Source organism: Coregonus lavaretus, assembly GCF_964263955.1.
Source record: "Coregonus lavaretus genome assembly, chromosome: 15".
Classification (NCBI taxonomy): domain Eukaryota; kingdom Metazoa; phylum Chordata; class Actinopteri; order Salmoniformes; family Salmonidae; genus Coregonus; species Coregonus lavaretus.
Genome location: NC_140002.1, coordinates 13154120 through 13226208, shown reverse-complemented (window position 1 = coordinate 13226208; position 72089 = coordinate 13154120). Strand labels below are relative to the sequence as shown.

Genomic DNA, 72089 nt, shown 5'->3' with positions numbered 1-72089 from the left:
CCAACCTCATAGTGTGGAAATATATATAAAACACAGGAAAATCACGTTTTTGACTGCACTGGTCATTTAAAATGTTTTGCAACTGAAAACGGAAATGAGTGTTTCTTATTGGACAAGTTCAGGTAGTCCCTTCCTGTTTCAGCCTGTTTGCTTACGTTTCATGCCTAGTGAATATTACCCTGGTTTTGTAGAGCATTAGCAAGGCAGTTTAAAAACAGGGTGAGCTGCTTGAGCATTTCATTTCGACAGTGACAATTTTGTATTTGTATTTATTATGGATCCCCATATGTGGTAGCAGAGTAGTGGCCTGAGGGCACACACTTAATGTGTTGTGAAATCTGTAGTGAAATATTTTTTAATGTTGTAAATTGTATATAACTGCCTTAATTTTGCTGGACCCCAGGAAGAGTAGCTGCTGCCACATTACGTGTGTGCCCTCAGGCCACTACTCTACTACCACATATCTACAACACAAAATCAATGTGTACGTGTATGTATAGTTCTCCTGATTGTCATGTGTGTGATGGAGTGCAGTAGCGGGATTATGCAAATGACGCTGTGAGCGGAGAAGCTGGCGGTTTCCCCTCGCAGTTCGACTTCAAAGCGAGAGCAGGACTGGAGAGATGGAATTAGTGCTCTGCCTAATCCCAATGGAAGAGGGAGGGGAAGCTTCACTTTATTAATGCACTAGCATGCTTAGAGGGGAGGGGGAGGTGTGGGGGGGTAGATGGAGGGCAGGGAGGGAGAGAGATGGAAGGAGAGAGGGCAGGGGAAAGATAGAGATGGAGGGAGGGAGAGAGACAAAGAGAGAGGGGGCTGGGGAGAGGGAAGAGAGATGGCAAAGGAGGGAGAGAGATGGACGCCAGGGGAGAGAGAGAGATGGAGGCCAGGGGAGAGAGGGAGATGGAGGGCAAGGGAGAGAGAGGAGGGGGAGATTTGCAGGGAGAGAGAGGAGGGAGAGATGGAGGGAGAGGGAAAGAGACCATAAAGAGAGAGAAGGGAGAGAGAGGGGGATGAGAGAGAGGGAAGAGAGAGTATGTAGAGAGAGAGAGAGGGAGTGGAACAAAGAGAATTGTTGTGCTAACCTGAACACTCCTGTGATTTCCTTGTTCCTCTACACGGCTTCTTTCCTGCAGAAACACCTCATTGCTAATACTATTAGTCATAGAGGAGAACAAAAGGATCAAATTACAAGAGGGAAAGAGAAGGGAAAGAGAAAGAAAGAAAGAAAGAAAGAAAGAAAGAAAGAAAGAAAGAAAGAAAGAAAGAAAGAAAGAAAGAAAGAAAGAAAGAAAGAAAGAAAGAAAGAAAGAAAGAAAGAAAGAAAGAAAGAAAGAAAGAAAGAAAGAAAGAAAGAGAACAGTGTGAAGGACATCAATAAGGATACTTTAGATAGATAGACTCTAAGCTACAGTACAGTGTGTACGCAGCCTGTGATAACCAGCAGTCTAGCTCAAAGTCTTAGGAAAACACAGCAATGACCTCTATCAATTGCGTCAGCCATATTATCCCATAGAATATGCTGAAATAGACCTGATGTCAAAGCACCAACCATCAAGGCCCTCGATCTCATTAATTCGAGAAAGAATATCATAGTGAAGGCTGCTTGGGAGGGGATCAATCCTATAAAAAGAAATAGCTATCATAATTTTTTTCGGGCAGCAGATTTCGTTTTGAAAGAAAGTGTGCAAGAGAGAGGGAGAGAGAACGAGAGAGAAAGAAAGAAAGATCAGGCCCCATTCACACCTGAGTCAATACTCATCCCGTCTTGTCTTATCTCCGAGTCAAAGTTTTCTCACTGATGTCAACGGCTTGTCTCATACTTGTCTCATGCAGGTTGCCAGATATTCAAATGTATCTCATGCTAGTCTCATGCAGGTTGCCAGATTATCAAATTTGCATCATGCTCGTCTCATGCAGGTTGCCAGATAATAAATGATCATTCTGCCTGGCCTCCTCTGGCTGTCTGGCTGCCTGTCTGCCTGCTCTGCGGTGCTACATGTACTATATGCATTATAGTAATTGGTTCTCATAGCGTTGGTTGTGTGTGTGTGTGTGTGTGTGTGTGTGTGTGTGTGTGTGTGTGTGTGTGTGTGTGTGTGTGTGTGTGTGTCTATATGGATAGGTTCACCCTATCCATTGATTTGATGGAGCAGTGATCAAAGTGTGGGTGCAGTGATCAAAGTGTGGGTACACTGTGCAGTACAATACGTGTGTCACGTGCTGAGGTGTGCATGTGTGTGTGTGTTTACTAGTCTACTCTTTTACACCTAGCAAGTGTGTACAGAGGCGTCATGCTGCTAATCATTTCGTGGGGGGGTCTACTCTGTATTCATTTTAGTGCAACAGTAAGTATCCTACAAGCTATCATTGGTTAAAACTGGCTAATCTTCTGGCTAACTTTCCCAGGTTTTCCAGAAATCCCGGGTCCCAGAATCAGGAGGGAATAAGCAGGAAATCCAGAATCCTCCAACAAGAAATTGTGCAACCCTATTCCTATATATTCTATCTGTACATGTGTCTGTATGTGTGTATGAATGTGAGAGACAGCTAAGCCAAATCATTGGGACCGACTGCAGTTCTGCATGCTCGACAGCAGAGCCAAGCGCAGAGCCAAGCGTAGAGCGGAGCGCCGAATGAATGCAAAGGTTAATGAGATGATGAATGATGGGAGCGTGAGCAGGGTACTCAGGGAGAGAGGACAGCCCTGTGTGTGATCATTTGATTTGTGTAAAATACACCTTGATTACCAGCGGAGACCGGCCGCGCCTAAGTGGCGCGCCATTAACCTCCCCCTGTTGATTAATGGTCTCCGCTGTGACTGATAGTATGGTGCGAGCCAAAATAGAGGGGGGGGGGGGGGGGGGGGGTTGGAGGAAAGAGAGATAATGAGGGGGAGGGGAAGAGAAGAAGAAATTGAGAGTGAGAGAGACTAGGGTTGCAGTGAATAAAAACAGAATCACATGGGAGGGGTGAGAGAGAGCGAGAGAGAGAAATGCGGGGAGAGAGAGAGAGAGAGGGGTCGCAGCGACTGAAAACAAGAGTCGCTTGTTACCGTTTTCAGAAAACTACTGTCACGATCGTTATGGGAAGAAGCGGACCAAGGCGCAGCGTGAGAAGCGTACATCTTTATTACTTGTACACACAACGAACCAAAACAATAAACGATACGTGAAGTCCTAGGTTAAATACACAAACCTTCCGGAACAAGATCCCACAAAACAAAAGTGCCAACAGGCTGCCTAAGTATGGTTCCCAATCAGAGACAACAAGCAACAGCTGCCTCTGATTGGGAACCACCCTGGCCAACATAGAAATACGTGAACTAGAACACCCGTAGACAACTAAACATAACAAGTCCACACCCTGGCTCAACATTTAAGAGTCCCCAGAGCCAGGGCGTGACAACTACTTGATTCATGTTTGATCATTTATATAATTAATAGATTAAATCGCACCTATGAAAGGATACCATGGTGATAGGATGTCTTGATTAATTTCTAGCGTTTAATCGAGCAAAGGGAATGACTAAAAGTCTCTTTTGAATGTCAGCTTAAAGGATGTTTCTATTCAGTTTCTGTGACATTGAGTTTTCACTGAGTCATAATCATAAGCTTTGTATCAAAGACGATGAGACAAATAGCGACAAAATGGATGTTGCAAATCATCATTGTTTACCTAAAAGGAATAACCGCTGATTCATCCACTTTGGATTCATGAGCAGGAAATTTATTCAATCCACTACTGTGCAGTGATCTGAATCTTTGATTGTGTGTGTATAGTTTGAGAATGCCATATATAGAGATATATAATATATTTGTCTCTTTCCATAATGCTTTGGTAACAGCGTAGGGTGAAATTGCCCCTAGACGCTGATCTTGGGTCAGTTTTGCATTTCCCCCACTAATGATTAAGGTTAGGAATTGGGGAGGGGAAGCTGATCCTTGATCTGTATCATGGGGAAATGTCACCTTGGTGCTTTGATAATGCTTTGCAGGGGCGCAATTTTCACTGGGGACGGGGGGGACATGACCCCCCCATCATTCTGAAATCGCATTTTTGTCCCCCCCCCCAGTTTTATCATCCCAGTTTTATCATTGCAATGTGATACAAAATGCGGCACCAGTGTGCTTTAGCACCATGCGGACGCCTCAGAGCAGTCCGGTAGTCTGTGTTCTGGTTTCAGCCGGCTGGATTTAGGACCGCAAGGACACCACAGAGCAGAGCGGAGCGGACAGGCTGTGTGAAGGCAAAGCTTCTGAAAGGCTGCCATATAGGACCAGCATGGAAGAGATTAACAGAGGTTTAAAAGCAAGCAGAACAGAAACTGGCTACTCTTTAGTTGACTGATCTAGCTGGCAAGGTAACTGCTGTTTGACAGAAAAAACAAGTATTTATTCCCAGTGCTGAGCTAGTAGTGTAACTGACATGTTACATTAGCTAATGTTTCATCCCCTCTCGACTGAAGTGGTACATCATCAAATTGACTTCTGTTGTAATGGGACAAAACAAAGGCTACAAAACATTTCCATACACACCACAGCAAGTTCAGCTCTAGCTAGCATCTAGCTACAGTGAGGGAAAAAATAATTCTATTTTTTTTAATGTATGGGCTTGGTTACGTCAGTCAGAGTAGTTTCTGTTTTCTTCCTACAAATGTGTCTCTATCTTTTAAACGGTTTACGCTACAAAATATTATGACCATCACCGAAAGATAAGACTACCAGGAACACATATGTGTCTGTTTCCCTCTACAATGCCCACAAGCTTAATTAGAAAAGAGTGGACTAGACCAGGCACTATTTCAGACTGGTGGGGGGGGGAATAACATCAACTGTAACCACATTTGCATCCACAGATTTTATGCATCAACTGTAACCACATTTGCATCCACAGATTTTATGCAAGTAAAGTCGTACCGTATAAAAAAATAATCACAACAGCTGTGATGAAACAGGAAGTTTTGGGACACTTTTATGAATGGCGACAGATAATTTGTTTGTTCGACATGGTGGGATCTTTTTGTGTCTGTAAAATGTATTAATGGAGAAATGGCGGTGGAAACTCCTTTATGCACAAATATTGATTTAAAACCATCATATCAAAGTAAACTTGGAGTCACACAGTGATATGTTGTGTGGTCCACCCACTATGACTCGGGAAACCATGCAGTTTATTAGGCTAGGGATTAAATAAATTATGACGAACTTCACAGGATGGTGAAAGTGCACGGTGATCTTGATGCTCCTTTCCAATAAAAATTGAGGGCTTATTCTGGTAACATGATAATCAATGCTTGACTGCCTTTAGACAGATTAAAATATTCTCGCTCTTATCTATAATAATCTCATCATGTAGACTAGCCTATCCGCACTGTATCTGCGAGCGGCTAAAATGCGAAGACCAGAGTATGCACATTTGCCATTTAATGCAAAAGTGACAAACTATCGGTAGAGTTGGAAAATGCGATGGAAACACATTGAACTCGATTTTTATTCGGTACATTAAAACTCAAGCGAACAAGTAAATGTTGTATGCACTATGTCATCACTCACTGATTTTTGTCTGCAACAAGTCCGTTTGGTGGAAACACACCACTGGTGGGAAAATCTGCATATTTTCTTTATGCAGATTCTAGAATATTCACATGAAAATCTGTCTCCAAATGGATGGAAACCTATGTAATGACGATGTTCTTTTCTACACAGAAGATCATACAAAATTATTGCCTGATGATTTTCTGAACTTCCCAATACCTTTCTGATGCATTTCAGTCACTTCAAACCATAATTCCTTCAGATTGAAATAATGTCAAAAGTGCTGTCAGACTTATTTGTAATACACTGTCATACTCCCAATTTAAAAAAGTAAACGTTGGCCGTTGATTAAATAGCTTTTTTTACATGGTGAGGTCACGAAAAAAGTATAATATCAAAATGGGGTCACGGGCCAAAACAGTTTGTGAACCGCTCGTGTAGCCTGATCTCTTAATGTGTGTGTAGCTCAATCACTTAACATTGTGTGTGTGTGTGTGTGTGTGTGTGTGTGTGTGTGTGTGTGTGTGTGTGTGTGTGTGTGTCCTAAGGGATGGATAGAAAATGCCACTCAATCAATAGCCTACGGTACAATATTCTTGGCCCATTCATATGTTAAGACTTTCCAATATACAGTATATTCAATATCTCAACACACCCCACTGCAGATGTATATGTTGCGGCAGTCAGTCACAGAAGCGTAACAGAGAGTGAATGTTGCTGCCCGCTGGCGCCACCACATGGCCACTTGCTGCACCTACAGTAATGTCAGATTGCATCACACGCAGAGATCAGGGTTGTGTTCATTAGGCACCAAATGGAAGAAAGGTGACTGAAACACTGCTAACCCTAATCTTAAATTGAGTCCAAAAAGCACATTTTTGTTTAAATGAATTTTTACCATAGCCAATTTTGACTGCAGCTGGCCCATCTAGCGGAAAACGCTCAGTTCTGCTTCCAGGGGAAGACTCGTGACAATAAACATCAACCTGCCCATTGCGAAAAGCTACATTGCATTCGGAAAGTATTCAGACCCTTGACTTTTGTTACGTTACAGCCTTATTCTAAAATTGATTAAATAGTCCCCCCCCTTATCAATCTACACACAATACCGCATAATGACAAAGCAAAAACAGGTTTAAACGAAATATAACATTTACTCTGTACTTTGTTGAAGCACCTTTGGCAGCGATTATAGCCTAAAGTCTTATTGGGTATGACCCTACAAGCTTGGCACACCTGTATTTAGGGAGTTCCTCCCATTCTTCTCTGCAGATCCTCTCAAGCTCTGTCAGGTTGGGTGGGGAGCGTCGCTGCACATCTACAGTACCAGTCAAAAGTTTGAACACACCTACTCATTCAAAGGTTTTTCTTTATTTTTTACTATTTTCTACATTGTATAATAATAGTGAAGATATCAAACCTATGAAATAACACATATGGAATCATGTAGTAACCAAATAAGTGTTAAACAAATCAAAATATATTTTATATTTGAGATTGTTCAAATAGCCACCCTTTGCCTTGATGACAGCTTTGCACACTCTTGGCATTCTCTCAACCAGCTTCATGAGGTAGTCACCTGGAATGCATTTCAATTAACAGGTGTGCCTTGTTAAAAGTTAATTTTTGGAATTTATTTCCTTCTTAATGTGTTGGGCCAATCAGTTGGGTTGTGACAAGGTAGGGGTGGTATACACTCTGCGGTCCAACTCATCCCAAACCATCTCAATTGGGTTGAGGTCGGGTGAATGTGGAGGCCAGGTCATCTGATGCAGCACTCCATCACTCTCCTTCTTGGTCAAATAGCCCTTACACAGCCTGGAGGTGTGTTGGGTCATTGTCCTGTTGAAAAACAAATGATAGTCCCACTAAGCACAAACCAGATGGGATGGCATATCGATGCAGAATGCTGTCGTAGCCATCCTGGTTAAATGTGCCTTGAATTCTAAATAAATCACTGACAGTGTCACCAGTAAAGCACCATCACACCTCCTCCATGCTTCACGGTGGGAACCACACATGCAGAGATCATCCATTCACCTACTCTGCATCTCACAAAGACATGGCGGTTTGAACCAAAAATCTCAAATTTTGACTCATCAGACCAAAGGACAGATTTCCACCGGTCTAACGTCCATTGCTCGTGTTTCTTGGCCCAAGCAAGTCTCTTCTTATTATTGGTGTCCTTTAGCAGTGGTTTCTTTGCAGCAATTCGACCACGAAGGCCTGATTCACGCAGTCTCCTCTGAACAGTTGATGTTGAGATGTGTCTGTTACTTGAACTCTGTGAAGCATTTATTTGGCCTGCAATTTCTGAGGCTGGTAACTCTAATGAACTTATCCTCTGCAGCAGAGGTAACTCTGGGTCTTCCATTCCTGTGGCGGTCCTCATGAGAGCCAGTTTCATCTTAGTGCTTGATGGTTTTTGTGACTGCACTTTAAGAAACTTTCAAAGTTCTTGAAATGTTCCGTATTGACTGACCTTCATGTCTTAAAGGAATGATGGACTGTAATTTATCTTTGCTTATTTGAGCTGTTCTTGCCATAATATGGACTTGGTCTTTTACCAAATAGGGCTATCTTCTGTATACCACCCCTACCTTGTCACAACTCAACTGATTGGCTCAAACGCATTAAGACGGAAAGAAATTCAAAAAATTAACTTTTAACAAGGCACACCTGTTAATTGAAATGCATTCCAGATGACTACCTCATGAAGCTGGTTGAGAGAATGCCAAGTGTGCAAAGATGACATCAAGGCAAAGGGTGGCTACTTTGAAGAGTCTCAAATATAAAATATATTTTGATTTGTTTAACACTTTTTTGGTTACTACATGCTTCCATATGTGATATTTCATAGTTTTCATATGTCTTCACTGTTATTCTACAATGTAGAAAATAGTAAAAATAAAGAAAAACCCTGGAATGAGTAGGTGTACAAACCTTTGACTGGTATTGTATTTTCAGGTCTCTCCAGAGATGTTAGATCGGGCTCTGGCTCTACCATAAAGGCCTTATTGGTGGAGTGCTGCAGAGATTGTCATCTCCCGTCTGGACTACTGCAACTCGCTGTTGGCTGGGCTCCCTGCCTGTGCCATTAAACCCCTACAACTCATCCAGAATGCCGCAGCCCGTCTGGTGTTCAACCTTCCCAAGTTCTCTCACGTCACCCCCCTCCTCCGCACACTCCACTGGCTTCCAATTGAAGCTCGCATCCGCTACAAGACCATGGTGCTTGCCTTTGGAGCAGTGAGGGGAACGGCACCCCTGTACCTTCAGGCTCTGATCAGTCCCTACACCCAAACGAGGACATTGCGTTCATCCACCTCTGGCCTGCTGGCTCCCCTTCCTCTGCGGAAGCACAGCTCCCCCTCAGCCCAGTCAAAACTGTTCGCTGCTCTGGCACCCCAATGGTGGAACAAGCTCCCTCACGACGCCAGGACAGCGGAGTCACTCACCACCTTCCGGAGACATTTGAAACCCCACCTCTTTAAGGAATACCTGGGATAGGCTAAAGTATTCCTTCTAACCCCCCCCCCCCCCCCCCAAATTGTAAAGTGGTTATCCCACTGGCTATAGGGTGAACGCACCAATTTGTGAGTCGCTCTGGCTAAGAGCGTCTGCTAAATGACGTTAATGTGCCCTTGAGCAAGGCACTTAACCCTAATTGCTCCTGTAAGTCGCTCTGGTTAAGAGCGTCTGCTAAATGACTAAAATGTAAAAATGTAAATGTAAATGGTTGTCCTTCTGGAAGGTTCTTCCATCTCCACAGAGGAACTCTAGAGCTCTGTCAGAGTGACCATCAGGTTCTTGGTCACCTCCTTGACCTAGGCACTTCTCCCCCGATTGCTCAGTTTGGCCGGGCGGCCAGCTCTAGGAAAAGTCTTGGTGGTTCCAAACTTCTTCCATTTAAGAATGGAGGCGGCCACTATGTTCTTAGGGACTTTCAATGCTTTTTGGTACCCTTCCCCAGATCTGTGCCTCGACACAATCCTGTCTAGGAGCTCTATGGACAATTCCTGCGACCTCATGGTTTGGTTTTTGCTCTGACATTTCTAAAAACCTAGTTTTTTCGCTTTGTTATTATGGGGTATTGTGTGTAAATTGATGAGGGAAAAAATTACTTTAATCCATTTTAGAATAAGGCTGTAATGTAACAAAATGTGGAAAAAGTCAAGGGGTCTAAATACTTTCCGAATGCACTGCTAATTTGGTTTTCTGTTGCATGTCCTAAGGCAGTGGTTTTAAACCTGTGGTCCAAATTTATTGTAAATGAAATACAGAAATATCTAATTGACATAAGTATTCACACCCCTGAGTCTATACTTTGTAGAAGCACCTTTGGCAGCAATTACAGCTATGAGTCTTTCTGGTTAAGTCTCTAAGAGCTTTCCACACCTGGATTGAGCAACATTCGCCCATTATTATTATTTTTTAATTCTTCAGGCTCTGTCAAGTTGGTTGTTGATCATTTGCTTGACAACCATTTTCAAGTCTTGCCATGGATTTTCAAAACAATTTAAGTCAAAACTGTCACTAAGCCACTCAGGTACATTCAGTGTCGTCTTGGTAAGCAAATCCAGTGTATATTTGGCCTTGTGTTTTAGGTAATTGTCCTGCTGAAAGGTGAATTTGTCTCACAGTGTAGGTTGGAAAGCAAACTGAAGCAAGTTTTCCTCTAGGATTTTGCCTGTGCTTAGCTCTATTCCATTCATTTTTATCCTAAATAACTCACTAGTCCTTGCCGATGACAAGCATACCCATAACATGATGCAGCCACCACAATGCTTGAAAATATGAAGAGTGGTACTCAGTGATGTGTTGTATTTGCCCTAAACATAACGCTGTATCAGGACAAAAAGTTAATTTTTTTGTCAAATTTTTTTGCATTATTACTTTAGTGCCTTATTGCAAACAGGATGCAGGTTGAATATTTTTATTCTGTGCAGGATTCCTTCTTTTTACTCTGTAATTTATGTTAATATTGTGGAGTAACTACAATGTTGTTGATCCATCCTCAGTTATCTCCTATCACAGCCATTAAACTCTGTTTTAAAATCACCATTGGCCTCATGGTGAAATCCCTGAGCGGTTTCCATCCTCTCCAGCAACTGAGTTAGGAAGGGCGCCTGTATCTTTGTAGTGACTGGGTGTATTGATACACCATCCAAAGTCTAATTAATAACTGCACCATGCTCAAAGGGATATTCAGCTTCTGCTTTTTTCCCCAGCTATCTACCAATAGGTGCCCTTCTTTGCGAGCCATTGGAAAACCTCCCTAGACTTTTTGGTTGAATCTGTGCTTGAAATTCAATGCTCGACTGAGGGACCTTACAGATAACAAACGGGTTGAATACTTATTGACTCAAGACATTTCAGCTTTTCATTTTTAATTAATTCCACTTTGACATTATCGGGTATTGTGTTTAGATCAGTGACACAATCTCAATTTAATCCATTTTAAATAAAGGCTGTAACACAACAAAATGTGGGAAAAGTAAAGGGGTGTGAATAGTTTCTGAAAGCACTGTCTACACAGAGTGTAAAAACATTTTTTTCTTCCCAAAATAATAACAGTTGGCAGTATTAATGGTATAATAAGCCATTTTACATTACTTATGACAATGCTAATTGTTTATAATAATAATAATAATAATAATAATAATAATAATAATAATAATAATAATAATAATAATAATAATAATAATATATTACATTTGTAAAAGTCTCCAGAGTGGCGCAGTGGTCTAAGGCACTGCATCGCAGTGCTAGCTGTGCCACTAGAGATCCTGGTTCGAATCTAGGCTCTGCTGTAGCTGGCCGCAACCGGGAGACCAATGGGGCGGCGCACAATTGGCCCAGGGTAGGGGAGGGAATGGCCGGCAGGGAGGTAGCTCAGTTGGTAGAGCATGGCGTTTGCAACGCCAGGGTTGTGGGTTCGATTCCCATGGGGTATGAAAATAAAAAAGAATAATGTATGCACTAACTGTAAGTCGCTCTGGATAAGAGCGTCTGCTAAATGACGTAAATGTAATAACATTTACAAAAAAATGGACCGGTCAAATATTTTATGTAAAAACATTCAGCGACTTTGGGAATGGTGGTCCTCAAGAGCTTTTGACAGTGATTTGGTGGTCCCTGGAACTGAAAAGTTTGGGAACCGCTGTCCTAAGGAACACAACCCAGGTTTACTGCAGCTGTCAGAATGGGATACTGTGGGAACTGTATTCTATCATTCCTTCCTTGCTCGTCCATCATGGGTTGATGATGACCATGACATGCTTCATTGGGATGAGTCTGAGGTACGGTGAGTGCGCAGATGGCTGAAGAGGCCAATCTGAGCCCGGAACACTCTGTCACACTGGACATGATATGTTGCTAGCAGCCGGATGGGGGACATCGTCTCTTGATACGGGTCTTGCTTTTGTCTCTTCACCATGGCATTTTCGGACCTGATGGTTTCAGAGGTGGTAGTGCCATCCCAGATGAGATTACGCCAGGTGTGACTATCCTGAGCAATGCATGACTTTTGATGTATGTTAAAAAAGTATGGCGCTACTATAAGACTACTGTATAATAGCCTATTCTATAACACTTTATTATATAATAGCCTATTCTATAAGACTATTGTACACACTATAACAGATCAGATGAGAATTGAGATTGCATCCATTTGTCGCAATGCTATTACCGCTGTTCAGTCTTGTGTTAACTTTGAGAGATAGAGAGAACAAGAATGAGAGAGCGCGAGAGCGAGAGAACGTAAATGTGAGAGAGGAGAAAGAAACAGGAGGGAGAGAATGAGAGAGGGAGAGAAATAAGCTGGCATTGAATCCTCTCATTCATGACTGACAATGAGAGACAAATTCCAGTTGGTTTATCACCCCTTAATAACTGTTAACTACCTGTAATGCCACTAAGAAGTACTAACAAGATGGAGGGCATGAAAACCATTTTTCTTCTGTGAATGAGTGAACTTACTCTCACAGAAGGCTGACTGTCATCATCTGATCATACACACATACATTCACATGAATACAAACTCCAAATGGCATCGTATTCCCTAGTGCACTACCTTTGATCAGGGTCCATAGGGCCCTGGTAAGAAGTAGTTACTATGTAGGGAATAGGGTGTCATTTGGGATGCATACTAAAAGTCACACAAACTAAAAGTCACACAAACAGCCAGTCAATGTGGGAGCCTGGTTACGATCAATAGTCAATTATAGCAGGAGACTGTGCCTTGCATGATTCCTGAGTTCTCTCTACTACATTTGCCAGTGGAATTTGAACGCTGTGTTTACATGGAAAACTCTGAGCTAATAGTACTTCAGTAACAAACGTAAGGCTTTTCTTTTACTGAGTTACAGTTCATATAAGGAAATCAGTCAATTGAAATTAATTCATTAGGCCCTAATCAATGGATTTCACATGACTGGGCAGGGGCGTAGCCATGGGTGGGCCTGGGAGGACATAGGCCCACCCACTTGTGATTGGCTGGGCCTGGCTCCCAATTAGTTTTTCTCCACAAAAAGGCTTTATTACAGACAGAAATACTCCTCAGTTTCATCAGCTGTCCGGGTATCTGGTCTCAGACGATCCTGCAGGTGAAAAAGCCGGATGTGAAGGTCCTGGGCTGGCGTGGTTACACGTGGTCTGCGGTTGTGAGGCCGGTTGGACGTACTGCCAAATTCTCTAAAACGACGTTGGAGGCGGCTTAAGGTAGAGAAATTAATATTCAATTATCTGGCAACAGCTCTGCTGGACATTCCTGCAGTCAGTATCCCTCAAAACTTGAGACATCTGTGGCATTGTATTGTGTGACAAAACGGCACATTTTAGAGTGGCCTTTTATTGCCCTTTTATTGACCCCAGCACAAGGTGCACCTGTGGAATGATCATGCTGTTTAATCAGCTTCTTGATATGAAACACCTGTCAGGTGGATGGATTATCTTTGCAAAGGAGAAATGCTCACCAACATGGATGTAAACAAATTTGTGCACAACATTTGAGAGAAATAAGCTTTTTGTGCATATGGAACATTTCTGGGATCTTTTATTTCAGCTCATGAAACATGGGACCAACACTTTAAATGTTGCTTTTATAATTTTGTACAGTATAAATTGAGAAGATATCATTATGTTGTGTTTTGGTGATTAAACCAAGGTACTCATATTTCACAGTAAACATATTTTGAATCAATGGTTGTGTAGAGAAAGATGTCTACAAACAAAATCAATGCACAATGAAAGGTTTTGAACGCAAGACTGGCTGTGTTACAAGTGTTACCAGTTGGAGTTTTGTACTAAAGAGTAAAAAAAGAATCACCAGATACTTGTGAAAATAGCACCAAAGCAATAAAAAAAAGATACGTTAAAAGGTTTAGTATAATTTCAGCCAGTAGTTTTGATAGTTGCGTTAACGAGCCTTCCTCCTGATTCAGCTCATACCAAGGCTCGAACGTAGTACCTCTGGCATCTTCCCCAGTCATGCCACAGAAAACTAGTTATTCAGCAGTGCAAGTGAAGAGACACTTCAAGCGGAGTGAGTTTCACAGAACCCCATCTGCTACAGTGGCACAACATTTATCATAATGGTAAGAATTATTTAAAGTCATTAAGCTGCTGTTACGTGAATTATTTAACAAACTATTTCAGTGTCTCTGTGCGTCTGCCAAAAGGTTGTAAGTCTTTTGGGATTTAAGTAACGGCCAGAGTCCCGGTCTGCATAGTCAGAGATATTTATTCATTGAGAATTCTGCCATCACAATTTCAGAGTCCATCTTTTATACTCATACGTCATACAAAGAAATCCCTCCCCTCTGTAGGCGGGCTGTAGTTTTCCACTCTAAAACTGCTCTACTGACCATCAGTTCACACACACACACACATGCATACACACATACATACACACACACACACACACACATCCTACTCCCTGCATTACTCAGTTATTGCCGTTCTCACAATATTCTGCACCATGTTTTCATAACAGTTTCTCCCCTCCCTAAATTGGGAGGCCTCTTTATCTTAGTTTCTCAGTTGTCTTTGTTGTCTGGCCTAACTCTTACTCACATTGCTAAATAGTGGCTCAATGCCATAGCCTTTACTGGTCCTACACTCACACATTTCTAACACATTATACACCGTTTCAGGGTGTAATAATTAGTCATTAATAATTAATCTATCAATTCCACCCTTTGACTAAATATTACACACATACAAAATATATGTTGTTATAGAAATGAATCACACTCATTGAAGTATATAAGTTGGTTTGCATATAAAAACATTACAGGTTCATCAGGGTTACCCCATGATTAAAAGCGTAACGTTACTTTTTAGCAATGGTAATTAGTACATCATACTTAAAACGAGACTTTAATACACAAAAGATCATTACAATAACTTTTAAACTAGAGATTTATAGTTCTAGGAAAACATCCAGTCTCAAACTATCTGGATCGTCGTCGTCCTCCACCAAGCCTGGTAGGTCATATCCTTCATTCCTTAGGTCGGAGTCCGGGATTGGGCCGCATCTCACCATCTGTTGGGAAACCGCCTCCTCCATCGCCTTGCTCACCAACCCTCGGACACAGGGAATAAGACAACATCCACAAAGAACAAGTATACCCATATAAGCTATAACTGCACCCAGAATAGTTACAACAATAGTTTTCCATTTACCAAATATGTTATCAAACCAACCGTTTAGGGAGCTATCAATACCAGAGTTCTCAGCCAGTTCGTTCGCCAGCATGGTGAGTCCCTGAAGCGCTTTGGTCACGGACCCGTCCGGTGCTGTATTGTTGGGGATGAAAGTACAGCACATAGATCCAAACAGAACACAAACTCCGCCCCGCTCAGCCAAAAGCATATCTAAAGCTATTCTATTCTGCCATGCCATTAAGCTAGTTGCCACTCAGCCAATCCCTTTATTGCATCACGAGTGTGGTTTATAAATCTTTGCTGGTTATAGTAAATATAATTTATCCAATCTACGTTTTTATTAATTGTTGACCACCAGAAAAGACTTGATTCAAACCCAGCTGCGATCTGATTCCTAGCTTTGAATTCTTCTGGAACCCCTCGAGGTACTCCTATCCCATCAATATATATCCTTTCATCAAAGGATCCCAGGAGGAGGTCCCGCTTTCTACGTGACAACTCACCAGTCTCTGACACGTTTGATTGTTTGCGTATGTAGGTGAGTTCACAATCTGTTATCACCACACAACCACCAGATGTCAGCACAGGCCTGGTTTTGGTTCCTAAAATCATCTGGCTGCAACAAAGAGAGATTAGTCATGGTCTCTTTAGTTGTGACATTCTCTGTGTGGGAGCAGGAGCTAAGATGCCCTACCCTGTATCCTTTCTTACTAGTCCTAGAAAAACAATAATAAGAATCCCCTGAGACTTCAAACGGAGGCCACCTAGGTCGGGGTGACTTTGTTATCGGGGGATACAGATAGTGCAAGTTACTACAAGACTCCTTCACCACATTCCCAGGTGGCTTGAACAATTTAATAATGGAGGATAAACCTGACGGAGAGTTAAAGCCTGTCAAGGGGAACGAAGTAGTTGTTAACCTTGGTTTGGCTGTCCCACAGGCATAACAGTCCTCTTTAGACATAGTTATTGCCGTATACTGAATCCATTCCAACCACAGGTTAGAATCTCTATACCCCATCTCCACCTGTACAACTTCCTTCAGGTCTATAGTTTGCACTATCTTCACCACAGCCCCGGTCTCACTACCTCCCTCAGAGAGGTTTACTCTATAGGGTGTCCCAGTTGAAGAGGATATCTCACTTGTCAGGTCTGTAACCAGTTTTAGCATAATTCAGACTTTCAGACAGTACCTACCCTTATATGGGTCGCACTGCCATTTCTGATAATTCCCTACTTTCACAATACTCCACCTGTCCTTAAACTGTGTATGGAGATTGACATATCCCCCCTGCTCGGTATGAGCAACTACATAGTCCCAGGATGTACATGGTGACATACATACAGTGGGGAAAAAAAGTATTTAGTCAGCCACCAATTGTGCAAGTTCTCCCACTTAAAAAGATGAGGCCTGTAATTTTCATCATAGGTACACGTCAACTATGACAGACAAATTGAGAAAAAAAAATCCAGAAAATCACATTGTAGGATTTTTAATGAATTTATTTGCAAATTATGGTGGAAAATAAGTATTTGGTCACCTACAAACAAGCAAGATTTCTGGCTCTCACAGACCTGTAACTTCTTCTTTAAGAGGCTCCTCTGTCCTCCACTCGTTACCTGTATTAATGGCACCTGTTTGAACTTGTTATCAGTATAAAAGACAACTGTCCACAACCTCAAACAGTCACACTCCAAACTCCACTATGGCCAAGACCAAAGAGCTGTCAAAGGACACCAGAAACAAAATTGTAGACCTGCACCAGGCTGGGAAGACTGAATCTGCAATAGGTAAGCAGCTTGGTTTGAAGAAATCAACTGTGGGAGCAATTATTAGGAAATGGAAGACATACAAGACCACTGATAATCTCCCTCGATCTGGGGCTCCACGCAAGATCTCACCCCGTGGGGTCAAAATGATCACAAGAACGGTGAGCAAAAATCCCAGAACCACACGGGGGGACCTAGTGAATGACCTGCAGAGAGCTGGGACCAAAGTAACAAAGCCTACCATCAGTAACACACTACGCCGCCAGGGACTCAAATCCTGCAGTGCCAGACGTGTCCCCCTGCTTAAGCCAGTACATGTCCAGGCCCGTCTGAAGTTTGCTAGAGTGCATTTGGATGATCCAGAAGAGGATTGGGAGAATGTCAGATGAAACCAAAATATAACTTTTTGGTAAAAACTCAACTCGTCCTGTTTGGAGGACAAAGAATGCTGAGTTGCATCCAAAGAACACCATACCTACTGTGAAGCATGGGGGTGGAAACATCATGCTTTGGGGCTGTTTTTCTGCAAAGGGACCAGGACGACTGATCCGTGTAAAGGAAAGAATGAATGGGGCCATGCATCGTGAGATTTTGAGTGAAAACCTCCTTCCATCAGCAAGGGCATTGAAGATGAAACGTGGCTGGGTCTTTCAGCATGACAATGATCCCAAACACACCGCCCGGGCAACGAAGGAGTGGCTTCGTAAGAATCAATTCAAGGTCCTGGAGTGGCCTAGCCAGTCTCCAGATCTCAACCACATAGAAATTCTTTGGAGGGAGTTGAAAGTTTGTGTTGCCCAGCGACAGCCCCAAAACATCACTGCTCTAGAGGAGATCTGCATGGAGGAATGGGCCAAAATACCAGCAACAGTGTGTGAAAACCTTGTGAAGACTTACAGAAAACGTTTGACCTGTGTCATTGCCAACAAAGGGTATATAACAAAGTATTGAGAAACTTTTGTTATTGACCAAATACTTATTTTCCACCATAATTTGCAAATAAATTCATTAAAAATCCTACAATGTGATTTTCTGGATTTTCTTTTCTCATTTTGTCTTTCATAGTTGACGTGTACCTATGATGAAAATTACAGGCCTCTCTCATCTTTTTAAGTGGGAGAACTTGCACAATTGGTGGCTGACTAAATACTTTTTTTCCCCACTGTATATATCTCCCATCCTTTACGATACTACCAGCCAGTAGTCCCCAACTCCCCAACTGGTCCGCAAAGACCTCAAAAGGTGATGTCCTTCCCTACAGTCCCTAGTACTTCCCCTTTCCCTAGCTGTCTCCTATGCCTTCGTAGACTGTGCTCAGGTATTATTTTATCAACTTGTGTTAGGTTAACAACTACTTCTGGCGGATCAGGAGGGTTTGAGTGTGTTAGGAATATGGCCCCCACAATCAGACAGCTACCTACCGTCAGGCGACCTGTGAATCCCCACCCTCGCCCTGAGAACATGTCAGACGCCAGAGGCCAACCCATTGCTTTACCTTCTATCGAACTCACACAGGGATGATCAGACAGGGTAAGGGAATCTTCGTTAAGGAGCCAACCCCCGAGCCCTAGTGGTGATCGGTTCTTTCTCCTAACTCTGTGTTTGTTCGTCAGGTGTAGCTGGGTTTACCTTTTTGCAGTGTGTGACATGCACCCAGGTGGATCTTTCTGCGATTCTTACAGCGAAGGCCGTCACCAACAGGACCTGATATAGACCTTCCCAACGGGGCTGCTTCCAGTTTTTCTTCTTTAAGGATTGGATCCACACCCAGTCACCTGGTTGGATGGAGTGGGTTACCTTCTCCTTTAGTTCACCTGTGGGGTACAAAACCTCTGACATACAGGTGTGGTTAATAAACTACCTTCTCACGTGTTCTGCTAGGGTGCTCTCTAGTTCCATGTCTGCCTGTCTGGTCCTGCCAACTGTGGCATTCTGTAAGGTCTTCCAAACACTTTCTCAAAGGGGGATAACCCATCTTTATTACATTTACATCATTTAGCTGACGCTCTTATCCAGAGCGACCTACAGTTAGTGCATACATTATTATTTTCATACTGGCCCCCCGTGGGAAACGAACCCACAACCCTGGCGTTGCAAACGCCATGCTCTATCAAATGAGCTACCTCCCTGCCTGCCATTCCCTCCCCTACCCTGGACGACGCTGGGCCAATTGTGCGCCGCCCCATTGGTCTCCCGGTTGCGGTCGGCTACAGCAGAGCCTGGATTCGAACCAGGATCTCTAGTGGCACAGCTAGCACTGCGATGCAGTGCCTTAGACCACTGCGCCACATCTGGGGTTACTCTAAATTTCTTTCCTTCACTCCGTGATAACTCTATAAAATCAATTTCCAATTGCTGGAAAGGGTACTTAGCCGGAGGATACTCACCCTGAGGTGCCCTTTGTCTGCCCTGGTGAATATTTTGAGCACAGATAACACATCTTGAACAAAAGTTTATTTTTATTTTTTAAATAATTAGTAATCCCATATGCAACAAAGTGTTGTCTTATCTGCTCTACCATCCATCCCTCCTTTTGACACATGTCTCTGCCCATGTGTCAATATTACCACCTACCTAAACAATCACTTAGGTAATATTGGTAATTTATCATCCATTGCCATCCCTTATTTATTTATTTATTTTTAGACTCTCCCTTGCTTCTTTATTGCTCCTATCTTCCTGATCTCATTACTAAATAAATGATCTAGGTAACAGCTGTTTCGCATTAGATTGTGCCTTCCTCTGATTACTGCAGCTCATTGCATTAATTTAGTTTCAAATACCAACTTGTTGTTTATTAAAGCATACTAAAAATGAAATTTAAATGACAACATTTGATAATACCTCAACTTACTTCTATCCCGTAAAAGTAATCCAAGATTAGTACAATTGACTAGCAACAGGTATCCCTCATTCAGGGAAAGCTCTCTCTCTCTTCTGTTATTTTATGGTTCAAATCATATATATTATTACCAAATTATAATCTTCTTCACACTTTTCACAGTATTATAAATTACCCTCAACTTGGTAAAATAAACTATCTTAAAGTCCTCCTCTCATGCCTTTAGAATTTACCAGTGTGGATGATTAATTAACACCAGAAAGTTAAAACAGAGTTCAGAGGCAATTGAAATTATTCAACGAACTGTTCCATCCCATAGTATACCAAACATTACCATTATTCTAAATATTTCATAAATGTTACATATCCCAAGTGTTCATTAAGTCCTCATGAAATTAATTCTCATAAGAAATCATATATACCCCAAACTCAGCCAAAACCGAAAAACTCCATAAAATTCACTGTGCGTGCTCCTCAAAGACCTACAGTGGGGGAAAAAAGTATTTAGTCAGCCACCAATTGTGCAAGTTCTCCCACTTAAAAAGATGAGATAGGCCTGTAATTTTCATCATAGGTACACGTCAACTATGACAGACAAATTGAGAGAAAAAAAATCCAGAAAATCACATTGTAGGATTTTTAATGAATTTATTTGCAAATTATGGTGGAAAATAAGTATTTGGTCACCTACAAACAAGCAAGATTTCTGGCTCTCACAGACCTGTAACTTCTTTAAGAGGCTCCTCTGTCCTCCACTCGTTACCTGTATTAATGGCACCGGTTTGAACTTGTTATCAGTATAAAAGACACCTGTCCACAACCTCAAACAGTCACACTCCTAACTCCACTATGGCCAAGACCAAAGAGCTGTCAAAGGACACCAGAAACAAAATTGTAGACCTGCACCAGGCTGGGTAGACTGAATCTGCAATAGGTAAGCAGCTTGGTTTGAAGAAATCAACTGTGGGAGCAATTATTAGGAATTGGAAGACATACAAGACCACTGATAATCTCCCTAGATCTGGGGCTCCACGCAAGATCTCACCCCGTGGGGTCAAAATGATCACAAGAACGGTGAGCAAAAATCCCAGAACCACACGGGGGGACCTAGTGAATGACCTGCAGAGAGCTGGGACCAAAGTAACAAAGACTACCATCAGTAACACACTACGCCGCCAGGGACTCAAATCCTGCAGTGCCAGACGTGTCCCCCTGCTTAAGTCAGTACATGTCCAGGCCTGTCTAAAGTTTGCTAGAGTGCATTTGGATGATCCAGAAGAGGATTGGGAGAATGTCATATGGTCAGATGAAACCAAAATATAACTTTTTGGTAAAAACTCAACTCGTCGTGTTTGGAGTACAAAGAATGCTGAGTTGCATCCAAAGAACACCATACCTACTGCGAAGCATGGGGGTGGAAACATCATGCTTTGGGGCTGTTTTTCTGCAAAGGGACCAGGACGACTGATCCGTGTAAAGGAAAGAATGAATGGGGCCATGTATCGTGAGATTTTGAGTGAAAACCTCCTTCCATCAGCAAGGGCATTGAAGATGAAACGTGGCTGGGTCTTTCAGCATGACAATGATCCCAAACACACCGCCCGGGCAACGAAGGAGTGGCTTCGTAAGAATCATTTCAAGGTCCTGGAGTGGCCTAGCCAGTCTCCAGATCTCAACCCCATAGAAAATCTTTGGAGGGAGTTGAAAGTCCGTGTTGCCCAGCGACAGCCCCAAAACATCACTGCTCTTGAGGAGATCTGCATGGAGGAATGGGCCAAAATACCAGCAACAGTGTGTGAAAACCTTGAAGACTTACAAAAAACGTTTGACCTGTGTCATTGCCAACAAAGGGTATATAACAAAGTATTGAGAAACTTTTGTTATTGACCAAATACTTATTTTCCACCATAATTTGCAAATAAATTCATAAAAAATCCTATAATGTGATTTTCTGGATATTTTTTTCTCAATTTGTCTGTCATAGTTGACGTGTACCTATGATGAAAATTACAGGCCTCTCTCATCTTTTTAAGTGGGAGAACTTGCACAATTGGTGGCTGACAAAAACCTTTTATAAACATCATACTAGGTGTGTTGTTTTTTATTTGAAAACCCCAATTAAAAAACAACAACCAAACAGCCAGGTCATGAGGACTCCTGATTTCTCTCTTCCCCTTCTGCCTACAGTTTCTTAACTGGTGCCCTTTCCTTGCAGAGTAACTACACGGTTCCTCACATTCTCTAGGAAAATGTCCCGTTTTGTCACAATTGTAACACTTCCACTCACTCCTGTCTCCACTATTACCATTTCCTTCTTGTCTGTCTTTGCTACCGTAACCTCTCTTCTCTCCTAGGTATTGACTAATAGTCTCACTGTCTCTAATTCAACACAAAACCCCATCATCAAATGTACTCCCAGCAGAACTGAAAAAAACAAAACAGACTGATTTCCAGGACACTGCACCTTTGTTTCTGGCCTCACTATCTCCCCGAGAATTGGCCCTCCTTCAAGGTCCCTCCCAATCTGCTCTTGGTAAACTGCAAACCTTTTATTGCTTCTGGTTTCATAGGGTATTGCTTCTGATATGGCCTATGATTAGATTTGGGTATCACCTGTACTGGAATTACCCCTTTTATTAATCCTACGTCTGCTGGACCCCGGGACCACAAATGCTCTGGAACTTCTTTTAAGTCTGACTCCTGTTGTTCTGTCAACAGGTATTCCTCTCCTCAGCATCTGCTATTCTCATCTAAATGTACTATCTGTGGATGGGCTGTGTTGATCGCCACTCACAATATTGACCCAATCAGTGATCCTCTTACCCTTGGATACCCACTGGCCCATGTCTTTCCAGTCCTCTGCTGGCTCCTTTGCTAGGGACACATGTGGGCTCCATCTTTCCCTGAACTTTGGGGCCCTAGTTCCACCTCCACTGCTACGTGGGTGTTGTCATAGTGAAACCATTTCAAGGCTATAGTCCTTTCTGTGGTTTTAAATAATGCTTCCTCATAGATTGCATCTGGACCTGGGTGTTTGTTATACCAGAGAGTACAGTGTAGGTCATCGGGGGACATTTTAGTGGGGCCTGGTACTACATCATCAGCAAGTTCCATCAAGGTTCGGGGAATATCAGTTATTCCCCCCCTTAACAAATCTTGCCTATACCTATAACATGGCTCCCCTTCCCCACAGACCACCATATTGTCTCTGACTATGTGTACTTTCATTCCCCTCTCAGTGGAAATGACGGCCACATTCAATTTAGTCATTACATCACGTCCTAGTAAATTTACCGGACACAGCTTAGATATCAGGATGGGTATGGTTGCCTCTCCTCCTGATTGGTCATGTTTTAGGGTTATTGGGGCTGATAACCTTTCAATAAATTGATGACCAGAGGCAGATCGCACTATGATTTTCTCCCCATCAATCCTGACTCCATCTGGCTTGTCTGTTGCACAGATTGCTGTCCTGCAGGCTCCCGTGTCACAAAGGAATTTTATTTTCTTACCCATTACTGTCAATGTCAAATAAGGTTTCTGTTCTTGTTGAAGTGCTAAGTCAATAGTAGCCAATTCAAACACCTCACAATTTGGATCAAACGGTTCCTTAGTCTTCCCCTCACTAGAGTCTACTATTTCTCCCTCAAGGACTAGTCACGCCTTATCTTCCTCTTCCTCACGCTCAAAGCTGGGGGATGGACTTCTCTCTCTCTCTTCTATCTTTTCTCTCCCAGGTTTCCCTTCTTGCCCTCTCCTTTATGTTTGCAGCGGGAAAAGTTATGGCCTATCTTGCCACAGTATTTACACGGGGCCTCACATTCTTTGGCGAAGTGCCCTCCCTTGTTACAGTTAAAGCCCCTATTCTCCCCCCATGGCCTTCACTCTTTCCTGCCTTATCTCCTCTCTCTCCTAAGTTTCTAGTTCTACCCGCCATCTCTCCTAGAGTGGCAATTAGTTACTCTGCATCTTCCTCTTCTTTCTTGGCTCTGTCCTGTCTGTTATTCTGCTCATGATGGATTGCATGTCTCTCTGAGGCTATTACACAATTCAGTTATTTTCCCAACATACTCTCCGTGATCGGCCCATGGCAAAAGTGTCCTCTGGGCATCCCCTGAAACCCACTGCCCTCTAACGGCAGCCCAAACCTTACTATTCCTGTTTTGGGGTGGGTCATTCCTTCTACCGCTCTGGCCACGTCCTCTGTGTTCATGGCCTGTCTGCTAAATGGCATATTTTTATTATTACTGTATACATCTAAGGTTGCTGGGGCCCCTTTCATTCCCCGCCAATAGATTAGGTAAGGCTATCAGTGGGTAATGGCCCCCTCCTACTCTCTCTCTCTCTCTTTCTCTCACTGCTTCTTTCTCCTTTACACACCTTATGTATCTGTTTAAGCATGGATTCGAGTTTATCTGCGTCTAGACGTCCCTCAAAACCATACCTCTCCCTCCACCTGGTTACATAATGGAGATTTCTTCTATCCCTGGATTCCATTTTAATTACATCAAGTATTTCTCGTCCCCAGTATATTCTGGGACCTCTTGTGAGGATTTGCCCCCCATGGTTGGTACTGTTAAAAATCCCTTAGCCACCTCTTCTATATAACAAGTCAATTTAACAAGTAATTCAAAACAGCTTCACACAACAACACCTTGAATCACCCCTTCCTGTATATGTAATCTTGACTAGTCCCCCAGAATTATCTCATACTTTACAGAGGGATTTATCCCCACAATGTAATCTTGATAATTCCTGACAGTCTCATACAACAGGAATGGGTTCTCCCTCCTCTATACAACCACCTGGAATTATTCATAGATGTGACTTTTGAGCAAACATTAGGTCTCACACATATACAACCTTACATGATTATTGGTTAACACCATCGGTAACCCTGAGTTTATAAGGCTCCAGAACGGATATACAGTTGTTTGTGACTTTTGACTTTACTAATAATCTATTTCTCACACATGCTATTTTAATTCCTTCTGGTGTACTTTTTGTATTTGTTTAACCCAGATTATTTGTTGACTGTTCTATAATCTCTTACAGGTTACATCCCATAGGTGTACTTTTAATAGTTCCTTCTATTTCAACACCGGGTAGTTTCTTTTGGTAATGGCCTATTACCGTGAATCGTTACGGACCCACCAACAGGTTGACTAGTCCCCCAGAATTATCTCCTACTCTACGGAGGAATCTATCCCCACAATGTAATCTTGATAATTCCTGACAGTCCCCTACATTTCACTTAAAATGGCTACGCATTGATCAATTTACTACTTTTCAATATTTTAGCAAGTTCTCAAATCAATTTCACCAAGTAATGAATAAAGACTACTGACCTTATCCTTGCAGCCGAGATTCAATGTAGGTTTGGATTCCGTCACCGTCTCTGTCATTAAATCAGGTGTCCTCTGGCCTGTTTTAACCCTTAATGTCAAAGGGCAGGACTTTCTATTTTCGAATGTATCATTCGCCCGTCAACAGTTTTCAGAGTTACCTGGAATGACAGAAACAGGGTATTGGAGTCCGGCTCAGAAGGACCAAGCTGTTACGTGAATTATTTAACAAACTATTTCAGTGTCTCTGTGCGTCTCCCAAAAGGTTGTAAGTCTTTTGGGATTTAAGTAATGGCCAGAGTCCCGGTCTGCATAGTCAGAGATATTTATTCATTGAGGATTCTGCCATCACAATTTCAGAGTCCATCTTTTATAATCCCTCCCCTCTGTAGGCGGGCTGTAGTTTTCCACTCCAAAACTGCTCTACTGATCATCAGTTCACACACACACACATATACACACATGCATACACACACACACATACCCTACTCCCTGCATTACTTAGTTATTGCCGTTCTCACAATATTATGCACCATGTTTTCATAACAGTTTCTCCCCTCCCTAAATTGGGAGGCCTCTTTATCTTAGTTTCTCAGTTGTCTTTGTTGTCTGGCATAACTCTTACTCACATTGCTAAATAGTGGCTCAATGCCATAGCCTTTACTGGTCCTACACTCACACATTTCTAACACATTATACACAGTTTCAGGGTGTAATAATTAGTCATTAATAATTAATCTATCAGCTGCCATATTAGTCGATTTAGAAGAGATACCCAAATACATTTATAAAATGTGTTCCAAAATGCCATGCCCAAATGCCACCGCAATTCAAGAACAACCTAACAGTCTTAGTACTCCTCCAACCTGTTTCAGCTGAAGGAGCAGAGCCTAAAGATATAAATCTCTCTGTACTCCTAAAGTAACATTAATACTGCCAACTGTCAATCACACTGGTGATAACAGAATAATGGCATTACCTGAAGCTAGCCACACACAGTCAAGTGCCGTAAGCGTGAGGTGAGCGAGTCATCGCCAAATGACTGAACTGTATCAAAACACTAGCTTTCTCCACTCCAAACTTCCATGGGTAACAGACTAACGGTCAATGACGGTCAGTGAGCTAAAAATATAAGTGTCTCTTGAAAGCCATTTGGGCCGGTTTCCATTTTGGGGTGGAATAGAGAGGGGACAGGTTTGATAGAGTAGAGCAAGACACACACACGTTCTCTAACACACAGTACACGGAGGTAGACGGATCTGATGTGATCTGCACACCATCCTCTATGGCTAGTGAGTCACCAACCCTGACAGGGCAGCTAGTAACCTATTTAGCAGGGTGGCTGATGAGTAGAGGATAACATCACAAATTAATGCTAGCCTCAAATAACCTCATGAGCGCAGACGGTCGGGTTGACAAATCAGTGGTTGTTTGTGTGTCGGGCTCACACACAGGCGAGCAGCGAGAGAGCGAGAGTGAGAGAGAGCGAGAGAGGACTGACAGACCCACACTCAGATAGACACACCCCTCCAGGCCTCATCATCACCAAGTGATATGAACCTCATCCAGCTCCCCCACCAGGAGCAGACGGCACACATTAGTATGGGTCTCTTATCAGCTGATGCAACATTGCACCAAAATGGCCGCCGTGCGGAACCGCAACAGCAGCATCCAGCAGGTCATATTAGCCATTTCCCAAAATATCTCATCATCCGCCCATAGCGGCCCCCCGCCTCCCCTATAGTCCAAATGTTTGGCTATGCCTGGGTTCAGTGATGTGTGCGTTTGTGGATCAGTGTGTGTCTGATGCAGACAGATACTGATGCCCCCGGGGCATAGGGCGCCCACCGTTCTTGCCCTGCTGTACGCCTGCAGTGTGACAGTGGGGCTGACAGCTCTGTCATCTGATAATGTTAGAATGCACGCACACACAAGCACACAGTGTGCTGCAAGAGGGGTGAATAGATTGTTTCATTAAAGCAGAGGGCAAAAATAAGAGAGATAAGGACAACCAGGGAGGAAAGATGTAATGTCTCCTGCTACAAACCCTTCTCAATCTAGGACTGATCATCCCACTACTAGAACTACCTGTTATGATCGACAGTTGAGGAGGCAGAATTCGATCCCACGCCAGCAACGACACTTCATACTAGTCTTGGTTGGGCAAAAGAAGAGCTGTTATTTCAGGTCTCGGGGATGGTGACATCACTTCACAATGGCTGCTAGCTCAGCTTTTTAGCTCCCATCTGCTCCGTGTGCACCCCAGGACTGATCAACAACACTGGCCCTTGATCTTTTCATCCATAATTGACTATCCTCAAATCAAGCTGTTTGGAGTCAAACAGGCTCTTACTAGTTTGTTGTGTGAGAGATGGCGGTGACTGGTGAGATACTGAAACCAGTAAGCAGGGGACTCATGAAACCAGTAAGCAGGGGACTCATGAAACCAGTAAGCAGGGGACTCATGAAACCAGTAAGCAGGGGACTCATTAAACCAGTAAGCAGGGGACTCATGGACAGCAACGGGGAAGAAGAAAAAGCCTATCTAGGCTAGGGAGAAATGGCACTAGAGTGTGTGTGCATGTTTTATGAGAGAGGAAAGAAGTGGTAAATATACAACAGGTTACAGATTGCCCACTTACTGAACTTCAAGACAAGACATAAACTATTTGAAACGTTTTATCACTAATTGGTCAGTAAAAGTGAGCCCTGACCTTTACCTTTAGTGGGGGAAATACAAAACTGACCCAACACCAGCATCTAGGGGCAACTTCTCCCTAGTCCCCTTTCACCCATACATGTTGGTTTCTTCCTCTGGTAGTGAGTCCGGTCTGTCCGCACATTACATGACAGACATCACTGCAAAGGAACCTAACCCCACCAAAGAGAGACACGCACACAAACGTGTACACAACGAAACACTGTCAGACACTGATACACACTGGAATGCAACCAGACAAGCACACACACCTCGTCCATCCTGTGACACACTCTACTGAAGCTGTGCTTAGATTCATGGTTCTCATCAGCCAGCAATGATCCGTGCCTGGCTGCGTCACGGTGCTAGCGCTCATCTCTGGGGCGGTGGGGAGAATTACACGGCGCAACACGATTAGTGGGCTGGAGGAACTAGCCAATGAGGATGACACCCCATTTCGGACCCCGGCTCTCGTGAGGGGAATTAACGTGCAGAATCTGAGTTAAAGTGGAGAATAGCCTCCGAGCTCTCTGTGCAGAGGACATTTTCATTGGTTTAGGTACGTTCAGAAATAGAAAACACGATTCTTTATGACTACTAAGGTTTGTTATTTGGTGCACTATAAGCACAGCCTGTACATATGCAAAGTGGGGCAAATTAATCAGGTTAAACGATAAGATTTGAATATGTCGGCTGGGCCCTAGTTAAATTTGATACATGATTGCATCTGAATGACCACCAGAGTTAATGAGAAAAACAGAAATCTCACAGGAGAGGAAAACTTACAACACAGCTCCCACACAACACAATGGGCTGGTTCAGCATTGCAGCCGATGTGACACATTTTGGGTTAATTGTGATTGACGGACTGATCTACAAAGAATAATGAGAAGTTAAAAAAAGGTCAGTTGTAGAACAGTCAGCAATGTCGAACAAGCCGAATGAGGAAAGCCTATCAGGTATTACAAGAACAGGACCGATTTTAGAAAACGGAACCTCCCTATGAAAACCTGGGGCATGCTCATTAGGCACCAAACGTAAGGAAACAGACTGAAACTAGAAAATACTACTTGGACCCGTCCAATAACGGCATGTTTCCATTTTATTTTGCAAAACGTTTTGGTACAGTGTGCCCTAATGAACATATACCTGGTGAGAAGTGAATCAGTCTGTTATAGCACCCACACAATACGCTACCATTTTCAACGTACTGAACAGAAACAGCGGTTTCACAGTGAAAATATAATTCCTCCAACATAACAGTTCTCCATCATTTCACAACTGCATGTGTTTATCAGTCAAGAAACACCTCAGATGTAGCCAATAACAGATTGATGGGTCTATTCCTCATCATACTGTAGTTTCAAACGGGAATATAATTCAATAGTTGGACTACGCTGCCCTCTAGTGGCTATGGAATGATCATGGAATATAAATAATTGTGAAGGCCACCTGTACAAATACGTTTTTCTGACCAGGAGGGTGCAAAGTTAAAGAATAGGCAGATCGAATGCATTTCGTAGAGCATTTATGATTTTCTGTCATAGCTAGTTGGAAATCATGTCAGCTCTCGTAATTACATTTCTATTTGCAACGTTAACATTTCACCTTACTGCATAGCGAATACACCCCTGACGCTAAGTACAACAAGTAATCCGTAGGGCTGAAAACAAAGATACTGTATTAGACAGCTTCCCAAGTGTGCTTTCTTCTGATGCTTTCACTCTTTTCTTGATCCAACCTACGCACTCCAATGGAAAATGATCCACATAATCAAAAGATAGTTTAACTGGAAACTGACAACAGTTTATGCTCTGTTACTGTCGGAAGGGTAAAACACTTATTTCCTGATCATCTCACTGAATGAACACTTTAGCCTTCGATGACAGTACCAACAGAAGGTAAACTGTCAAAAACGTATCGGTCTCTGCTAAAGATAGTACAGCGCATTTGATGCGAAAAATGACACGACAGGTGCATTTTAATGTACGTTTCTTTTTTTATTTGAAGTTAAATGTTCATTTCCATGCTGTGTTTCAGTAAGAATACAGACGGTGCGTGTGGCTCCAGTCAGAATATCCAGTAGTACAAATCAGATTCAAGCTACACATACTGAACAGAAGAGAGAAAATAAGGGGGCAGGACAGAGAGAAAGAGAATATTATGGAACAGTGGGGCGATACAAGACAACATAAGCAGGTTCCTTTTTTTAAACCAAGTTTTTAGTATTTTTACGGTGCCAATGCAAACCTGCTTTACCTTACATAAGAGAGATGGAGAAACTGTTTCGCGCTCCTTGTTTCTTTTTTTCTGCTACAACCCATCGTCTCTATACGTCAGCAAAGAGTAAAAAGCAGCGCTACAGCCTCCGTGCACAACAATGCGTGGTCCATGCCCCGGACCTGAGTGGTGATCGCAAAGAAAGAGATGCTCGGGGGAAGTTCTGCCATCGTCATTGATAAAAAAAAGTATTGCAACGGGAGAGAGGGGAGAAACACAAAGGGCACTTTGTTCCTTCTAAAAAGCTTTATGTCCCTTTTTTTTTTTTAAACAGTCAAAATCCACCATCATCCCTAATTTGCGAACAAAAGCTTAGACGACTATCGTAAAGTAGCACGAAGACATCACAGTTCTAGAAAAAGAGTTACAGCAAACGTTTGTGTTTTAAAACTCAACTTGGCGAGCGCGTGAACGTTGACGACCGCAGGCAAGCACACTTGGCAACTGATGACACTTCAAAAATGAAAACGAAAAAAGATGATAAACGATGTGAACCTTACAGGCACAGGCTTGCAAAAGGAGTTACAAAAACAAAAAAATGGTAACACCCAGGAACAGCTCGAAGCTTTAGCTTTTACATTTTCTCTTGTGTTTCAATGCGGAAGTGTAGTATTTCCAATGAAATGGGCGATTTTTTTCTCTTATTTGTTTAGAAAATAAAAACCAGAAGAGATAACCCGAGGGGCTTTGAGCTGACAGACGGATAGAGAGAGTGATAGTAAACAAGAAGGGGGGGGTAAAAGAGCGAGTTGGCGTCGGCGTAAAAGCCGAGTTTGGGAGCTCTCACTGACACCTTAGTAGGACCTGGGGCTAGCAGGCGGAGAGGGGTAGGTAGGGAGAGAGAGGTGTCGTATTGGCCGTGAAGTTTCACTGAGTCTCATCCTCCACATCTTGCAGTGCTTCTTTATTCTGTTCTTCACCTGAAGAGAGAGGAACATGTATTCCATTTAATTATATCTTTTTAATCTTCAATTTCATCATTCAAAGCCAGTTTGTCATTTTCACCACAAACGCAAAGAACATAAATGGACAAAAGAAAGTCCAGAGCCCACCCACTGTTACCATGGCAACAGGGAGCTGAGGTTTCCAGTGATAAGGCCTTCAGGGGAGGAATGGTTAGTAAAGACAGGTGGTGTAGTAAAGAGAGGTGGTGAAGGGTGAGTGAGATGTCCTGAGGAAGACCACCAGAGTCAGACTCCCACAGGCTGCTCGGGTGGGACCCCCCCCCCCAAATGTCCTTCGATGGTCCAAGTTTAAGGTCCCCTAGGTATATATCTAGGATCAGCTTTCCCTCCCCCAATCATAACCTTAAAGGACTAGTGTGCAAGATTCTGGAATTTAATTGTTCTACTTACCCAGAATCAGATGAACTCGTGGATACCATTTTTATGTCTCTGTGTGTAATGTGAAGGAAGTTAGCTGTAGTTTCGCGAGCCAATGCTGACTAGCGTTAGCGCAATTACTTGATTTGACTGAAAGTCTACAGGTATGGTAGCAGTCGCACAGCCATGAGCGTTACAATTATAAAATTGGTGTTTGGCGGTCAGTCTATACAAGCTACATTTGTGAAATGAATGCCTTCGGGGTCAATGGGAGAAATAACGTACCAATACTACTTTAGCTACAAACGCTTTGGAAAACCTACCCACGAGTCATGTTGCACAAAAACAAAACGTCATTCAAAACACATTGGGTGGTGGGCAGGAGAATGTACATGCAGTGCCTTAAGAAAGTATTCATGCCCCATGACTTATTCCACATTTTGTTGTGTTACAGCCTGAATTTTAAATTGAGATTGTGTCACTGACCTACACACAATAACCCATAATGTCAGTGGAATTTGTTTGTAGATATTACAACTTCAAAGCTGAAATGTCTTGAGTCAATAAGTATTCAACCCCTTTGTAATAGCAAGACTACATAAGTTCAGGAGTAAATATGTGCTTAACAAATCGCATAATAAGTTACATGGACTCATTCGTGTTCAATAATAGTGTTTAACATGATTTTTGAATGACTACCCCATCTCTGTATCCCACATCTACAAATATCTGTAAGGTCCCTCAAATCGACTAGTGAATTTCAAGTACAGATTCAACCACCAAGACCAGGGAGGTTTTTCGATGCCTCGCAAAGGGCACAGATTGGTAGATGTGTAAAAAATATATATATAAAGCAGACGCTGAATATCCCTTTGAGCATGGTGAAGTTATTCATTAGGCTTTGGATGGTGTATCAATACACCCAGTAACAACAAAGATATAGGCAACCTTCCTAACTCAGTTGCCGGCGAGGAAGGAAACCACTTAGAAATTGTTGTGGAAATTCTAATCAATAATGAGGAGAGACAAGGTCAATCACCAATCAGGATATTACTTTATTCAAAACATATTAATAAGGCAGCAGGTCACACCACCCACACACGTGAATGGAGTGAGTGCTCTGTAATACTGAGGCTGGTTGACCCCACACTCTGAAGTGTGATGCCGAGAGCTCTGACATACAAAGAATACAAATATATTTTATAGCAAAGATACACCCTCTCAGTCTACATGACAAACAGCAGATGTGTGGAATGAGTCAAAAGGTTAGGATTTGTATGAAAGAAACGAATAATTCACAGCAGACAGTATCTGCTGTGATGACTGTTCTCATTGTATGGAAACCAGGGTTTGGCCCCCAAGACGAGGTTCCTCTCATCATTATCCATACCCGAGCTATCTCCCCCGGTACCTTACATTACACAAACACCAACTCATTCTATGGAATGCATGCTGTAGGTTTGATCACCAAACCATCCATTAATCAATTGTCAGCTCCAGATACCCCTATCTCAAGTAAAACCCATGCCTAGTCTAGCTGCAGGGAGCTGGAGTAGAAACCATCCCTTTACAAAAACACAGCATTAGTAGAACAGAAATGTCTTACTTTTTGTTAAGTATATAATTTGTTAACTATTAATATTAAACAAAGCAGGTAAACATTGTACAAGTTAATTTCTCTCTCACAGGATTTCACCATGAGGCCAATCGTGATTTTAAAACAGTTACAGAGTTTAATGGCTGTGATAGGAGAAAATGGAGGATGGATCAACATTGTAGTTACTCCACAATACTAACAAATGACAGAGTGAAAAGGAAGCCTGTACAGAATAAAACTATTCCAAAACATGCATCCTGTTTGCAATACGGTACTAAAGTAATACTGCAAAATATGTTGCAAAGAAATTAACTTTTTGTCCTGAATACAAAGCGTTATGTTTGGGGCAAATCCAACACATCACTGAGTACCACTCTTCATATTTTCAAGCATGGTGGTGGCTGCATCATGTTATGGGTATGCTTGTCATCGGCAAGGACTAGGGAGTTTAGGATAAAAATAGCACAGGCAAATTCCTAGAAGAAAACCTTGTTCAGTCTGCCTTCCAACAGATATTGGGAGACAAATTCACCTTTCAGCAGGACAATAAGCTGAAACACAAGGCCAAATCTACACTGGAGTTGCTTACCAAGATGACACTGAATGTTCTTGAGTAGCCTAGTTACAGTTTTTACTTAAATCTATGGCAATACTTTAACATGTCTGTCTAGCAATGATCAACAATCAACTTGACAGAGGTTGAAGAATTTTTAAATATCATAATGGGCAAATATTGTACAATCCAGGTGTGCAATGCTCTTAGAGACTTACCCAGAAAGACTGTAACCGCCGCCAAAGGTGCTTCTACAAAGTATTGACTCAGCGGTGTGAATACTTATGTTAATGAGATATTTCTACATTTTACTTACATTACATTTGCAAAAATGTATAAATACATGTTTTCACTGTCATTATAGGGTATTGTGTGTAGATGGGTGAGGAAAAAATATATTTAATACATTTTGAATTCAGGCTGTAACCACAAAATGTGGAATAAGTCAAGGGGTATGAATACTTTCTGAAGGCACTGTATGTAAAAATGTTGTTTCATCAGACCACAGAATATTTTGCCTTATGCCCGGAGTCTCTCACGTGCCTTTTTGCAGGCTTGCCGTCATGTGCCTTTTTCTCAGAAGTGACTTCCGTCTGGCCACCCTCCCATAAAGCCCAAATTGGTGAAGTGCTGTAGACTATTGTTCTTCTGGCAGGTTCTCCCATCTCAGCCAAGGAACTGTCAGAGTGGTCATTGGGTTCTTGGTCACCTCCCTGACCAAAGTCCTTCTTGCCTGGTTGCTCAGTTTGGTCGGACAGCCAGCTCTAGGAAGAGTCTGGGTAGTTCCATATTTTTTCAATTTCCCAATGATGGAGACCACTGTGCTCTTGGAAACTTTCAACACTCTAGAAATTGTTTTATACCCTTCATCACAATTCTCTCTGATATCTACAGACAGTTCCTTGGACGTCATGGTATAGTTTCTGCTCTGACATGCACTGTCAACTATGGGACCTTACAGTGCATTTGGAAAGTATTCAGACCTCTTCCCTTATTCCACACTGTTACTTTACAGCCTTATTCTAAAATGGATGAAATAAATAAAAAATCCTCAACACAACACCCCATAATGACAAAGGGAAAACAGGTTTTTAGAAATGTTGGCAAACATTTTTTTTTTTAAATAAGACTTATTTACATAAGTATTCAGACCCTTTGCTATGAGACTGGACATTGAGCTAAGGTGCATCCTGTTTCCATTGATCATCTTTGAGATGTTTCTACAACTTTATTGGAGTCCACCTGTGGTAAATTAAATTGATTAGACATGATTAGGAAAGGCACACACCTGTCTATATAAGGTCCCACAGTTGACAGTGCATGTCAGAGCAAAAACCAAGCCATGAGGTCGAAGGAATTGTCCGTAGAGCTCCGAGACAGGATTGTGTCGAGGCACAGATCTGGGGAAGGGTACCAAAACATTTCTGCAGCATTGAAGGTCCCCAAGAACACAGTGGCCTCCATCATTCTTAAAACTGAGAAATCATGGGAAAAGGGCCTTGGTCAGGGAAGTGACCAAGAACCCGATGGTCACTCTGACAGAGCTCCAGAGTTCTTCTGTGGAGATGGGGGAATCTTCCAGAAGGACAACCATCTCTGCGGCACTCCACCAATCAGGCCTTTATGGTAGTGTGGCCAGACGGAAGCCACTCCTCAGTAAAAGGCACATGACAGCCCGCTTGGAGTTTGCCAAAAGGCACCGAAAAGCCTCTCAGACCATATGAAACAAGATTCTCTGGTCTGATGAAACCAAGATTTAACTCTTTAACCTGAATGCCAAGCATCACGTCTGGAGGAAACCTGGCACCATCATGCTGTGGGGATGTTTTTCAGCGGCAGGGACTGGGAGACTAGTCAGGATGGAGGAAAAGATTAACGGAGCAAAGTACAGAGAGATCCTTGATGAAAACCTGCTCCAGAGCTCAGGACCTCAGACTGGGGCAAAGGTTCACCTTCCAACTGGACAACGACCCTATGTACACAGCCAAGACAACGCAGGAGTGGCTTTGGGACAAGTCTCTGAATGTCCTTGAGTGGCCCAGCCAAAGCCCAGACTTGAACATCTCTGGAGAGACCTGAAAATAGCAGTGCAGCGATGCTGCCCATCCAACCTGACAGAGCTTGACAGGATCTGCAGAGAAGAATGGGAGAAACTCCAAATACAGGTGTGCCAAGCTTGTAGCGTCATACCCAAGAAGACTCGAGGCCATAATTGCTGCCAAATGTGCTTTAACAAAGTACTGAGTAAAGGGTCTGAATACTTATGTAAATGTTATATCCAGGTTTTTTACACATTTGCAAAAATGTCAAAAAAAACAACCTTCTTTTGCTTTGTCATTATGGGGTATTGTGTGTAGATTGATGAGGGGGAAAAAACAATTTAAACCATTTTAGAATAAGGCTGTAACGTCACAAAATGTGGAAAAAGTCCAGGGGTCTGAATACCTTCCGAATGCACTGTATATAGTCAGGTGTGTTTCTTTCTAAAATCATGTCCAAAAAATTGAATAGGCCACATGTGGACTCCAATCAAGTTGTAGTGACATCAATGATGATCAAAGGAAATTGGATGCACCTGAGCTCAATTTGGAGTGTCATAGCAAAGGGGTGTGAATACTTATGTAAAAGAGATGTATATATTCATTTTCAATAAATTAGTTAATTTCTAAAAACATGGTTTCACTGTCATTATGGGGTATTGTGTGTATATAGGTGAGATTGTTTTTTATATTTAATCTATTTTGAATTCAGGCTGTAACAACAAAATGTGGAATACGTCACAGGGTATGAATACTTTCTGAAGGCACTAGTGCTAGTGTGCAAACCAGTATCAACACCACAAGACAAAGATCTTTATTCTTCACACTGCAAAATGTAAAAAGCCTCAGTAAAGATTTAGCAGCTAGCAAAAACCTTTTGGACCACCTAGGCTTGTTGCTTAGGAAGGTTTCCATAGAGATGGCACAGCTATCTACATGGTAAAGAATTAAAGCACTGAGTGTGTAACAAAGGTTAAGAATCTGCGAAGATCAAAAATAGGAAACTATAATAAGGTGCCTAATTAGTGCCATACCTACGAGAAGCTACATGCAGTTGGTGTGGACGACAGTACGGTGTTGACAAACTGGGTCCCAAGGATTCGGTGTGATGACTGAGTGTATCGTGTTCAGCCATATTAAGTGGAATCCCTTAACTCTAGCCCAGAACCCAACAGAAAGTGTTGGTAAAACTTACGTTGCAGTGAGTAAGACAGTGACACTATCCACACAGCACTCAACTCATGCCAAACGAGAGGAGAAACGTCTCTGGCTTCTACTTAATGGACAGACACACCTGAAAACACACTGTTCTAAATGCAGCCCAGATACTGGATGATTGAGTTTGTCCATGTGGACAGCACATAGTGCTTTAGGCCAGAGACAAGGACAGTCTCATCTGGTCTAGACTAAGATTAGAACAGGGTTGTGTTCACTAGGCACGAATCAGAAGAAAATGGTCCAAAACGGGAAAGCACTATCTGAACTTGCTCAATACGAAAGGCTTGTTTCCAGTTGCACAACGTTTTACTACGGTGTGAATTAATTAACCCGGCACTGGAAGATGCAGTGAGGAAGGGTTAGCGAGGGGCAGCAAGTCTGAGTGAGAAAGCAAGAGGGATGCCCAAGACAGGAGAAAGAGATGACTTACAAAATACTTCTATATAGGGAATGGGGGGGGTGGGGGGGGCGTTGTCCTTAAGAATCTACACAGAGGAAGATGGAGACAAGAGAAATGAGAGAGAGCAGTGAACATGAGTACATCTCAACAGACGGAGAGGGATAAAGATAGTAAGAGAGAGAAATAGGTGAAACAGAAAGATAGAGAACTGAGTAGAGAGATAGAGAAAGAGGGGGGGAAAATTATATAAAGAGAGAGATAAAGAATGAGAAAGATAGAGGGAGTGCTGCTGAGGTTAGAGAAGGACCACTGTGCTGAGGGGAGAAGTTAAAGAAAGGGTGGGTGAGGTCAACTGTCAACTCTCCATCCCTAAGAGTACACAGCACCGGTCCAGCAGTCTGTGTGCTGTCAATAGCTGGAAAACACCCATCCTCCATGTGATCATACTTTGCTGTCAAGATGACGCAGCAGCAGTATACTTTTGAACACAGACACTGGAGTGCGTTTAGTCCTTCAACTGTATTGTGCTACATATAATAGGTGAAGAAGCATGGAACGCTCACCATCTCCCTGCATATCTGAAGTCCATAGTGTCAGGTTGTCGCGTAGCAACTGCATGATGAGCGTGGAGTCCTTGTAGCTCTCCTCGCTCAGCGTGTCCAGTTCTGCAATGGCATCGTCGAACGCCGCCTTCGCCAACCTGAGGGCAGCAGAGTAGAGGGGTCAAAGGTTGAATTTTACAGTGCGTCCAAATCACATCAACAATGGGCTGAACATCTAGTCAACAACATGTCTTGGTATGGAATATAAAATAACATGTCTTAGAAAATAAAACATTATATTGTATTACTAGCCAGGACATCAGGTGACTTCAATGAAATGTATTGGAGCCTGTATTGCACGCCCAGTCTGAAAATTCCACCATGGTAGAAATTAGGCTTCGGCGGTATACCGTATATACCATATATCGGGGTATTTGGAAAAAGCCACAGGATGGTTTTTCTAAACCGTCGAAACTATTTCTTTGAAGTTTTTCAATAAATTTTTATATTTGTAGCTACTTTTAAGTTAATACCTGCAGTCAACTTGTGTAATACGTTAGGAGATAAAGCAGATTGCGTTTTTATTTCACCGGTCACTTTATAAAACTTACCATAGTTCCCCAGAACAGAAGGAGCCAGTCACGTGTTTGTTTGTAAATAGCACAACGGGAGAAAGCGAGCTGGTGAGTCCATAGCGTTCTATATGTATCGGCGAGTGTGTGCGGCGCACATGAGGTGATGAAGTTACACTTGTATGCAATTCACTACTTAATGTTTGCCATCAGATGTCAAAGAGTTCTGGATGAGTTCTGTACAGCTGCCATTTTTTCCCTGTGCTTCCTACTAGCATTTTTTTCTCCTCCGTTCTTCTCCCATCTGCTCTGTGTACACATGCTGCTCTTCCTTCAAAAGAAGCATGCATCACAACTTTGTTCATTTGCACAATTTATCACGTTCACTTTTGCTCGTAAATGTCCACACTCACCGAAAATGACGTTCTGTAGCTACTAGCTATGCTTGTATAACTTTATGAGCTGGATTTGCCAGTCTTTGCAATTAGTTTATGTTCGTTTTCGCTCGTTAGCATTTAGCTACATGATTACGCTATTAGTTTGTGCTAATGTAGTTAGCATTCTGGTAATAGAGGCCGAATAGGCTCTTCTTGCTCAGTAAGGCATTGCAAACAAATCAAGTCTCATGCTTGTGCTTTATTAGACACTCACAAATCGCTTTCTATTTGACACATCTTGCAATGGAGCGTAGAGGAGGGAGATGGGCGAGTGGGGAGAGAAAAGATGGGCGAGTGGGGAGAGAAAAGACGAGAGAAGAGTGGGGAGAGAAGACTGAAGACTAGACAGAAAAGTGGGTAGAGAAGACGAGAGAGGGGGCCCACCTGCATGCGCGGTCGGGGGAATTGAGGATTTCATAATAAAATACGGAGAAGTTGAGCGCCAGTCCCAGGCGGATGGGGTGTGTCGGGGGGAGTTCGATCATGGCGATGTCGCTTGCAGCTTTGTAGGCTACCAAGCTGTTCTCTGCCGCCTCCTTTCTGTCGTTGCCCGTGGCAAACTCTGCCAGGTACCTGTGGTAGTCTCCCTTCCTAAGGAAAGAGGGGAGAACGAGACCACTTATTTCAACCCCACAAAACAAAATCAATCAATCCATGGTCTGCATATGTTAACATGCTTGTCTCTTTCACAGACAAGCATGGCTTGTGGGCTGAGAAAACGCAGAATCATTCTATGAATGAAAAGGGAGCTAATGCTCTTACTGTCATGCAGCCCTTGAAACTGGTATGTGGACACCTAGGCCTACTCCTTGACCAGGACTAGACTGCCTAGAGAGACTAGCCCTGCGTCCCAATTTTCCACATTTTCCCTGAAGTATGCACTTCTTCACTCTCCTACTTGGATTTAAAAGGATTGGTGTAAGAGCCCTTGCTTACACCAATCCTGTGCTTTTAAATTCATGTGGAGTAGCGCACAAGTGCACCGTTCAGGGCAAAGGGTGGAGAATTGAGAAGCAGAGTAGATGTTTTTTCACACAGAGCGAGAGAGAGCGGAGACTTTTCTCATGTTACTAGCGCAGTCAGTCAGGGCATAGATATTCGCAAAATAGTTTTTCAAGAGCTCTCCCATCCGTAGACGTACATTTTGTAGTAGAAAACCTTTGATTCTCCAGTGTTTGCAGCTGGAATGAGGTGCTTGTCCAGTACATCCAGAATGTCGTTACAGATTGATTTCAGCTCAGTCTCCACCTGCAGAGCAGACAAAACACACAACACCTGTTGTTAACAAACTCAAGGAGAACTGACAAAACATCAACACACTCAACTATAGTCTATTTTTTAAACATGACCCTTGAAGGACCTCTTTAAAAGGTACAAAATATTTTTTTTTTTAAAGGGCCCAGAGTATAAACGTCTACTTTGAAAGGAGCCACACACCATCCCTATCTAACAAACATTTCGACAGCAAGCCACCTTTATTAGGGTTCTCCACTTCTACTACCACCGTCCACGTTCCCGTGACTCACCATTTGCCTGTATTCCCGGATCATCTTTAGTTTGTCTTCGCCTCCTTTGTTCTCCTCCTTCTGTTCAAGGCTGCTGATTATCCTCCAGGACGCTCTTCTGGCTCCGATCACGTTCTTGTAAGCCACCGACAGCAGGTTCCGCTCTTCCACCGTCAGCTCCACGTCCATGCCCGCCACGTTCTTCATGGACTCCACCATTTCTGACAGAGAGAGAGAAGAGAGAGAAAAGAATGAACCTTAACCATCAATCACCCTGCTTTCAATAAGCTACGAACAATCTGTTCTGGAGTTTGTCTGTTTTTTTTACTGGCTGCAATCACACAGGAACATACACTGCTCAAATAAATAAAGGGAACACTAAAATAACACATCCTAGATCAGAATGAATGAAATAATCTTATTAAATACTTTTTTCTTTACATAGTTGAATGTTCTGACAACAAAATCACACAAAAATTATCAATGGAAATCAAATTTATCAACCCATGGAGGTCTGGATTTGGAGTCACCCTCAAAATTAAAGTGGAAAACCACACTACAGGCTGAACCAACTTTGATGTAATGTCCTTAAAACAAGTCAAAATTTGGCTCAGTAGTGTGTGTAGCCTCCACGTGCCTGTATGACCTCCCTACAACGCCTGGGCATGCTCCTGATGAGGTGGCGGATGGTCTCCTGAGGGATCTCCTCCCAGACCTGGACTAAAGCATCCGCGAACTCCTGGACAGTCTGTGGTGCAACGTGGCGTTGGTGGATGGAGCGAGACATGATGTCTCAGATGTGCTCAATTGGATTCAGGTCTGGGGAACGGGCGGGCCAGTCCATGGCATCAATGCCTTCCTCTTGCAGGAACTGCTGACACACTCCAGCCACATGAGGTCTAGCATTGTCTTGCATTAGGAGGAACCCAGGGCCAACCGCACCAGCATATGGTCTCACAAGGGGTCTGAGGATCTCATCTCGGTACCTAATGGCAGTCAGGCTACCCCAAAGAAATGCCACCCCACACCATGACTGACCCACTGCCAAACCGGTCATGCTGGAGGATGTTGCAGGCAGCAGAACGTTCTCCACGGCGTCTCCAGACTCTGTCACGTCTGTCACATGTGCTCAGTGTGAACCTGCTTTCATCTGTGAAGAGCACAGGGCGCCAGTGGCGAATTTGCCAATGTTGGTGTTCTCTGGCAAATGCCAAACGTCCTGCACGGTGTTGGGCTGCAAGCACAACCCCCACCTGTGGACGTCGGGCCCTCATACCACCCTCATGGAGTCTGTTTCTGACCGTTTGAGCAGACACATGCATATTTGTGGCCTGCTGGAGGTCATTTTGCAGGGCTCTGGCAGTGCTCCTCCTGCTCCTCCTTGCACAAAGGCGGAGGTAGCGGTCCTGCTGCTGGGTTGTTGCCCTCCTACGGCCTCCTCCACATCTCCTGATATACTGGCCTGTCTCCTGGTAGCGCCTCCATGCTCTGGACACTACGCTGACAGACACAGCAAACCTTCTTGCCACAGCTTGCATTGATGTGCCATCCTGGATGAGCTGCACTACCTGAGCCACTTGTGTGGGTTGTAGACTCCGTCTCATGCTACCACTAGAGTGAAAGCACCGCCAGCATTCAAAAGTGACCAAAACATCAGCCAGGAAGCATAGGAACTGAGAAGTGGTCTGTGGTCACCACCTGCAAAACGTTATTGGGGGTGTCTTGCTAATTGCCTATCATTTCCACCTGTTGTCTATTCCATTTGCACAACAGCATGTGAAATGTATTGTCAATCAGTGTTGCTTCCTAAGTGGACAGTTTGATTTCACAGAAGTGTGATTGACTTGGAGTTACATTGTGTTGTTTAAGTGTTCCCTTTATTTTTTTGAGCAGTGTAGAAAATCTGGAAAATGTTGATTTTGGCTAGGGGATAGATCAGTTTCTATAATGTATGAATGGAGGAAAATGTCCAGAATGCAGGAATTCCTGATTAACCAGGACAAATTATTACCCTGACTGAGACTAACATGTAGGATTGGTTGGTATCCAGATTTTAATATCGTCATACCATCCTTCTCTCATCCTGGGATTTACGGTATTACCGGCTTAGTACACAAGGGGGCACCATAAAACGCAAAAAAAGAGCATTCGGTGTCTATTACCAGAATGCTAACACAATTAGCACAATAGCGAATTTTAACGAGCGCAAATAAAAAAATTGCAAAGATAGCCAATGCAGCTCATGAAGTTATACATGGATAGGTAGGAGCTACCGAATGTCATTTTTGGTGAGTTTGGACATTTACAAGCGAATATGAATGAGAGACATTGTGCAAATGAACAAACTTTTGACGCATGCTTGTCTGAAGGAAGAACTCTGGATGTGTACACGTGGAGTCGCTAGGTCAACATGTCTGCCTGCTCTGCTCAAAGAGGGGGGAGGAGCAGATGGGCCGAGAACAGAGAAGAGAAAAAACGCAGATAATTCATCCAAAGGCTTTGACTTCTCAAACGCGTCACAAAGCTAAACAATATGATGCCCCTTCACCTTATTAATTCAGCCACTTACTTAGATAACTAGCAAGTTAACCTTAGGGGTCACATTAACGCAGAATTCTTTGCTTTTCACGCAGGAAAAAATATTAAATGCATAAGAAATCTTGCTGCGTTTTGTAAACGCAGATCTAAAATGCTCCTTATTGTAATTTCTGCTCTGCATCAGACTAATTTTGTTCTTCAGTTGCACTTCTCCACTTGGATGAGAATTCACATATGGGCATTCCATGAGCAGACAGCACTGATGTGTAGCTACTTTGCTCCGGTACTTTTCTCGGTTTAGTCAGCCAACTTTTCTCCGGTAAAATGCAAGATTAACTTTAAGCAAAACATTAGGAAATGTAGCTACATTCTTCCTATGATAAACATTAGAAATAGGATAGCCTTGCATCGTTTTTGCAAAAAAAGACCTTGCTTTTTCATTGTAAGCTAATTTACTTGTGTGGCTGCCAGCCAAATGGCGTTGCAATTCTGTTGTCATCTGATGAAAATTAAGCAATTTCTGCCGAATGTGATGCACTAATGTATTTTCAGTGAAGGACAACTTGCACGTCCCTGATCACAATTGAAGCAAAAAAACACTTTCAATATAAAACGCATCCTCTGTCAATACACAGCTGGACTCGCCTGCGCCCGCCTTCTCCAGTTGTGCTATTTACAAACAAACATGTGACTGGCTCAACTGTTCTGGGGAACTACAGTAAGCTTCATAATGTGAAATGAAGAATGTGATCTGCTTTATCGCCTAAGGTATTGCACAAGTTGACTGCGGGTATTTACTTACAAAGTGGCTACAAATATTTAAATGTATTGCAAAACCTTCAAATAATTAATTTAAAACGGTATTGACAAACCATCCCATGGCTATTTCCAAACACCCCGGTATACGGTATACCGCCCAAGCCTACTAACATCTTACAGAAAACACACAGCATTTAACCACATTTACAGAATGATGGAAATGATAGGGGTCAAGGCTTTGTTGGTGGTTGTGAGTTGTAATTAGCAAGTATTTTGGGCTGCACCAACAGAACTTGTCAGTGTAAGTAAAGATCGCCTCCTTGAAACCGGGGCTGAAGTGGATCAATGTAGAACGGAGCTTTTGATCTGGGCCACTAACGGTTTCATAAGCCACGTGAGTGAATGAGTCAGGACACTTGCTGCCTCATTAACACAGACAGACTTATGAATCAGTCTACGAATACGCAAATAGCCACTAACACTGTACAGTACTAGCCTATAAGAAGGCTCAGTTACACTGCCATTACCAAACACCAAATCTATAGCCTAAAAAGGCTATAGCCTAAATAGGCTACACAGCCATTAAGATGGAAGATCTGACAAGAGCTGAGGTCTTGTGCGATTAGTACTACTGATCATTATCTTAGCCGAGTACTAGACCTTAGCCACACATGACATGGGTCTACCAAGAAGAACCCAAATCTTCAAATCAAAAGAAGGAACAGGGGCCAAGAGAGAGCACTACGGTTTTCCATGCCACTTATTTCAAACCTCATGCCACTTTGACCTTTAACGCTGAGCTTGTTACCAGGCAACCCAAAGGTCAGGGTCTGCGCTGGTGTATTGAGGGGGAGACAAAACTATGCTTGAGTTCTGACGCAAGTCACTTTCTCTGAGTGGGTCAAATTTGTATTTTAGTGGTCGCTCTTGTAAAATAGATTTGATCTATGAGAATAACCTTTATTAAGTATATAAAGGCTGAATACAACTTGGATATCCAAAACCTTAAAATCAAAGCAGTGGCATGTTAAGTGTCATGACTACGGATGCAAATTTAAGTCGACAACGCCTATTCCCCCTCAGGAGACTGAAAAGATTTGCCATGGGTCCCCAGATCCTCAAAAAGTCCTACAGCTGCACCATCGAGAGTATCCTGACTGGTTGCATCACCACCTGGTATGGCAACTGCTCGGCATCCGACCGTAAGGCGCAACAGAGGGTAGTGCGTACGGCCCAGTACATCACTGGGGCCAAGCTTCCTGCCATCCAAGACCTATATTCTAGGCGGTGTTAGAGGAAGGCCCCAAAAAAAATTGTCAAAGACTCCAGTCACCCAAGTCATAGACTGTTCTCTCTGCTACCGCACGGGCAAGCGGTACCGGAGCGCCAAGACTAGGTCCAAAAGGCTCCTTAACAGCTTCTACCCCCAAGCCATAAAACTGCTGAACAATTAATCAAATGGCCACCCGGACTATTTACATTGACACCCCCCCCCCCCCCTCTTTGTTTTTACACTGCTGCTACTCGCTGTTCATTATCTATGCATAGTCACTTTACCCCTACCTACATGTACAAATTACCTCGACTAACCTGTACCCCCACACATTGACTCGGTACCGGTACCCCCTGTATATAGCCTCGTTATTGTTAGTGTGTTACTTTTTTTCTTTAGTTTATTTAGTCAACTGCATTGTTGGTTAAGGGCTTGTAAGTAAGCATTTCACGGTAAGGTATACCTGTTGTATTCAGCGCATGTGACAAATAAAATTTGATTTGAAAGTTAGCAAAAATAGATAAGATCTTGCTACCAGGGAAAGGTAAATACCTGTCTATTTATAGAAAAATCACCCTGATGAATTATTTAGTCATATCCCAGTTGACCTATTTATACTTATGGCCCTGCCAACGCCGAATGATTTGTCTTTTAAATTATTTGAGCTAAAATTCTTTCTTTATTTGGAACGGCAAGCCAGACAACATAAAAAAGTGCTTTTTTATATAATTAATATGAGTTTGGGGGTTAAAATTATTAAATATTAAAGCATTCAACCGCTCACTAAAAGCATAACTGGTTCTCCAGTAGAATTAGTAAGAATGTCTCACCCATTCTTACTAGGCCCTCTTCCTTTATCCAGATTACAACCGCTCACTTTGTCAGTGAAGTTGAGAAGGTTGAATCGCTTTTTCTAAATATCACCCCTTTCTATAACAAGCCATACAAAGCTGGTTGCAATTGCCAGTTCATCCACCTAAGAAAGACTCTAGATCAAATAATTTAGACAAATATGGGTTGAGGGCAAGTCTAAATAGGATGACTAAATGGGTGATTAAATAGACATTCTTTATGGATAGAAAATTATAGGAAAATCTATTGTTATTGCTAATTATGAAATCAAATTTTAGTTGTCACGTGCAGTTAACATATATGGAAATGTTTGCTCTAGCCAAAAATGAGAGCCAACTGATTGCAGCATTACGGCAAAAACGGAAGAGGCAAGTGTAAGGGGGAGAAGGTAGGGAACTTGTTTGTCTGCCCTTTATATAAATTATGTTTTGGCCAGAAAAAAAAATATATATCAGTTTTACTTGAGGATCAAAATGTTGCTATGTAACTATAATTTTTATTTATTTTTTTAAGTGCCATGTCTGGAAAAATACACCAACAAAACACAAAAACAGCTGATCATATTTTGTAATGATTTTAAAACAATAAAATGTATTACTAGTAAGAAGTAATGTGGTATATGGTTCCATTTCATGTGACCTGAGTGTTTTAACCAAAATATCACAGATGAGACAAAAATATTCACCTGCCCCTTTAAGGGTGGGAAGTTACCATGGTAGCGTGACTTGAGTCATGTTTGTGCCTGTGAGATTGAGTCCGACTAGAAGCGTAGTCTTCTCTTCCCTAGCAGTTGAAACTCAAACATAGAAAAACAACCTAGCTTGTGAACAAAACAATGTAAATAGCCAAGAAACAAGGACAAAGTCTCATTTCATTTTAGGCCCTGCCCACATGTTAGGCCGATTATGTTTACAGTTACACAATACCATACTATTGCTTTATACCAATGCTTATTGGACTGAGGGGCAACCCCCAGAAAGCGTGAGGTCTTGTGTGACCCTGGCAGGAAATAAAGATAATCAGAACACTGCCATGCTGTACACAGGCAGGCAGGACTGGAGCACAGTGTGTGCCACACAGAGCCTATGACTTCTAGAGACAGAGTGTACCTACAGCAGCCAATGGCAGATCTCCATAAAGCATGCTGCGGAAACTCGATGCTCGACTGCCAATGCCCGGGAAGAGCACTACGGTCTCTCTGCAGAGGAAGAACACTTGAGCCGTGGCTTTGATGAGTGGGCTAGAGCCCTGCTCAGACAGTGACCCCTCTCTGCAAATGTAAAAAGAAGATAGGTAGGGGAAAGGAAACAAACAATATCTCAGGCTATACAGTGCCTTCAGAAAGTATTCATACCCATTGACTTATGTTGCGGTACAGCCTGAATTTAAATTGATTCAATTGTTTTTTTTCTCACCCATCTACACACAGTACTCCATAATGACAAAGTGAAAACATGTTTTTAGAAATGTTTGCTAATTTATTGAAAATGAAATACAGGAATCTAATTTACATCAGACAACCAAGTTTCCTCTAGGATTTTGACTGTGCCTATTGTGGAGTACCTACAATGATCTTGATCCATCCTCAGTTCTATCACAGCCATTAAACTCTAACCGTTTTAAAGTCACCACTGACCTCATGGTGAAATCCCTGGGCGGTTTCCTTCCTCTCCGGCAACGGAGTTAGGAAGGACGCCTGTACAGTGCCTTGCAAAATATTCATCCCTCTTGGAGTTTTTCCTATTTTGTTGCATTACAACCTGTAATTTAAATGGATTTTTATTTGGATTTCATGTAATGGACATACACAAAATAGTCCAAATTGGTGAAGTGAAATGAAAAAAATAACGTGCTTATTTTTTAAAATACATTACAGAAAAGTGGTGCGCGCATATGTATTCACCCCCGTTGCTATGAAGCCCCTAAATAAGATCTGGTGCAACCAATTACCTTAGGAAGTCACATAATTAGTTAAATAAAGTCCACCTGTGTGCAATCTAAGTGTCACATGATCTGTCCACCCCAGTCTGCAACACCACTAAGCAAGGTGCACCACCATGAAGACCAAGGAGCTCTCCAAACAGGTCAGGGACAAAGTTGTGGAGAAGTACAGATCAGGGTTGGGTTATCAAAAAATATCCTAAACTTTGAACATTCCACGGAGCACCATTAAATCCATTATTAAAAAATGGAAAGAATATGGCATCACAACAAACCTGCCAAGAGAGAGCCGCCCACCAAAACTCACGGACCAAGCAAGGAGGGCATTAATCAGAGAGGCAACAAAGAGACCAAATATAACCCTGAAGGAGCCGCAAAGCTCCACAGCGGAGGTTGGAGTATCTGTCCATAGGACCGCTTTAAGCCATACACTCCACAGAGCTGGGCTTTACAGAAGAGAGGCCAGAAAAAAGCAATTGCTAAAAGAAAAAAATAAGCAACCACGTTTGGTGCTCGCCAAATGGCATGTGGGAGACTCCACAAACATATGGAAGAAGGTACTCTGGTCAGATGAGACTAAAATTGAGCTTTTTAGCCATCAAGGAAAACGCAATGTCTGGCGCAAACCCAACACCTCTCATCACCCGAGAACACCATGGTGGTGGCAGCATTATGCTGTGGGGACATTTTTCCATCGGCAGGGACTGGGAAACTGGTCAGAATTGAAGGAATGATGGATAGCGCTAAATACAGGGAAAATCTTTATTTTTTATTATTTTTTTAGGGGGCAGATCAGCTTTAATATTTCAGATAGATTGTAACTTCCATCAATGTAATTGTCTGCATCACTTACAATCCCCCATATGTTTTTTCTCTCGCATATATATATATATATATATATATATATATACACACACACACACAGTGGGGAGAACAAGGATTTGATACACTGCTATTTTGCAGGTTTTCCTACTCACAAAGCATGTAGAGGTCTGTAATTGTTATCATAGGTATACTTCAACTGTGAGAGACGGAATCTAAAACAAAAATCCAGAAAATCACATTGTATGATTTTTAAGTAATTAATTTGCATTTTATTGCATGACATAAGTATTTGATCACCTATCAACCAGTAAGAATTCCGGCTCTCACAGACCTGTTCGTTTTTCTTTAAGAAGCCCTCCTGTTCTCCACTCATTACCTGTATTAACTGCACCTGTTTGAACTCATTACCTGTATAAAAAGACACCTGTCCACACACTCAATCAAACAGACTCCAACCTCTCCACAATGGCCAAGACCAGAGAGCTGTGTAAGGACATCAGGAATAAAATTGTAGACCTGCACAAGGCTGGGATGGGCTACAGGACAATAGGCAAACAGCTTGGTGAGAAGGCAACAACTGTTGGCGCAATTATTAGAAAATGGAAGAACTTCAAGATGACGGTCAATCACCCTCGGTCTGGGGCTCCATGCAAGATCTCACCTCGAGGGGCATCAATGATCATGAGGAAGGTGAGGGATCAGCCCAGAACTACACGGCAGGACCTGGTCAATGATCTGAAGAGAGCTGGGACCACAGTCTCAAAGAAAACCATTAGTAAAACACACTACGCCGTCATGGATTAAAATCCTGCAGCGCACGCAAGGTCCCCCTGCTCAAGCCAGCGCATGTCCAGGCCTGTCTGAAGTTTGGGGCCATGTATCGCGAGATCTTGGCCAACAACCTCCTTCCCTCAGTAAGAGCATTGAAGATGGGTCGTGCCTGGGTCTTCCAGCATGACAACGACCCGAAACACACAGCCAGGGCAACTAAGGAGTGGCTCCGTAAGAAGCATCTCAAGGTCCTGGAGTGGCCTAGCCAGTCTCCAGACCTGAACCCAATAGAACATCTTTGGAGGGAGCTGAAAGTCCGTATTGCCCAGCAACAGCCCCGAAACCTGAAGGATCTGGAGAAGGTCTGTATGGAGGAGTGGGCCAAAATGCCTGCTGCAGTGTGTGCAAACCTGGTCAAGACCTACAGGAAACGTATGATCTCTGTAATTGCAAACAAAGGTTTCTGTACCAAATATTAAGTTCTGCTTTTCTGATGTATCAAATACTTATGTCATGCAATAAAATGCAAATTAATTACTTAAATCATACAATGTGATTTTCTGGATTTTTGTTTTAGATTCCGACTCACAGTTGAAGTGTACCTATGATAAAAATTAGACCTCTACATGCTTTGTAAGTAGGAAAACCTGCAAAATCGGCAGTGTATCAAATACTTGTTCTCCCCACTGTGTGTGTGTATATATCTATATATATATACACACACACACATACACACATATGTATATATACACACACATACAAATCTATATATATACACATCAGAGCATATGAGCGGAGTGGAGCGGTGAGAATCTTAGCTCCTCGCTCACGGAGCTGTTCACCCCTCCGCTCCCCCCGCTCAAAGCCACATCAGGCCAGTCCGCTCATTATCGCTCAACGCAGTTTGCATCGCGCTCCACTCAAATCGCCCCCCGCTCACTCCAAAAAAGGAACAAAATCTGCATGTATTTCACTTTTAGCTTAAACCACAGCCTTACTTTATCTCCCCGAATTTGTTGCATACAGACTCATCTCGGATTATCCATTCTGTCTTGAAACAGGGATCTAACACTGACGCTAAAATGAGATGTTAATCAGTATAGTATATTCCATAGCGAATTGACACGTTGTTTGCCAATGTTTCTGCAAAAGCAGCGATGCCCATTGGAAGTGCAGCGTGAGTGTAATCGGTGAGCAGGGATTTGATTTCTGTGACAGCAGGGAGGATCATCCCCAGGTTCCCCAGCTCCTTCTGCATTTTGTCTGTGAGGTCTGCTAGTGGTGTCAGCACACTGACAAGGTGCGTCAGCTGCCGTACTTGATTCAGGGTGATGTTAGCAACATTAGACTTGAGTTTGTTTTGCCATAACGGATCTTTTTGGAACAACCGGATGAACGACTGAATCATCCGCAGCTGGCTGCTCCATCGAATGGCGCAGGCATTTGTGGGGCGGACACCTAATTGGTCGGTTTCCTCTGTGCTCTTGAGTACACTTTTCACCAGGTGCACGACTTTCACTAACAGCCTATTAATGTTGTTGTGCTTGTTAACTGCGTTTTTGATCGCCAGCTGAAGCATGTGAATGGGGCATCTCAGATGTAAATTTGACAAAGTAAAGTACTGATTTATCATAGTTTCTTGGGGGGGGTGTAGCCCGGTTGAGCTGCGTTGGCTAAGTGTTGCATCCCTTCGCGTTCTCCTTTACTCAGCGGTTCATAGTCCATGAAAATCATTTTTAAAAATGCAACATCCAGCTCTCTTTTTCTCTCCCTTGTTATGGTTGGGCCTTTGCGTGCAGTGAATAAACTTTTGAATTCCTCAACCCTTTTCTCTTGTTGCTGCTGCTGCTGCTCCTCTCGCTCTATAAAATACAAATTCATGGACGACAAAAAATAAATTAAACAGATGGATTCTGGGTCAGGCTTGAGCATAATTCAGACTCATGGTGTGAGCGAGCGAAATTGGAGCGGGACATAGGGCGACGCTCCGTCCTTTTAAAAATGCAGCTCTGCGCTCTGTTCAAAATCCGTCCGCTCACGCTCGCTCCCGCTCCACTCCGCTCATATGCTCTGATATACATACAGTGGGGGAAAAAAGTATTTAGTCAGCCACCAATTGCGCAAGTTCTCCCACTTAAAAAGATGAGGCCTGTAATTTTCATCATAGGTACACGTCAACTATGACAGACAAATTGAGAGAGAAAAAAAACAGAAAATCACATTGTAGGATTTTTAATGAATTTATTTGCAAATTATGGTGGAAAATAAGTATTTGGTCACCTACAAACTAGCAAGATTTCTGGCTCTCACAGACCTGTAACTTCTTCTTTAAGAGGCTCCTCTGTCCTCCACTCGTTACCTGTATTAATGGCACCTGTTTGAACTTGTTATCAGTATAAAAGACACCTGTCCACAACCTCAAACAGTCCCACTCCAAACTCCACTATGGCCAAGACCAAAGAGCTGTCAAAGGACACCAGAAACAAAATTGTAGACCTGCACCAGGCTGGGAAGACTGAATCTGCAATAGGTAAGCAGCTTGGTTTGAAGAAATCAACTGTGGGAGCAATTATTAGGAAATGGAAGACATACAAGACCACTGATAATCTCCCTCGATCTGGGGCTCCACACAAGATCTCACCCCGTGGGGTCAAAATGATCACAAGAACGGTGAGCAAAAATCCCAGAACCACACGGGGGGACCTAGTGAATGACCTGCAGAGAGCTGGGACCAAAGTAACAAAGCCTACCATCAGTAACACACTATGCCGCCAGGGACTCAAATCCTGCAGTGGAAGACGTGTCCCCCTGCTTAAGCCAGTACATGTCCAGGCCCGTCTGAAGTTTGCTAGAGTGCATTTTAATGATCCAGAAGAGGATTGGGAGAATGTCATATGGTCAGATGAAACCAAAATATAACTTTTTGGTAAAAACTCAACTCGTCATGTTTGGAGGACAAAGAATGCTGAGTTGCATCCAAAGAACACCATACCTACTGTGAAGCATGAGGGTGGAAACATCATGCTTTGGGGCTGTTTTTCTGCAAAGGGACCAGGACGACTGATCCGTGTAAAGGAAAGAATGAATGGGGCCATGTATCGTGAGATTTTGAGTGAAAACCTCCTTCCATCAGCAAGGGCATTGAAGATGAAACGTGGCTGGGTCTTTCTGCATGACAATGATCCCAAACACACCGCCCGGCCAACGAATAAGTGGCTTCATAAGAAGCATTTCAAGGTCCTGGAGAGGCCTAGCCAGTCTCCAGATCTCAACCCCATAGAAAATCTTTGGAGGGAGTTGAAAGTCCGTGTTGCCCAGCGACAGCCCCAAAACATCACTGCTCTAGGAGATCTGCATGGAGGAATGGGCCAAAATACCAGCAACAGTGTGTGAAAACCTTGTGAAGACTTACAGAAAACGTTTGACCTGTGTCATTGCCAACAAAGGGTATATAACAAAGTATTGAGAAATGTTTGTTATTGACCAAATACTTATTTTCCACCATAATTTGCAAATAAATTCATTAAAAATCCTCCAATGTGATTTTCTGGATTTTTTTTTCTCATTTTGTCTGTCATAGTTGACGTGTACCTATGATGAAAATTACAGGCCTCTCATCTTTTTAAGTGGGAGAACTTGCACAATTGGTGGCTGACTAAATACTTTTTTCCCCCACTGTATATAAATATGTATGTATATCTATATATATATATATATACACACACACACACACACACACACACACATATATATATACATACATATATATATACACATATATGTGTGAGTGTGTATATATAAATATACACACACACACATATCTACAGTGAGGGAAAAAAGTATTTGATCCCCTGCTGATTTTGTACGTTTGCCCACTGACAAAGACATGATCAGTCTATAATTTTAATGGTAGGTTTATTTGAACAGTGAGACAGAATAACAACAAAAAAATCCAGAAAATCGCATGTCAAAAATTGATTTGCCTTTTAATGAGGGAAATAAGTATTTGACCCCTCTGCAGAACATGACTTAGTACTTGGTGGCAAAACCCTTGTTGGCAATCACAGAGGTCAGACGTTTCTTGTAGTTGGCCACCAGGTTTGCACACATCTCAGGAGGGATTTTGTCCCACTCCTCTTAGCAGATCTTCTCCAAATCATTAAATGTTGAGGCTGACGTTTGGCAACTCGAACCTTCAGCTCCCTCCACAGATTTTCTATGGGATTAAGGTCTGGAGACTGGCTAGGCCACTCCAGGACCTTAATGTGCCTCTTCTTGAACAACTCCTTTGTTGCCTTGGCCGTGTGTTTTAGGTCATTGTCATGCTGGAATACCCATCCACGACCCATTTTCAATGCCGTGGCTGAGGGAAGGAGGTTCTCACCCAAGATTTGACGGTACATGGCCCCGTCCATCGTCCCTTTGATGCGGTGAAGTTGTCCTGTCCCCTTAGCAGAAAAACACCCCCAAAGCATAATGTTTCCACCTCCATGTTTGACGGTGGGGATGGTGTTCTTGGGGTCATAGGCAGCATTCCTCCTCCTCCAAACACGGCGAGATGAGTTGATGCCAAAGAGCTCGATTTTGGTCTCATCTGACGACAACACTTTCACCCAGTTCTCCTCTGAATCATTCAGATGTTCATTGGAAAACTTCAGACGGCCCTGTATATGTGCTTTCTTGAGCAGGGGGTCCTTGCGGGCGCTGCAGGATTTCAGTCCTTCACGGCGTAGTGTGTTACCAATTGTTTTCTTGGTGACTATGGTCCCAGCTGCCTTGAGATCATTAACAAGATCCTCCCGTGTAGTTCTGGGCTGATTCCTCACCGTTCTCATGATCATTGCAACTCCACGAGGTGAGATCTTGCATGGAGACCCAGGCCGAGGGAGATTGACAGTTCTTTTTGTGTTTCTTCCATTTGCGAATAATCGCACCAACTGTTGTCACCTTCTCACCAAGCTGCTTGGCGATGGTCTTGTAGCCCATTCCAGCCTTGTGTAGGTCTACAATCTTGTCCCTGACATCCTTGGAGAGCTATTTGGTCTTGGCCATGGTGGAGAGTATGGAATCTGATTGATTGATTGCTTCTGTGGACAGGTGTCTTTTATACAAGTAACAAACTGAGATTAGGAGCACTCCCTTTAAGAGTGTGCTCCTAATCTCAGTTCGTTACCTGTATAAAAGACACCTGGGAGCCAGAAATCTTTCTGATTGAGAGGGGGTCAAATACTTATTTCCCTCATTAAAATTCAAATCAATTTATAAAAAAATTTACATGCATTTTTCTGGATTTTTTTGTTGTTATTCTGTCTCTCAGTTTACAAATAAACCTACCAATAAAATTATAGACTGATCATTTCTTTGTCAGTGGGCAAACGTACAAAATCAGCAGGGGATCAAATACTTTTTCCCCTCACTGTATACATATATATATATAGATAGTGGGGAGAACAAGTATTTGATACAATGCCGATTTTGCAGGTTTTCCTACTTACAAAGCATGTAGAGGTCTGTAATTTTTATCATAGGTACACTTCAACTGTGAGAGATGGAATCTAAAACAAAAATCCAGAAAATCACAATGTATGATTTTTAAGTAATTTATTTGCATTTTATTGCATGACATAAGTATTTGATACATCAGAAAAGCAGAACTTAATATTTGGTACAGAAACCTTTGTTTGAAATTACAGAGATCATACGTTTCCTGTAGGTCTTGACCAGGTTTGCCCACACTGCAGAAGGGATTTTGGCCCACTCCTCCATACAGACCTTCTCCAGATCCTTCAGGTTTCGGGGCTGTCGCTGGGCAATACAGACTTTCAGCTCCCTCCAAAGATTTTCTATTGGGTTCAGGTCTGGAGACTGGCTAGGCCACTCCAGGACCTTGAGATGCTTCTTACGGAGCCACTCCCTAGTTGCCCTGGCTGTGTGTTTCGGGTCGTTGTCATGCTGGAAGACCCAGCCACGACCCATCTTCAATGCTCTTACTGAGGGAAGGAGGATATCTTGCGATACATGGCCCCCATCCATCCTCCCCTCAATACGGGGCAGTCGTCCTGTCCCCTTTGCAGAAAAGCATCCCCAAAGAATGATGTTTCCACCTCCATGCTTCACGGTTGGGATGGTGTTCTTGGGGTTGTACTCATCCTTCTTCTTCCTCCAAACACGGCGAGTGGAGTTTTGACCAAAAAGCTCTATTTTTGTCTCATCAGACCACATGACCTTCTCCCATTCCTCCTCTGGATCATCCAGATGGTCATTGGCTAACTTCAGACGGGTCTGGACATGCGCTGGCTGGAGCAGGGGGACCTTGCGTGCGCTGCAGGATTTTAATCCATGACGGCGTAGTGTGTTACTAATGGTTTTCTTTGAGACTGTGGTCCCAGCTCTCTTCAGGTCATTGACCAGGTCCTGCCGTGTAGTTCTGGGCTGATCCCTCACCTTCCTCATGATCATTGATGCCCCACGAGGTGAGATCTTGCATGGAGCCCCAGACCGAGGGTGATTGACCGTCATCTTGAAGTTCTTCCATTTTCTAATAATTGCGCCAACAGTTGTTGCCTTCTCACCAAGCTGCTTGCCTATTGTCCTTTAGCCCATCCCAGCCTTGTGCAGGTCTACAATTGTATTCCTGATGTCCTTAAACAGCTCTCTGGTCTTGGCCATTGTGGAGAGGTTGGAGTCTGTTTGATTGAGTGTGTGGACAGGTGTCTTTTATACAGGTAACGAGTTCAAACAGGTGCAGTTAATACAGGTAATGAGTGGAGAACAGGAGGGCTTCTTAAAGAAAAACTAACAGGTCTGTAAGAGCCGGAATTCTTACTGGTTGGTAGGTGATCAAATACTTATGTCATGCAATAAAATGAAAATTAATTACTTAAAAATCATACAATGTGATTTTCTGGATTTTTGTTTTAGATTCCGTCTCTCACAGTTGAAGTGTACCTATGATAAAAATTACAGACCTCTACATGCTTTGTAAGTAGGAAAACCTGCAAAATCGGCAGTGTATCAAATACTTGTTCTCCCCACTGTATAGTGAGGGGGAAAAGTATTTGATCCCCTGCTGATTTTGTACGTTTGCCCACTGACAAAGAAATGATCAGTCTATAATTTTAAATGGTAGGTTTATACATATACATATCTATATATACACATCTATACACATACACACACACATACATATATCCATAGACACATACACATATCCTTTTTGAAATTATATTTCCCTTCATTACTTTCCAACACCACCACCCCTTCCCCAATTGGAGTAAACTAGTGAACAACAACGCTTAGGCCTCTACTTCCAGCCCATACATACTATATACATTTTTTGGACAGTCAAATTCTACAATAATTATATTTTGTTTGTTTTTACTCCTGAACTTCCTCCGATCATTTTCATGATGTCCATCTGGTTTGCTTCTATATGCCATATTTTTCTAACTATACTCTTTAACAAACGCTCTCAACCTATAACCTATATACTTATTATGGACACAGTATGCTTTACATTAGTTATCTTGTTGTTATTAGTCCCATCCTTCAGCACCATTCAACACCTCCCATCTATTTCTTAACACCATCCATATTGGATTTCTATTTGCCATATATTTTTCAACTGTACTGTGATGTTTTACAAAAGTTCTGAACCTTTCTATTCTCATTGTTTCTACAGATCGTAAATTGAAAATAAACATTTTTGCTAAAAGTATTATTATATTATTGATCGATTGACTATGACTTTTCAGATCACCCAGTAGTGCGATCTGCAGGGTTAGCTCCAGGTAAATATTGCAATCCTTCAGCCATTCCTGGACCTGTGTCCAAAAACAAGCTACAAATGGACAGTACCAAAACAAATGATCTAATGATTCTGTCTCGTCGCAGGAAAATCTGCAGAGCTGGGAAGATTATATCCCCCATATAAATAACATTCTATTGGTAGCAAGAATCTTATATAATAATTTAAATTGAAAAATTCTAAGTTTTGAATCCGGCCTTGTTTTGCGTATCAATTCATAAACACTATGCCATGGAATCGGTAGGTCAAAAATCTCTTCCCAACTATTTTGCAATCTATATGGGACGGCTGTTAATCCTTTGGTCCTTAAATGAAACTGGTATACTTTTTTATTTATCACCATTTTCTTTAACCAATTATATTCTTTAATGCAAGGCCGACAGACAAGTTCCTTACTTTTCCCCCTTCCACTTTCCTTTTCCACTTTTGCGGTAATGCTGCAATTATTTGGTTGTAATTTTGGGTATAGCAGACATTTCCATATGTTTTTGTTAGCTGCATGTGCGACATAACTCCACCAGTCCTACCGATAATATCATTTACGAAGATTATACCTTTTTTAAACATTTTGTCAAAAAAAAAAGGTTTTTTATCTATCAGTATATTTGAGTTTAACCACAATATTTGTTGCATTATTTGTTCGGTCGTTTCTGGAGGATTAAATTGAAATTGCAACCAACTTTGTATGGCTTGTTTTTGAAATAGTGATATTTGGGAGATTATTTCCTTTTCAAATAACTGAAAGTGAGAGGTTGTAATCTGAATAAAGGGGAAAAGGCCATTCTTGAACATTGGGTGAGAATCTTAATAATTTGCTAGAGAACCAGTTCGGATTTAAGTATAACTTTTGTATGACTGAAGCTTTTAGTGATAGATCTAATGCTTTAATATTTAATAATTTCTGTCCTCCGAAATCATATTCATTATATAAATAGGCCTGTTTAATTTTGTCTGGCTTGCCGTTCCAAATAAAATTGAATATTTTTTTCTCATATAATAAAATAAAAACTGTTCGCTAGACGTAGGAAAGACCATAAGCAAATAGGTAAACTGGGATAATACTACAGCGTTAATCGGGGTGATTTTTCCACAAATTGACAGGTATTTTCCTTTCCATGGTAGTAAGATCTTTTCTATTTTTGCTAACTTTCTATTAAACTTTATTGGAGTGAGATCATTTATTTCATTTGGGATTTGTACTCCGAGTATATCCATATCACCATCAGACCATTTTATTGGTAAACTACATGGTAATGTACATTTTTTATTTTTTAGTGATCCAATACGTAATATAGTACATTTATCATAATTTGGTTGTAATCCAGAGAGGTTAGAAAATGTATCTAGATCCTGTATGAGGCTGTGGAGGGATTCAAGTTGTGGATTTAAAAGAAAACATGAATCATCAGCATACAATGACACCTTTGTTTTTAAGGCCTGGATTTCTAATCCCTTGATATTATTGTTGGATCTGATTTTAATAGCTAACATCTCGATGGCAATAATAAATAGATATGCCAATAGTGGACAACCTTGTTTCACTCCTCTTGACAATTTAAAACTTTCTGAGAAGTAGCCATTATTTACTATTTTACACCTAGGGTTACTATACATGATTTTAAAACAATTTATAAGAGATAGTCAAAAATTGAAATGCTCCAGGCATTTATATATAAACCCCAGTCGTACTTTATCAAATGCCTTTTTGAAGTCTACTATGAATAGTAGGCCTGGTTTCCCAGATTCTTCATAGTGTTCTATTGTTTCAAGTACTTGCCTTATATTATTCTCCAATGTATCGCCCATGTAAAAAAACCTGTCTGATTATAATTAATAATGTCTGATAATACCTTTTTAATTCTATGCGCTATACATTTTGCTAGAATTTTTGCATCACAACACTGAAGTGTAAGGGGCCTCCAATTTTTTAAATGGACTGGATCTTTATATTTATCACCTGGGTCCTGTTTCAGTAATAGTGAAATCAGACCTTCTTGTTGAATATCAGATAGGCTACCATTTTTATAGGAGTGGTTAAAACGTGCTAATAACGGTCCTGAGTACATCAAAAAAAGGTTTGATATACCTCAACTGGTATGCCATCCAGCCCTGGAGTTTTCCCGGACTTAGTCTTTAATTGCATCCAGAAGTTCCTCCTCTGTAATTTCACCTTCACATGAGTCTTTCTGTATGGCTGTTAATTTTACATTATCAATAGAAAAAAATCTCTACAATTTGCTTCAGTTAGAGGAGATGGAGGCGACTGAAACAAAAACATATGCTTAAAGTACTTTGTTTCCTCCTTCAAAATATAATTTGGTGAATCATGGGTGACTCCGTCATTTGTAACCAGTTTCAATAAATTATTTTTGGTAGCATTCCTATGTTGAAGATAAAAAAATAATTTGGTGCATTTTCCCCCATATTCCATCCAGTTTGCATTATTTTTATAATATATTACACTTGATCTTTCTTGAATAAGTTTCTCCATTTCTTTTTGTTTTTCCTCTAATTTATTCTGAGCCTCTATGTTACAGTTTTTATTGCTATCTATCTGTTCTGTTAGACCTTCTATTTCCTTTGTTATTGTGGACTCTTGATAGATTAATTTGTATTTTAAGAATAATGACTAAAGGATTTCACCGCAAATACAGTATAAATGTGTGAACGGTGTTGAGAGTTATAATGTAGTGTCAACCCACTAACAGAGGGGGAGGAGTTAGAAACTGCTGAGAAAGCATTCCAGGGTGAAGGGGACTAAGAAACTGTTTAAAGGTGGGCGGAGCAAAGTGCCTTTGTGTGTCAAGGGATATAAAAGCTGTATGTATGTTTTTTGGCGCCAGAGCTCTCCATGATTAAAACATACAGATCATTCTTGTTGGTGGCGGACCTTCGTTTAATTCATGATTAAACCAGAGCCTTACACCCTCTGGGAATTATTCAAAGCATTACGTTTGATTAATTAGAGATAGAAATTCTCGTGACAACTCTTTTGACCTAAATTGCATGGCCTCTAAAGGCACATTTAAAGGTGTCCCATACAATAAGGGGATTTGCTGTACCTATGTTATGTCGGCCAAAAACAGTTATAAATTCCTCTGTCCTAGTTAAAAACAAGTTATCATCCAATAGGCTTTGATTACATTCCAATATCCTCGCCCACGTGGAATTATATGATGGTCCGACCGCATTCTGTCCCCTATTAACACTTTTTAAACTTTTGGTGCCAACGAGAATGACATAAGAAAGAAGTCAAGACGACTAGCTTGATTGAGTCTCCGCCATGTATATCTCACTAGATCAGGATATTTAAGCCTCCATATATCTACTAGTTCTAATGTATCCATGACATTCACGATTTCCTTAAGAGCATGAGGGTGATTGTTTGTAGTGTGATTTCCTTTAAAACGGTATTATAATCTCCCACCATAATAATATTCTTGAAATGCTTGCAGAGTTGATAATTTATTACAGTGGGGAAAAAAGTATTTAGTCAGCCACCAATTGTGCAAGTTCTCCCACTTAAAAAGATGAGAGAGGCCTGTAATTTTCATCATAGGTACACGTCAACTATGACAGACAAAATGAGAAGAATTTTTTTTTTGGCCCATTCCTCCATGCAGATCTCCTCTAGAGCAGTGATGTTTTGGGGCTGTCGCTGGGCAACACGGACTTTCAACTCCCTCCAAAGATTTTCTATGGGGTTGAGATCTGGAGACTGGCTAGGCCTCTCCAGGACCTTGAAATGCTTCTTACGAAGCCACTCCTTCGTTGCCCGGGCGGTGTGTTTGGGATCATTGTCATGCTGAAAGACCCAGCCACGTTTCATCTTCAATGCCCTTGCTGATGGAAGGAGGTTTTCACTCAAAATCTCACGATACATGGCCCCATTCATTCTTTCCTTTACACGGATCAGTCGTCCTGGTCCCTTTGCAGAAAAACAGCCCCAAAGAATGATGCATTCTTTGTCCTCCAAACACGACGAGTTGAGTTTTTACCAAAAAGTTCTATTTTGGTTTCATCTGACCATATGACATTCTCCCAATCCTCTTCTGGATCATCCAAATGCACTCTAGCAAACTTCAGACGGGCCTGGACATGTACTGGCTTAAGCAGGGGGACACGTCTTGCACTGCAGGATTTGAGTCCCTGGCGGCGTAGTGTGTTACTGATGATAGGCTTTGTTACTTTGGTCCCAGCTCTCTGCAGGTCATTCACTAGGTCCCCCCGTGTGGTTCTGGGATTTTTGCTCACCGTTCTTGTGATCATTTTGACCCCACGGGGTGAGATCTTGCGTGGAGCCCCAGATCGAGGGAGATTATCAGTGGTCTTGTATGTCTTCCATTTCCTAATAATTGCTCCCACAGCTGATTTCTTCAAACCAAGCTGCTTACCTATTGCAGATTCAGTCTTCCCAGCCTGGTGCAGGTCTACAATTTTGTTTCTGGTGTCCTTTGACAGCTCTTTGGTCTTGGCCATAGTGGAGTTTGGAGTGTGACTGTTTGAGGTTATGGACATGTGTCTTTTATACTGATAACAAGTTCAAACAGGTGCCATTAATACACAGGTAACGAGTGGAGGACAGAGGAGCCTCTTAAAGAAGAAGTTACAGGTCTGTGAGAGCCAGAAATCTTGCTTGTTTGTAGGTGACCAAATACTTATTTTCCACCATAATTTGCAAATAAATTCATTAAAAATCCTGCAATGTGATTTTCTGGATTTTTTCCCTTCAATTTGTCTGTCATAGTTGACGTGTACATATGATGAAAATTACAGGCCTCTCTCATCTTTTTAAGTCGGAGAACTTGCACAATTTGTGGCTGACTAAATACTTTTTTCCCCCACTGTATATATATTGTCAAAGTGTGGATCATCATTATTTGGTCCGTAAAGGTTAATGAGCCATATCTGTTTATGGTCCAATAACATATTTAAAATAATCCATCTACCTTGCGTATCTGTTTGGACAATTTGCACATTTGGATCGAAATTACTGTTAATTAATATCATCACCCCTTTTGAGCAATAAAATGCAAATGCATTACTTAAAAATCATACAATGTGATTTTCTGGATTTTTGTTTTAGATTCCGTCTCTCACAGTTGAAGTGTACTACCTATGATAAAAATGACAGACCTCTACATGCTTTGTAAGTAGGAAAACCTGCAAAATCGGCAGTGTATCAAATACTTGTTCTCCCCACTGTAGCTGTACCATGATATTTGCATTGCTACTAAGTAACCCTCCAATTGTTCTCCACTAATTCCCCCACTAAAGCCCCTCCCCATCCCAAGTTGGGCCGTCATCCCAGTGATCAGCATACCACCCCCGTTCCCCCGAATCCCTAGGCCCCCGGGAGGCCAGGACCCATCCATCGAAAACAGCACACAGTGCCACCCACAAAACAGAAGCAGGTCAACCACCAAAAGCATTTCCAATGCTCTCACCTCATATATATCAAGCAATTATTATTTTAGCAAACAATTATTGTGGTTCATCCTATATTCTCCCTAACATCCTTACCCCCTTGCAACAGATATGGGATAAACATACACGCACATACTCTAACACACTCAACCCCTTTCCTCCACAATCAACCATAAGATCAGATGCCCAACGGTTGTTACATCCCAGAGCCCAACTCAAGAAAGGACCTGATTTACGAACGCATATACAGTTACAGCTGTTTGAGAAAGCATGCAAGATTGAGCAAAAATGGACAACAATGTGAGATTTGATTAATCAATTTTATCTATGTCAAGTCCTAGGTGATGGAGATCAGATCCACCCTCTTCACCTGAAACACAAACACTCTGGTACCCCGTTGTAACCATTTTTCCCAAGCATCTCCGTGCAGTCAGATCTTTGATTATTTTGTGCCACAATAATATTCCCCCTCTCTGATTGTCCGAGTGTGACCCCCTCCCCATGGGTTACTGCAGCCAGTATTGCCACTACCTGGGTGGGGGTAACCCACCGGAATCCCCACCGGCTAGGTACAAGGTCGTCAAGGTTCTCATTAGCAGCTTTGAGAATTTCCTTGTATATTACGCTCTCCCATCAGGGGGCTCTGGCTTTGTAGGACCAACCCTGCCAGGCAGGCCCAGAATCTTGAGGGGGCAGTGCTGCTCAAGTAGGTCTCTGACCGCATTTATTTTTCTGTTTAGGCTGCATATAGGCAACTCACAGCAGGTCCATAAAACAGATGGGGACTTCTCTTTGGTGTATGGGTCACTCAGGTGGGTGTCTAGGATATAGGGTTGGGGATCGTTCCATCATGATAGGACAATAAAAAAATAGATTAGATGTATACTATATTTTAAAATGTATATCCCTCATCTGCACAAAATTGAAAGCTCTCTCTCACAACCCCTGCTCACAGACACACGTTGGTTCTGGGATAAGCAACCATTTCCTTTCTCACTCACTTAACGCCACACTTCTTCAAACACAAAAACGCACACCACACCTTCCATCCACACATACCCACATACTGTGCCTTCTATAATAATAATATGCCATTTAGCAGACGCTTTTATCCAAAGCGACTTACAGCCATGTGTGCATACATTTTTACGTATGGGTGGTCCCGGGGATCGAACCCACTACCCTGGCGTTACAAGCGCCATGCTCTACCAATTGAGCTACAGAGGACCACTATGTCTTCTGTTCACTATGTTTTTATCTCCACTATGTTGATTGAGTACTAATTAGTTGTATTTGAAGATGTATTATTTTGCTTGTTATTTTTTCTTATAATACCGTTTTATCCTTTTATAAAATACTAAACATACTCTAAAATGTTCTTTATTATTACAATCCCTACCATGGCTAGTATTGGGTGCTCCATTATTCGACTCCTCTATTAGAACTTTCAGAATAGCCATGGAGTAGTCTGTGTCGCGGTACATTTGGTTGTCAATATACAGTTTATCGACAACGAGAGCAACACGCTTCCCTTTTAATCTATTTTCCTTGAAGATTGGGTACAGAACTTTGCACCGTTCTGCAATCTCCCTCGGGAACTGATCATTCATTCCTATTTTGGTGCCAGCAAGTCTTTTACCTAGGCTTTTAACCATTACTTTATCCTTCAAAAAAGCAAATTTGGCAACGATTGGACGCTCATATCTCTGTCCTCTTTGTCCGAAACGGTGTACACGTTCGAGTTGGATTTTATCAACAGCCTCGAGTGGGATTTGAAGCACTGTTAGCAAGAAGTCCTTCACAATAGTCTCAGTTACCTCTCCCTCTTTTTCCTTTTTACCCGTAAGTACTACATTTTCTCTCATCGATCTAGTTTGCATGTCTAGTAAGGCTTCTCTCAGAAAGTTGTTCTCCTTTTTAAGTTCCTTAACGTCCGTTTCTATCTTAGCGACTGTCTCAGTTTTTTTGTATCCTTCTCCATTATCGCAGCGTTTCCGTCAATCATTTCAAGACTTACCTTCAACTCCTTTACATCATTACTGACCAACTCTAGTATGCCCAGTTTGTCATTTATCAACTTCAACAGGTCGCTTTCCACACTTACCAGTCCCAGTGGTGAAAAGCATAATTATCTGTATCAGTCAACGAGTCGCGTTCTCTTGGAGATTGATTCTCCTCGTTTATCTTCCGTCATGTTTGGGTGTTGAGTGTTGTTGTAATATTTGTCGATACATTTCTCTAGCCTTATAATTTGTTTTGTGTTATTATCCAGATTGAATGTTATTACCCTCGAATATATGAAGTGCTAATATTTAGTCTAACTTACTGATATTGAATATTATGTTTTATCTTGAGGTGATTTTTACCGCTGTGTATTCAATACGCCATCTTGTCTACCGGAAGCCAATTGTCTACAGGGAAATTCTTGAGGGAAACCTGTTTCAGTCTTCCTGAGATTTGAGACTGGGACAGAGTTTCACCTTCCAGCAGGACAATAACCCTAAGCATACTGCTAAAGCAACACTTGAGTGGTTTAAGGGGAAACATTTAAATGTCTTGGAATGGCCTAGTCAAAGCCCAGACCTCAATCCAATTGAGAATCTGTGGTATGACTTGAAGATTGCTGTACACCAGCGGAACCCATTCAACTTGAAGGAGCTGGAGCAGTTTTGCATTGAAGAATGGGAAAAAATCCCAGTGGCTAGATGTGCCAAGCTTATAGAGACTTGCAGCTGTAATTGCTGCAAAAGGTGGCTCTACAAAGTACTGACTTTGGGGGGGGGGGGGGGGGGGGGGGGGGAACAGAGATGAGGTAGTCATATTTCAAAATCATGCTAAACACTATTGTTGCAAACAGAGTGAGTCCATGCAACTTGTTTTGAAAATGTTTACTCCAGAACTTTAGGCTTGCCATAAGAAAGGGCTTGAATACTTGACAAGACATTTCAGCTAAAAATGTTGTAAAACATAATTCCACTTTTACATTATGGGGTACCAGTGACAAAAAATTGAAATGTAATTCAGTTTAAATTCAGGCTGTAACACAACAAAATGTGGAAAAGTCAAGGGGTGTGAATACTTTGTGAAGGCACTCGATTGTAGAAATGTCATGTCTATGTGGGGGACCATGGTGCTCAGGTAGTTTGAATGAGCAGGACTCACACCAGCTGGCCTTCCATACATGTGTGGAAGCATCAAGTCTAATTAGTGCTCAGCTAGTCTGCAGCCCTGATTATCACGACTCGACATAATCAAATTAACATTTTAAATGCGCACCGCAAGAACACTTGGTGTGTCTATAAAAAAAAAAACATTCTGTTAACTGTTCCCTCTAAACCCCATTAAGCAAGGAAAGATTAATACTACTCAGTCTCTGGGGGAAAAAGAGAACACGCATGACAGAGGTGGGTTGGGGGCAGGGGGGTTACCACCACCATTACAACACCACATTGGAATTCGTTCAGGTCTGTTGAGTGGCCAGGACCGCTGAACCCAGCCTCCTGCTGTGGCTGGGGGCAGTGTATAAGTGCACTTCCTCAAAGAGGAGGCAGCAAGGAGGGGAGGGAGGAAAAGGTAAGAGAGCAGTCTCTGCAAAGATCCCCACTAAGCAGACAGCCCCTGTCTGATCCATTTGCACACACATTGGGGCTGGATGACTCGCCTGAGCTGGCGAGAGAGAAGGGTTACGTAAGAGAGTGGCGCACTGGTGCCTCGTCTCCTCCCACCCCTCGGCCCTTAGGTCAGGGGGGCTGCATAGGCACATACCACCAGCTCCTCCAACCCCCCTCCTCTCTCTATAGTCTGGATCGACCCCAGCTGCTGCACTATCCGCCTTGCACATTCCTCTGTGCCAAAGGGGGCTACAGGGGGAATGGCCTGCGGGGGGGGGGGGCAGTTTGGCTCTGAGTGGCCCAGCCCCTCCAAGGGATTGTCCCCTTTCAGGAGGCCTAACGACAGGAGGGGTGGGGGGTGGGGGGGTGTCTCCTCTCTCAACAGTGGCTAGAGCTGGTAGAGAACAGTATCCTGTTTCAGAGCAGAGCAAAAGAGACCAGAGACTGCCTGGCCCATGTGTAGCGCTGCTGAATCTTTGATATTCAAAATCTAGAAAACCTGAAATCAGGTACTACTACAGCAACTAATGGTATGCCTTTGTATACAGTGCATTCGGAAACTGTTCAGACCCCTAGATTTTTCCACTTTGTTACGTTACAGCCTTATTCTAAAATGGATCCCAAAAAAAATCTCTGCAATCTACACACAATACCCCATAATGACAAAGTGAAAACAGGTTTTAGAAATTTTACAAAACAGAAATACCTTATTTACATGAGTATTCAGACCCTTTGCTATGAGACTCGAAATTGAGTTCAGGTGCATTCTGTTTCCATTTATCATCCTTGAGATGTTTCTACAACTTGATTAGAGTCCACCTGTAGTAAATTCAATTGATTGGACATGATTTGGAAAGGCACACAACGGTCTATATAAGGTCCCACAGTTGACTGCATGTCAGAGCAAAAACCAAGCCATGAGGTCGAAGGAATTGTCCGTAGAGCTCCGAGACAGGATTGTGTCAAGGCACAGATCTGGGGAAGGGTACCAAAAAATGTCTGCAGCATTGAAGGTCCCCAAGAACACAGCAGCCTCCATCATTCTTAAATGGAAAAAGTTTGGAACCACCAAGACTTTTCCTATAGCTGGCCACCCGGCCAAACTGAGCAATTGTGGGGAGAAGGGCCTTGGTCAGGGAGGTGACCAAGAATCTGATGGTCACTCTGACAGAGCTCCAGAGTTCCTCTGTGGAGATGGGAGAAACTTCCAGAAGGACAACCATCTCTGCAGCACTCCACCAATCAGGCCTTTATGGTAGAGTGGCCAGGCAGAAGCCACTCCTCAGTAAAAGGCACAAGACAACCCGCTTGGAGTTTGCCAAAAGCCACCTAAAGGACTCCCGACCATGAGAAACAAGATTCTCTGGTCTGATGAAACCAAGATTGAACTCTTTGGCCTGAATGCCAAGCGTCACGTCTGGAGGAAACCAGGCACCGCTCATCACTTGGCCAATACCACCCCTACGGTGAAGCATGGTGGTGGAAGCACCATGCTGTGGGGATGTTTTTCAGCGGCAGGGACTGAGAAACTAGTCAGGATTGAGGGAAAGATGAACGGAGCAAAGTAAAGAGAGATCCTTGATGAAAACCTGCTCAGGACCTCAGACTGGGGTGAAGGTTCACCTTCCAACAGGACAACAACCCTAAGCACACAGCCAAGTCAACGCAGGAAGATGGCTTCGGGACAAGTCTCTGAAAGTCCTTGAGTGGTCCAGCCAGACCCGGACTTGAACCCAATCGAACTTCCCTGGAGAGACCTGAAAATAGCTGTGCAGCGACGCTCCCATCCAACTTGACAGAGCTTAAGAGGATCTGCAGAGAAGAATGGGAGACCTCCCAAATACAGGTGTGCCAAGCTTGTAGCGTCATACCCAGGAAGACTCGATGCTGAGTACCGAGTAAAGGGTCTGAATACTTATGTAAATGTGATTGTATAAAAAATAAATAAACTTTTGATAACATTTCCAAAAACCAGTTTTTGCTTCGTCATTATGGGGTATTGTGTGTAGATTGAAAAGGGGAAAAAACTATATAATCAATTTTAGAATAAGGCTGTAACGTAACAAAATATCCAGCAACTTCGCATAGCCATTGAAGAGGAGTGGGACAACATTTCACAATCAACAGCCTGATCAACTCTATGCGAAGGAGATGCGTCGCGCTGCATGAGGCAAATGGTGGTCACAGCAGATACTGTTTTTCTGATCAACGCCCCCACCTTTTTTCTTTACGGTATCTGTGATCAACAGATGCATATCTGTATTCCCAGTCATGTGAAATCCATAGATTAGGGCCTAATGAATTTATTTCACTTGACTGATTTTGTGATTGATGTTTTTCCTTTCAAGTGACAACTACCAGAATTCAGTGGCTACAGCCCTACAATCAATGAAAACATAGCTAAATACCAATACCACAGAGTTACCAAACCCAGAGGTACAACATCGCAAGACTTCCGGGAACGCTTGTGAAACAGACCAGGCCGGGGTTGTAGAAGTCAATGAGAGAAGTTCAAATTCTTCCTTAGTTCTTCATTTTCACAAAGTCTAAAGCAACAACCTAGATTTGAGCCAATGTATAAAGTAGTTGAACACTTTATTACTCCAATCTCATGAAAGTGACAAACTGCCATGTTCCCATTTTCGGCAACAACAAATGTATATTGACGGAGTGCCTGATTTGAGGGCCTGCACATGCGCAGTTCGGTGCGAGACGACCGTTAGACCCGATGACGTGTTTCTACGCTTGAGCTTAGCTAGCCAACGTCGCCATGATATCGCCAACAAGTGTGATCGGGGATTTCTATTGGAGAAGCAGTTTTAGCCTATCTTCATACTGTACTGTCTTTGCCAATACCTTGAAAATGTGTCCTATGTTGTTTTCCAGCTGGCTAGCATGAGGCAGCTCAGTCTTCTGAGCCTAGGGAATTTTGTTGTTGGAATCAGTGCAGTTTGTCCTCCTTTCCCTACAGTAACAGTTTTTCCAATTAAAAAATATTGTCTTTATGGTGCTCCTACATTTTATGTGGTGCTTACATTCATGTTTTTTCCTCAAAATTAAGAATTCAGCTTTCTGAGTATCTTTGTAGGGTGCGGGACCTTGACTGTTTATACCGATCTAAAACGACACAAATCTGCAATGCTTTAGGCGAGAAACAAGCAGTAAAATGCCAGAGAAAAACGTGACTGATGCACATGGGAATATCTTTGGTTTGTCTCCGACATTCAGAAGCTGAGCTACGACCTTCTAAAGTCGAGGAGTCAAAGAAATTAGACTTGTTGTGTGACTGTCGCTATCAATTGATCTAATCACTTTCTGTAAAATACAATGTTTAATTAAATTGAGGGTTCATATAAATTATCATAAAACATTTGGTAGCAGAATAACATTTGGGGAAATTGGGTCTAGACTTTATTGTCCTTATCCATTATTATGATTATATAGCCTACCTAAAAGATGTCATGAGTATTTTTAAACTATATAGAATTGCAGGAAATGCGCTTCAAAACAACAATGTTCCTAATATAGAGGAACTCTAAAAACAATAATAAAGGGGGCGGCGTGGGCGTGACATTTTTCAAATGTGAAAAACGTGCCCTGCGGAACAAAGGTTGGGAGCCCCTGCATGGAAGAGATCCATATTACAGCAATCTTAACTATAGCTACACCTATATTTGACTATAGCATTACAACAGTGTTCCTCTATTGTAGAAGCATTTAAACCCCACTAAAGTATAATGAATGATTAGTACAACAGTTCATTGATTGGGACACCATTGTAAGCCAGAAGCCAAGTAACTAACCCAAGCGTGCCATGTCAAAACCTGTAACATTGTAACCATCTTTGTCTATGTTAGCTAGTTAGTACGTGTTATCCAACTTCCACTACTTATAAAAATTAAACGACAATGAGACATAACAGCTCGTTAGCGAAGGTACTGACTGGCTAGCTGAAACATGTTGCACTGCCTGACTTGGGATAATGTAATGCGCTAGTATTAATGCGCTAACATTACCAACCACACCCACTCGGTTAGCCAGGGACTGCGTTCTTTCCACGGTTAAGCTATTAAGATAGCTCTCGCTATCTAGCTAGATAAAACATTATACAAAACTGTTAGCTTGTTGCGTTTGTAATGTTCGCTTGCTAGCCAAAATAGCTCTGACGTTAGCTATCTAAATAACGAAACGGCACTGGTAGGTAGCTAATATTAGTCAAGGCAACAGTTAGCTAACTGGCGTCTATAATAGAAAACGAATAGCAAATAGTTACCCAATTTACAGTACAAGCTAGCTACATGTGTTGCAGAAAACCCGAAACCCAACCCACAAAGCTCTGTCGTCGCAAATGGGTGTACACACACTTGCTAGAAAGTTAGCTAGCATCCAGACCAGCTAACTAACAAGATTACTAAGCAGTAGTTATTTATATTTCTAGTATACTGTCAAAATAACTATTTAATCATAAATAAGCCAATTATTTTAGTTAGCTAGTGAACAAACGATTAGCTCGCGGTAACTCATCACTATGGTAGCTAAAGTTATAGTTAGCTAACGTTACCTTTATTGCAATTTATAAAACAGACTAGCCGCCATTGTACCACAGCTTTCAGCTAACGTTAGCTGGCAGGCTATAGCTTACTAGTTAGCAATATTATATACCTCGAATAGTTAGTCAACGTTAGCTAACTAGTTAGCTAGTTGTATATCCATTGAGGACCAACAACAACGGCTTCGGCACTACCAGCAGAAATAACCAACGGATTTCAAGAAAGTAACTAACTATAGCATATACTGAATCACACATGCTAACGATGAATTCCCTAAAACCCAGTCATACACATGTTCAACGTTATTGCTATCTAACATTATTCAGTCAAACCACTTCTCTAAACGTTAAATGACTAATTGGGAAACACTCTTCTCCGCCATTTTGTCTCTACTACGATCTCTCACTAACCATCTTCAAACCACCTCACCCTCCTCGAAGTCCCCCGCTAGAGGGAGGGTGGGGGGAAGAGGGGACAAGCGAATGAGACTGAGGCATACTCCGCATTGACGGTATATCTCAGCCCTTACCATCATATCTCTCGGCTTGTTCGGCGAGTTTGGCCTGGTATACTAAATGCTCTCGATCTGCCATGGTGTTCGGGGTCGGGCTGTCGATGATGTGCCGAGGGAGAGAGGCTCGAACGTGGGTGTCTGTCTTAGTCGGCGGTTCCTAGAGGAGCAACGGCAGCGTTCCCACTCTCTAGCTACCGGTGGCAGCAGCACTGGTGTAAAGATGGCGTCGTAACTCCATCCGGGAAACCAATGCAATCCATGACGCCACCCCTCCCCACCTTTTTTGCCTCAATTTACATATCTTTATGATGTCTGTGTCATCCAGAAATCTATTGAAAGATAATGGCAAACACAGACTGCTATTAAAAAGATTTTGTTATAATATAATCCATTCAGCATGACAGTAGTGTGCATAGTTCACACACCAGTCATTCACAATTTTGTATTTGGCTCTGGTTTACACCTTTGACTAGTGATGGGGAAACGAAGCTTCCTGAAGCGTTGCGTCTTTCCAGCAAATTGTGTTGAAAATAGGTTCATTAAGTGAGGCTTTGATCAACACAGTGTACACTAGTGGCACCTGCTGGTGAAAATAATTTAGAGAAGCCAAATTATTATAGATTACATCCCACACGCTGTAGCGAGTGCGCAGAGTAGCCTTATTTTCTTCTACCAAAACCAATACCAAACCAATCAGGTGGTTGTTTGACAAAACGAAGCATCGAACTTCATTCATCACGTGCTTCTGATAAAGTGATACAGGCATCGGCACACCGCTTTGAAGTAAACTGCTTAGCGATTTCGACGCATGCCTCCGAGCTCCGGTATCAAACGCAACATCACTACCTTTGACCAGACAGGCACACAACTCCTTATCATTGCTGGAATCCATAAT

At 42.4% G+C, this 72089-nt stretch overlaps 1 protein-coding gene across 2 annotated transcripts; it reads right to left on the bottom strand.

Annotated features, from left to right (window-relative positions):
* Nucleotides 1-30682: 30682 nt before the first annotated feature.
* Nucleotides 30683-71440, bottom strand: LOC311142855 (14-3-3 protein epsilon). 2 transcript variants are annotated; one of them, XM_084178553.1, is made up of 6 exons: nucleotides 71210-71440; nucleotides 40348-40547; nucleotides 39963-40069; nucleotides 39206-39412; nucleotides 37834-37970; nucleotides 30683-31061 (listed from the first exon to the last, which is right to left on the bottom strand). In XM_084178553.1, exons 1-6 carry the CDS (start codon nucleotides 71271-71273, stop codon nucleotides 31009-31011), a joined length of 768 nt encoding a protein of 255 aa, XP_084034679.1. In that variant the 5' UTR covers nucleotides 71274-71440; the 3' UTR covers nucleotides 30683-31008. The 2 variants fall into 2 exon arrangements, with proteins under 2 accessions (XP_084034679.1, XP_084034680.1); XM_084178554.1 differs by lacking the exon at nucleotides 71210-71440 and adding an exon at nucleotides 46434-46520.
* Between the last annotated feature and the right edge of the window lie 649 nt (nucleotides 71441-72089).

Excerpts from the sequence above, each read along its gene's own strand:
- LOC311142855 (XM_084178553.1), bottom strand. The coding sequence starts at position 71,273 with ATGGCAGATCGAGAGCATTTAGTATACCAGGCCAAACTCGCCGAACAA. Across the intron at positions 39,413-39,962 it reads AAGGTTTTCTACTACAAAAT|GAAGGGAGACTACCACAGGT; the intron begins GTACGTCTACGG and ends CTCTTTCCTTAG. Across the intron at positions 37,971-39,205 it reads TCCCCCGACCGCGCATGCAG|GTTGGCGAAGGCGGCGTTCG; the intron begins GTGGGCCCCCTC and ends TGCTGCCCTCAG.